This window comes from Arachis stenosperma, chromosome 6 (assembly GCF_014773155.1).
Source record: "Arachis stenosperma cultivar V10309 chromosome 6, arast.V10309.gnm1.PFL2, whole genome shotgun sequence".
In the NCBI taxonomy this organism is placed as follows: Eukaryota; Viridiplantae; Streptophyta; class Magnoliopsida; order Fabales; family Fabaceae; genus Arachis; species Arachis stenosperma.
In genome coordinates, this window is record NC_080382.1 from 139,848,258 (window position 1) to 139,913,188 (window position 64,931).

The 64,931-nt window shown below is 33.3% G+C and overlaps 5 protein-coding genes, 1 long non-coding RNA gene and 1 pseudogene across 8 annotated transcripts; 4 read left to right on the forward strand and 3 right to left on the reverse strand.

Annotated features, from left to right (window-relative positions):
* Nucleotides 1–30,354: 30,354 nt before the first annotated feature.
* Nucleotides 30,355–32,062, forward strand: LOC130934816 (probable galacturonosyltransferase-like 1; annotated as a pseudogene).
* A 6,090-nt stretch (nt 32,063–38,152) lies between these two features.
* On the reverse strand, nt 38,153–41,694 carry LOC130935045 (uncharacterized). The gene is made up of 4 exons (XR_009067786.1): nt 41,303–41,694; nt 39,379–41,007; nt 39,111–39,163; nt 38,153–39,029 (listed from the first exon to the last, which is right to left on the reverse strand). It is a non-coding gene; the product is annotated as an uncharacterized LOC130935045 (long non-coding RNA).
* Nucleotides 41,695–44,947: 3,253 nt separating this feature from the next.
* On the forward strand, nt 44,948–47,029 carry LOC130934817 (uncharacterized). The gene is made up of 2 exons (XM_057864347.1): nt 44,948–45,844; nt 45,944–47,029. The coding sequence occupies exons 1-2, from the start codon at nt 44,948–44,950 to the stop codon at nt 47,027–47,029; spliced, it is 1,983 nt and encodes a 660-aa protein (XP_057720330.1).
* Nucleotides 47,030–47,068: 39 nt separating this feature from the next.
* On the forward strand, nt 47,069–47,572 carry LOC130934818 (uncharacterized). Its single transcript, XM_057864348.1, has one exon. The coding sequence runs from the start codon at nt 47,069–47,071 to the stop codon at nt 47,570–47,572; it is 504 nt and encodes a 167-aa protein (XP_057720331.1).
* A 4,156-nt stretch (nt 47,573–51,728) lies between these two features.
* Nucleotides 51,729–54,156, reverse strand: LOC130932424 (uncharacterized). 2 transcript variants are annotated; one of them, XM_057861747.1, is made up of 3 exons: nt 53,491–54,156; nt 52,315–53,312; nt 51,729–52,225 (listed from the first exon to the last, which is right to left on the reverse strand). In XM_057861747.1, the coding sequence occupies exons 1-3, from the start codon at nt 54,133–54,135 to the stop codon at nt 52,177–52,179; spliced, it is 1,692 nt and encodes a 563-aa protein (XP_057717730.1). In that variant the 5' UTR covers nt 54,136–54,156; the 3' UTR covers nt 51,729–52,176. The 2 variants fall into 2 exon arrangements, with proteins under 2 accessions (XP_057717730.1, XP_057717729.1); XM_057861746.1 differs by having other exon boundaries at nt 52,315–53,318.
* Nucleotides 54,157–55,172: 1,016 nt separating this feature from the next.
* LOC130932701 (uncharacterized) lies at nt 55,173–57,817 on the reverse strand. 2 transcript variants are annotated; one of them, XM_057862100.1, is made up of 4 exons: nt 57,649–57,817; nt 56,836–57,557; nt 55,711–56,759; nt 55,173–55,620 (listed from the first exon to the last, which is right to left on the reverse strand). In XM_057862100.1, the coding sequence occupies exons 2-4, from the start codon at nt 57,487–57,489 to the stop codon at nt 55,575–55,577; spliced, it is 1,749 nt and encodes a 582-aa protein (XP_057718083.1). In that variant the 5' UTR covers nt 57,490–57,557; nt 57,649–57,817; the 3' UTR covers nt 55,173–55,574. The 2 variants fall into 2 exon arrangements, with proteins under 2 accessions (XP_057718083.1, XP_057718082.1); XM_057862099.1 differs by having other exon boundaries at nt 56,836–57,536; nt 57,649–57,811.
* Nucleotides 57,818–58,673: 856 nt separating this feature from the next.
* On the forward strand, nt 58,674–60,451 carry LOC130934819 (subtilisin-like protease SBT4.8). Its single transcript, XM_057864349.1, is given in 2 exon segments — nt 58,674–58,755; nt 58,758–60,451. Coding segments are annotated over 2 exon segments (1,758 nt in total). The 5' UTR covers nt 58,674–58,691.
* The last annotated feature ends 4,480 nt before the right edge of the window (nt 60,452–64,931 follow it).

Genomic DNA, 64,931 nt, shown 5'->3' on the forward strand with positions numbered 1-64,931 from the left:
TATTAATATTATAAATTATATATAAATTTTAGTTTATTTTTTTTTAAATTTTATTTTAGTATTATTTTATTATATAAATATTTTTAATTTTTATCTAATATTTTATCTTACTCTATCCCTACATTAAGGATGTACGTGTGAAAAATAACCATTTTTAATAAAATATTTGTTATAAATTTGTTATGTACTAAAATAAAAATATAAATATGTGAATTTGTAATTCTAAAAAGAGAATAATTAACAAAATTACAGAAAATATATATTCACACTTCTATTTTGATAATATCATTTATTTTTTTTATAAATTTATACAAACATATAATTTAAAAAATTGTGTATAGAGAAATATTATAAAAGCTAGGTGACAATATTGTTACCCAAATTATTTAACGTACAATAATCATATAGTCAATTTATATTCCAACAAAATATACTAAAATTTGTTTTTTCTAATCGTGAGTTATTTTTACATAATATTAAATATTAAAATATATTAAAATTAATTAATTTTTATAAGAATTATTTAGTATATTTAAATAATTATGATAAGATATTAATTTTTATTATTTTAATTCTCTTAACATTTATAAATACTCTTTTATATTATATCATTCTACTCAAATTTAGTCACAAAGGAGCAGCAATAATATTTCAAGACGTAAACGACGGCAGCAAACAGATCGGACTAGTGCGGAAGGGTCAAAGGAGGGATACTTGTTATGAAGATAAGTTGAAGCTATTGTCGATGGCGGCGATGAAAGGTAAGGATGTGGGGTGGAAGAGGGGGTTTCGGACACTTGGATGTGTTTGACAAATGCGTTACAAGAGAAGAAGCACGTTTAGTTTTTTTTAAGAGCTTTAATTTTTTGTTTGTCAAATTTTTTATTCATGAATGCAGAAGTAATTCTGTTTTCAAAACCACATTTATAAGAAGCTACAATTTTGAACTTCTGCATTTCACCAACGGGCTTTTAGCCATCAATACTCCATCTTTATTTACTTTTTACCAATTTTATTCTTTATGCATGTTATTATATTATTTATGAAATTCTTATTATTTTTGTTTACATGAGCTCTCTTTTTTTATTATTTATTTTTTTATTAATTATTTATTTGATATTATACACTTTTATAATTGTAATTTTTTGTATTATTTTTATCTTTTTATAATATGATTTATTGATTCTATTAGGTAAAGTAAATTAAACAAAAATTAATCGTAAATAATAATAATAATAATAATAATAATAATAATAATAATAATAATAAATTATAGCATACTAAAAAAGAGTACTAAGAGTACTAAAAATATACTTTATAAAAAATATAATAAAAATTTTTTTGATTTATTTCAATTACTACCAAAATAAATATTTAATTTTTTTTATTATTCTTAGTACTTCCTAAAATTTATATTTTGTTAGTTTTAATTAAAAATATATTTTACCAATTTTTATATATTATTTTTATTTTAGTGTATATATATTAATTTTATTATAAAATCAATTAATAAGATCTATTCAAATATCTAAATTAAAATGATAAGATAATATACAAAAATTATTTAAGTTGGTGTCTATTTTACTAATATTTTATCTAAGACTGATTTTGAGTAGTATAATTCAAACAATATTTATTTTACTATAATTTATTTTGATGTAAAGATTGTCAAAAAATAAATCACTTTAACACAAATTTACTTTTCATCAAAATCAAATTTGCAAAATCAATTTTATTTAAACTCCCATTTGTAACTGCAATCCAAACACACACTTGATAGTTTGTTCCAAAAAATTTATGTTCATTTAGTGAAGTATGATTGAGGGTGGAAAAGTAGCATTTTAGTGGTAGGAGAGACGAGTTAAGCGAAGTGTTGTTGAGGGTGAGAAAGTAGCATTTTAGTGGTAGAAAAGACGAGTTATTTTGGGTTGAGTCGCTTTAAAGAACAAAATATATATTTATTAATGACTTAGTTATTCAACGTACTCTTTTAGTACTCTTTTTAAATATTTTTAATAATTTTATTATTATTATTATTATTATTATTATTATTATATAATCAATTTTTTATTTATTTTGTCTAAAAAAGGTCAACAATTTATACATAATAATTTATGGAGAGTACTTAAAAAATATTAAAATATGTTATTTTATATATGTTAATTTTAATTTAATAAATAAATATTAATTTAAAAAAATTCCGTAATTAAATATTTTGTAGCTTATTTTTTTTCAATGCATGAAATAAAATAATTTTTAAATTATCATTGATTAGAAGAATATTGTATTTGAAATTTGAGTAAATATACTTTTTTTATAAATTTATTTATATTATGCCACAAAAAAATATTTTATTCCATACAAAATAATTTTAAAAAATGACTTAAAAGATATTAGTACTATAAAAGGTTTAGGTAAATACACTTTTTTGGATAAAATAAATAAAATATTTAATTAAAATACTTTTTAAAATTAAAATTTATTTATTAAATTAAAAATAACATATAAAAGAACATAATTTAGTACTTTTTTTAAGTACTCTCAATAATAAAATTATTATATATGAATTGTTGATCATTTTTAGATAAAGTAAATAATAATAATAATAATAATAATAATAATAATAATAATAATAATAATAATAATAATAATAATAAGAGTATTATGAAATTTTCAGTATGTTGAGCTCGCATATATAGAGATCGTTATGTATAAATCGAATTAAATGGATTCGATTTAATTACAAATTGAAATAAACACTAAATTGAATCCATTTTATTCGAATCATCTTATTGTTTTCGTAAATTAAACTCATTTGGTTCGTAACAAGAAAATAAAAATAAGAAAATAAAAGATATGTATTAAAGTTGTTGTTTACATGATAAAGAGTTATGTTATTTATAAAGATCTTTTGAACTAATCTCACAAATATTTAGCTACCAACTACTAACTCTCAATTACTTATTGTTATTCTAACACAACTATTTTAATACACCCCTACAAGTTGGAAGATGAAAAATATCAAGAACTCCTAGTTTTGATAGATTAAGATGAAAGAGATGACTGGGACAATGGCTTAGTAAAGATGTCAGTCAATTGTCCTGAAGAAGAAACAGGAAGAATTTCAGACAATGGCTTGAGCTTTTTGACGGACCACATGACAATCAACTTCTAAGTGTTTAGTTCACTCATGAAAAGTAGGATTTGTTGCAATGTGCAGAGTACTCGGATTATCACAAAAAAGAATAGGAGTGCGATCAGTTGAAATTTAAAGAAAATGCAGCATATTGATCAACCATTGGAGCTCACACGTGGTGTTTGCAAGAGCCCTATTGATGCACGGAAACTTATCTCTCAACAAATTTCCCTTCGGTAAGTATATCGAATTGTCGTTAAATAAAAACTCACAATAGAGTGAGGTCGAATCCACAGGGATTAACGGATTAAGCAATCAATGATTAATTGATTATCCTAGTTAGACGAATCATATTGGAGTGATAAGTAACAAGGAAATATAAATGGCATAAAAGTAAAGAAAGCAATAAAGTGCAGAAAAGAAAAATGGCAAGAAAAGTAAATGTAAGAACTAAAAATAAAATGAACATTAGGATCAAGAGATATTGTAATCATCCGGATCAAGTTTATTCTCATCTCTTCCTCAATCAATGCATTCATTGATCTCCTTAGCAATCTTAAGTGACTGGATCCCAATTCCTTGGCAATCCAATCTCTCTAAGCTTGAACAATTTTCCAATTCCTTGATTTAATTGCTGATGGAAAGAGATGAAGTTTGGTCACTGATTATACCACACACATTCATAGATCAAAGTATTGGTAGGATTAAATGTCACAATATCCATCCAACCCCCAACCTAATCCAATGTGAGAGAGCATTTCTAGCATGATTTCCTCATTCCTCTTCCAAGGTTCAGAGGAAATCCAAGTATGAGCAATTTCTCTTCCAAGACAATTATCCAATTGGATGAAGATCGAAAGCTCTCTAGTAAAATCAAGAGAAAAGAAAGAAGAAGAATAAGAACTACAATTGATCCATTGAATCACAATAGAGCTCTCTAACCCAATAAAAAGAGTTAGTTGATCATTGCTCTACCAAAATAGAAAAGAAAGAAAGTGCAGAAAAGAAAAGATGAAGATTAAAACTAAAATTGAAACTTCAAAATTCATAAATGAAAAGTACAAAGAAAAGAAAGAGAAGGAAAAGTGTGTGAGGGGAGGGAGTCCGAAGACCCCTCTTCAATCCCCAATTCTAGAATCACAGATCCCGCCTCTTGAATGTAAAAACTAAGGCCCTTATATAGGCTCTCCTAAATTATAAAATAAAATGAAATTAAAAGCAAATTACAATTAAATGAAAATTTCTACTCTAGATGCTTCTTGTGGCTTGATTGGTTGACACTTGTGGGCTTGCTTCCTTGAGGTTGGGTGGTCCTTGAAGAGAAGTGAATAAAGTTGAGGTTCAGGTGGTAATCGTTAGTGTTACCGTTAGCCATACCAATGCTACAAGTGTGGCGTTAGTGCTGAAGTTAGTGTGGCTAACGTCACACTTGCTACCCGGTTGGTGTTTTTAGGGCTTAAAAGATGCCTATTGTTTGTGCTCCAATTTCATGCCCACTATAGAGTATTATATATTGTTGGAAAGCTCTAAATGTTAGCTTTCTAACGCAACTAAAATCACCTCAATTGGACTTATGTATCTCATGTTATGCTCCTTTGAAGTAGATAAGGTCACTGGCATAGTCACTGGCGTTATTGGAAAAAGTGAGTGCCAATAACGTCAACGATCAGGGGATTAATATTTCCAGGTTCTGGAGCTCAAACTTAATATCCACCCCCATACTATTATATATTGTTGAAAAGCCCTGGATGTCTACTTTCCAATTCCTTTGAAACCACATCATTTGGAGCTCTACAGCTCGAGTTACACTTCTTGGAAGGTGAAGAGGTCAGCTGGTCTTACTATAGGTTGATACCATGTTCATCTTTGCACTTTCGGGGCAGGTTTTCTCCCTTAAATTCAGTGTCTACCATGTAGTGCCATATATGCTTGGAAAGATCTGAAATCCTACTTTCCAACGCCATTGGAATCACCTCATTTGAAGCTTTGTGGCTCACGTTATTCTTGTTTAAAGAAGGTATGGTCAGGCTGCCAGGTGAGATTTTTTGCCCACGTTAATGGCCACGTTATGCTGCCAGGTGAGATTTTTTGCCCACGTTAGTGTAACTAACGTGGCCATTAACGTGGGTCTTCCTTTGCTTCGCAAACGTTAGTGGCGTTCACATTTTCCACTAACGTTGGAGTTTCCCTTTTCTTCCATGTTAGTTCCCACGTTAATGTAACTAACGTGGAAGCTAACGTGGGTGTTATTGGCTTCGCAACCGTTAGTGGCGTTCACTTTTTCCACTAACGTTGGTGTTTTCCTTTCCTTCCATGTTAGTTCCCACGTTAATGTAACTAACGTGGAAGCTAACGTAGGTCTTCTTGCCCCTTCGCTAACGTTAGTGGTGTTTACTTTTACCACTAATGTTCCATGCTCTCCTTCTTCAAAGTTAATACCATTAACTTTCTCATTAACGTTGGGGCTTCTCTTTTCTTCCACGTTAATGGCCACGTTAGTGGCATTAACGTAGCCAATAACGTGGCTCTTTTATACTTCTTGTTACCTGATGAGCGGATAATTTGTACGCTTTTTGGCATTGTTTTTAGTATATTTTTAGTATGATCTAGTTAGTTTTTAGTATATTTTTATTAGTTTTTAGTTAAAATTCACTTTTTTGGACTTTACTATGAGTTTGTGTGTTTTTCTGTGATTTCAGGTATTTTCTGGCTGAAATTGAGGGACCAAAAAATCTGATTCAGAGACTAAAAAGGACTGCAGATGTGTTCTGACCTCCTTGCACTCGAAGTGGATTTCCTGGAGCTACAGAAGCCCAATTGGCACGCTCTCAACGGCGCATTGTTTTTAGTATATTTTAGTATGATCTAGTTAGTTTTTAGTATATTTTTAGTTTAGTTAAAATTCACTTTTTTGGACTTTACTATGAGTTTGTGTGTTTTTCTGTGATTTCAGGTATTTTCTGGCTGAAATTGAGGGACCTGAGCAAAAATCTGATTCAGAGACTAAAAAGGACTGCAGATGCTGTTGGATTCTGACCTCCTTGCACTCGAAGTGGATTTCCTGGAGCTACAGAAGCCCAATTGGCACGCTCTCAACGGCGTTGGAAAGTAGACATCCTGGGCTTTCCAGCAATATATGATAGTCCATACTTTGCCCAAGATTTGATGGCCCAAACCGGCGTTCAAAGTCACCTTCAAGATTTCCAACGTTAAACGCCGGAACTGGCACCCAAATGGGAGTTAAACGCCCAAACTGGCACTAAAGCTGGCGTTTAACTCCAAGAAGAGTCTCTACACGAAAATGCTTCATTGTTCAGCCCAAGCACACACCAAGTGGGCCCGGAAGTGGATTTTTATGTCATTTACTCATTTCTGTAAACCTTAGGCTGCTAGTTCTCTATAAGTAGGCCATGCCTAGACCTTGTTCTTATGTATTTTCAACGGTGGAGTTTCTACACACCATAGATTAAGGTGTGGAGCTCTGCTGTACTCGAGTATTAATGCAATTACTATTGTTCTTCCATTCAATTCCGCTTGTTCTTGTTCTAAGATATCATTGTTCTTCAACTTGATGAATGTGATGATCCGTGACACTCATCATCATCTCACCTATGAACGTGACTGACAACCACCTCCGTTCTACCTTCGATTGGGTGAATATCTCTTGGATTCCTGATTGCACGATGCATGTTGATCGCCTGACAACCGAGTGCTCGCCTGACAACCGAGCCAACCATTCCGTGAGATCAGAGTCTTCGTGGTATAGGCTAGAACTGATGGCGGCATTCAAGAGAATCCGGAAGGTCTAACCTTGTCTGTGGTATTCTGAGTAGGATTCAATGATTGAATGACTGTGACGTGCTTCAAACTCCTAGCAGGCGGGGCGTTAGTGACAGACGCAAAAGAATCGCTGGATTCTATTCCGGCCTGACCGAGAACCGACAGATGATTAGCCATGCTGTGACAGAGCATAGGAACATTTTCACTGAGAGGATGGGAGGTAGCCACTGACAACGGTGAAACCCTACATAAGCTTGCCATGGAAAGGAGTAAGAAGGATTGGATGAAGACAGTAGGAAAGCAGAGAGACGGAAGGGAAGGCATCTTCATGCGCTTATCTGAAGTTCCTACCAATGAATTACATAAGTACCTCTATCTTTATCTTTGCGTTTTTATGCGTTCATCACCATATCCATTTGAGTTTGCCTGACTAAGATTTACAAGATGACCATAGCTTGCTTCATACTAACAATCTCCGTGGGATCGACCCTTACTCGCGTAAGGTTTATTACTTGGACGACCCAGTGCACTTGCTGGTTAGTTGTGCGAAGTTGTGTAATGCCATGGTATTGAACACCAAGTTTTTGGGGTTCATGACCGGGGATTATGAGAGTTGTGAAAAGTATTGTTCAAAATTTTGCGCTACCAAGTTTTTGGCGCCGTTGCCGGGGATTGTTCAAGTTTTGAGCAAGCTTTTGGTCCGGTAACATCAGTGCCAAGGATTGTTGAGTTTGGACAACTGAAGGTTCATCTTGTTGCTTAGATTAGGTATTTATTTTTTTCGAAATTCTTGAAGATGAATTCTAGAGTTTCATGATGATTTGTTGAAATCTGGCTGGCTGTGAAGCCATGTCTAATTGCATTGGACCGAGGTTTCAACTTATCATCACAAGAGCTTGTTGATTTCTATCGATCTTGCTTTTGGAGCAGTGATCTGCTAAGGCTTGGCTGGCCATTGGCCATGTCTAGTGTTTTGGACCGAAGCTTTCTTTGAAAGCTTGGCTGGCTATGAAGCCATGTCTAATTCCTGGACCGGAGTCTTAGACTAGCATTGCACTGATTCCTGGAATTCTCATTGAGAATTTTGATACCTTTATTTTCTTTTTCCACTTAATTTTCGAAAAACACAAAAAAAAATTACAAAATCATAAAATCCAAAAAATATTTCTTGTTTGAATCTAGTGTCTCATGTTAAGTTTGGTGTCAATTGCATGTTTCTGTTCTTATTGCATTCATTCATGTGTCTTAAAGATCTTCAAATAATTCTTGATGATTTCTTACTCTAATCTTTGAATTCTCTTGACTTGAGTGTTTATGTGTCTCATATGCATTCTCATTAGTGTCAGTAGTATACAAACTGCTAAGTTTGGTGTCTTGCATGCATTGCTATTTGATTTTAGTTGTATTTTGATTTATCCTTATTATTAAAAATCCAAAAATATTTTTAATTTGTGTCTTCTCAAGTCAATAATACAGAGAATTGAAGATTCAGAACATGGTGCAGAGGAATTATACAGAAAAAGCTGGGCGTTCAAAACGCCCAGTGAAGAAGGACAGACTGGCGTTTAAACGCCAGCCAGGGTACCTGGTTGGGCGTTTAACGCCCAAAAAGGTATAGTTTTGGGCGTTAAACGCCAGAATGTGCACCATTCTGGGCGTTTAACGCCAGGATGGCACAAGGGGGAAGATTTTGTTTTCAAATCAGATTTTTTTTCAAGTTTTCAAAGTTTTTCAAAATCAAATCTTTTTCAAATCAATTTTTCAATCAAATCTTTTTCAAAATCAATTTCTTTCCATTTTCAAAGATACTTACTATCAATTAATGATTTGATTCAACATTTCAAGTATGTTGCCTTTTCTGCTGAGAAAGGTTTAATGTTTGAATCATATCTTTTCTTGTTAGTCAAGTTTTTAATTTTCAAAATCAAATATTTTTAAAATGTTTTTCAAATCATATCTTCTCAATCACATTTTTTTAAAACTAATCATATCTTCTTAACCACATCTTTTTCAAAATAGTTTTCAATCAAATCTTTTTAATTTCTAATTTCAAAATCTTTTTCAAAAATCACTCGATCTCTTTCTCACTCTTGGTTTTCGAAAATTAATTAGTGTTTTTCAAAATGTTTTCAAAATTTCTTACTTAATTTTCGAAAACCACTTCCCTCCTTCTCACATCCTTCTATTTATGAATTAACACTATTCCTTAATGCAAAAATTCGAACTCCATCTTCTTTGACAAGTTCGAATTTTCTACTTCTGTCTTCTACTTTTCTTTTCCTCTGACACCTAAAGGAATCTCTATACTGTGACATAGAGGATTCCGCATTTTCTTGTTCCCTTCTCTTTCTTATGAGCAGGAGCAAAGACAAAAACATTCTTGTTGAGGCTGATCCTGAACCTGAAAGGACCTTGAAGAGAAAGCTAAGAGAAGCCAAAGCACAACTCTCTTTAGAGGACCTGACCGAATTCTTCAAAGAAGAAGAACACATGGCAGCCGAAAACAACAATGCCAACAATGCAAGGAAGGTGTTGGGTGACTTTACTGCACCTACTCCCGACTTCTATGGGAGAAGCATCTCTATCCCTGCCATTAGAGCAAACAACTTTGAGCTTAAGCCTCAATTAGTTTCTCTAATGCAACAGAATTGCAAGTTCCATGGACTTCCATTGGAAGATCCTCATCAGTTTTTAGCTGAATTCTTGCAAATCTGTAACACAGTCAAGACTAATGGGGTTGAACCTGAGGTCTACAGACTTATGCTATTCCCTTTTGCTGTAAGAGACAGAGCTAGAGCATGGTTGGACTCTCAACCTAAAGAAAGCCTGGACTCTTGGGAAAAGCTAGTCAATGCCTTCTTGGCAAAGTTCTTTTCACCTCAAAAACTGAGTAAGCTTAGAGTGGAAGTCCAAACCTTCAGACAGAAGGAAGGAGAATCCCTCTATGAAGCTTGGGAAAGATACAAACAATTAATCAGAAAGTGTCCCTCTGACATGCTTTCTGAATGGAGTATCATAGGTATTTTCTATGATGGTCTCTCTGAACTGTCCAAGATGTCTTTGGATAGCTCTTCTGGAGGATCTCTTCATCTGAAGAAGACGCCTACTGAAGCTCAAGAACTGATTGAAATGGTTGCAAATAACCAATTCATGTACACTTCTGAAAGAAATCCTGTGAACAATGGGACTAGTCAGAAGAAAGGAGTTCTTGAGATTGACACTCTGAATGCCATTTTGGCTCAGAATAAAATATTGACCCAACAAGTCAATATGATTTCTCAAAGTCTGTCTGAAATGCAAAATGCACCAAGCAGTACTAAGGAGGCTTCATCTGAGGAAGAAGCCTATGATCCTGAGAACCCTTCAATGGAAGAGGTGAATTACATGGGAGACCCTATGGAAACACCTACAATCCTTCATGGAGGAATCATCCAAATCTCTCATGGAAGGATCAACAGAGACCTCAACAAGGTTTCAACAATAATAATGGTGGAAGAAACAGGTTTAGCAATAGCAAGCCTTTTCCATCATCTTCTCAGCAACAGACAGAGAGTTCTAAGCAGAATACCTCTGACTTAGCAACCATGGTCTCTGATCTAATCAAAACCACTCAAAGTTTCATGACTGAAACAAGGTCCTCCATTAGAAACTTGGAGGCACAAGTGGGTCAGCTGAGCAAGAGAATTACTGAACTCCCTCCTAGTACTCTTCCAAGCAATACAGAAGAGAATCCAAAAGGATAGTGCAAGGCCATTAACATGGCCGAATTTTGGGAGGGAGAAGAGGCAGTGAACGCCACTGAGGAAGGCCTCACTGGGCGTCCACTGGCCTCCAATGAGTTCCCCAATGAGGAACCATGGGAATCTGAGGCTCAAAATGAGACCATAGAGATTTCACTAGACTTACTTCTGCCATTCATGAGCTCTGATGAGTATTTTTCCTCTGAAGAGGATGAGTATGTCACTGAAGAGCAAGTTGCTAAATACCTTGGAGCAATCATGAAGCTGAATGACAAGTTATTTGGAAATGAGACTTCGGAGGATGAATCCCCTTTGCTCACCAAGGAACTGGATGACTTGTCTAGGCAGAAACTACCTCAAAAGAGACAGGATCCTGGGAAGTTTTCAATACCTTGTACCATAGGCACCATGACCTTCAAGAAGGCCTTGTGTGACTTAGGGTCAAGTGTAAACCTCATGCCTCTCTCTGTAATGGAGAAGTTAGGGATCTTTGAGGTGCAAGCTGCAAAAATCTCACTAGAGATGGCAGACAATTCAAGAAAACAAGCCCATGGACTTGTAGAGGATGTTCTGGTAAAGATTGAAGACCATTACATCCCTACTGATTTCATAGTCCTAGAGACTGGGAAGTGCATGGATGAATCCATCATCCTTGGCAGACCCTTCCTAGCCACAGCAAAGGCTGTGATTGATGTTGATAGAGGAGAGTTGATCATTCAAGTGAATGAAGAATCCTTGGTGTTTAAGGCTCAAGGATACCCCTCTGTCATCATGGAGAGGAAGCATGCAGAGCTTCTCTCAAAGCAGAGCCAAACAGAGCCCCCACAGCCAAACTCTAAGTTTGGTGTTGGGAGGCCACAACCAAACTCTAAGTTTGGTGTTGAACCCCCACATTCAAACTCTAAGTTTGGTGTTGGGAGGTTCCAACATGGCTCTGAGTATCTGTGAGGCTCCATGAGAGTCCTCTGTCAAGCTACTGACATTAAAGAAGCGCTTGTTGGGAGGCAACCCAATGTTATATTTTATCTATTTTATTTTGTTATTTTCTCTTTTTTGTAGGTTGATGATCATGAGAAGTCACAAAATCAATGAAAAAAGCAAAAACAGAATGAAAAATAGGAAGAAAAATAGCACACCCTGGAGGACGCACCTACTGGCGTTTAAACGCCAGTGAGGTTAGCTGTTGGGCGTTTAACGCCCAGTCTGGCACCATTCTGGGCGTTTAACGCCAGAAAGGGGCACCAGACTGGCGTTAAACGCCAGAAAGGGGCAAGAAGCTGGCGTTAAACGCCAGAAATGGGCACCAGCCCGGCGTTTAACGCCAGAAATGGCTAAAAACGTGATTTTGTTTGCCATTTGGTGCAGGGATGACTTTTCCTTGACACCTCAGGATCTGTGGACCCCACAGGATCCCCACCTACCCTACCACTCTCTCTCTCTTCTTCACCCATTCACCAATCACCTCAACACCTCTTCCCCAAAAACCCTTCACCTATCAAAGCCCATCTTTCTCTTCACCACTCACATCCATCCTTCATAAAACCCCACCTACCTCACCATTCAAATTCAAACCACCTTCCCACCCAAACCCACCCTCAAATGGCCGCACCCTCCCATCCCCCTCTCCTATATAAACCCTCCTTCACTCCTTCATTTTCACACATCCTAAACACCATTTCTCTCCCCTTTGGCCGAACACAAAGCCATTCCCTTCTTCCTCATTTCTTCTTCTTCTACTCTCTTCTTTCTTCTTTTGCTCGAGGACGAGCAAACATTTTAAGTTTGGTGTGATAAAAGCATTGCTTTTTGTTTTTCCATAACCATTTATGGCATCCAAGGCCGGAGAAACCTCTAGAAAGAGGAAAGGGAAGGCAAAAGCTTCCACCTCCGAGTCATGGGAGATGGAAAGATTCATCTCAAGGGTGCATCAAGACCACTTCTATGAAGTTGTGGCCTTGAAAAAGGTGATCCCCGAGGTCCCTTTTTCACTCAAAAAGGGTGAATATCCGGAGATCCAACATGAGATCCGAAGAAGAGGTTGGGAAGTTCTTACCAACCCCATTCAACAAGTCGGAATCTTGATGGTTCAAGAGTTCTATGCTAATGCATGGATCACCAAGAACCATGATCAAAGTGTGAACCCGAATCCAAAGAATTATCTTACTATGGTTCGGGGAAAATACTTGGATTTTAGTCCGGAAAGTGTGAGGTTGGCGTTCAACTTGCCCATGATGCAAGGAGATGAACATCCTTACACTAGAAGGGTCAACTTTGATCAAAGGTTGGACCAAGTCCTCACAGTCATATGTGAAGAGGGCGCCCAATGGAAGAGAGATTCAAGAGGGAAGCCGGTTCAATTAAGAAGGCATGACCTCAAGCCCGTGGCTAGAGGATGGTTGGAGTTCATCCAACGCTCAATCATTCCCACTAGCAACCGGTCCGAAGTTACCATAGACCGGGCTATCATGATCCATAGCATCATGATTGGAGAAGAAATAGAAGTTCATGAGGTTATAGCCCAAGAACTCTATAAGGTGGCGGACAAGTCCTCTACCTTGGCAAGGTTAGCCTTTCCTCATCTCATTTGTCACCTCTGTTATTCAGTTGGAGTTGACATAGAGGGAGACACCCCTATTGATGAGGACAAGCCCATCACTAAGAAGAGGATGGAGCACACAAGAGACCCCACTCATCATGAGATCCCTGAGATACCTCAAGGGATGCACTTTCCTCCACAAAACTATTGGGAGCAACTAAACACCTCCCTAGGAGAATTGAGTTCCAACATGGGACAACTAAGGGTGGAGCATCAAGAACACTCCATCACCCTCCATGAAATTAGAGAAGATCAAAGAATCATGAGAGAGGAGCAACAAAGACAAGGAAGAGACATTGAGGAGCTCAAGCACTCCATAGGATCTTCAAGAGGAAGAAAGAGCCGCCATCACTAAGGTGGACCCGTTCTTTGATTTCCTTGTTCTTTATTCTTCTGTTTTTCGAATTTTAGTGCTTATGTTTATCTATGTTTGTGTCTTGTGATCATTAGTGTCTTAGTGTCTATGCCTTAAAGTTATGAATGTCCTATGAATCCATCACCTCTCTTAAATAAAAAACGTGCTTAATTGAAAAAAGAAAAAGAATTGCATGAATTTTGAATTTTATAACAGTTTAATTATTTTGATGTGGTGGCAATGTTTTTGTTTTCTGAATGTATGCTTAAACAGTGCATATGTATCTTGAATTTGTGGTTCATGAATGTTGGCTCTTGAAAGAATGATGAAAAAGGAGACATGTTACTGAGGATCTGAAAAATCATAAAAATGATTCTTGAAGCAAGAAAAAGCTATGAAAAAAAATTCGAAAAAATTCGAAAAAAAAAAGAGAAAACGAAAAAAAAGAAAAGAAGAAGAAATAAAGTTGTGATCCAAGGCAAAAAGAGTGTGCTTAAGAACCCTGGACACCTCTAATTGGGGACTCTAGCAAAGCTGAGTCACAATCTGAAAAGGTTCACCCAATTATGTGTCTGTGGCATGTATGTATCCAGTGGTAATACTGGAAGACAGAGTGCTTTGGGCCACGGGCAAGACTCAATAAGTAGCTATGTTCAAGAATCATCATACTTTACTAGGAGAATCAATAACACTATCTGGATTCTAAGTTCCTAAAGAAGCCAATCATTCTGAATTTCAAAGGATAGAAGTGAGATGCCAAAACTATTCAGAGGCAAAAAGCTAAAAGCCCCGCTCATCTAATTAATACTGATCTTCATAGATGTTTTTGGAATTCATTGCATATTCTCTTCTTTTTATCTTATTTGATTTTTAGTTGCTTGAGGACAAGCAACAATTTAAGTTTGGTGTTGTGATGAGCGGATAATTTGTACGCTTTTTGGCATTGTTTTTAGTATGTTTTTAGTATGATCTAGTTAGTTTTTAGTATATTTTTATTAGTTTTTAGTTAAAATTCACTTTTCTGGACTTTACTATGAGTTTGTGTATTTTTCTGTGATTTCATGTATTTTCTGGCTGAAATTGAGGGACCTGAGCAAAAATCTGATTCAGAGACTAAAAAGGACTGCAGATGCTGTTGGATTCTGACCTCCCTGCACTCAAAGTGGATTTCCTGGAGCTACAGAAGCCCAATTGGCACGCTCTCAACGGCGTTGGAAAGTAGACATCCTGGGCTTTCCAGCAATATATGATAGTCCATACTTTGCTCAAGATTTGATGGCCCAAATCGGTGTTCAAAGTCACCTTCAAGATTTCCAGCGTTAAACGCCGGAACTGGCACCCAAATGGGAGTTAAACGCCCAAACTGGCACTAAAGCTGGCGTTTAACTCCAAGAAGAGTCTCTACACGAAAATGCTTCATTGCTCAGCCCAAGCACACACCAAGTGGGCCCGGAAGTGGATTTTTATGTCATTTACTCATTTCTGTAAACCTTAGGCTGCTAGTTCTCTATAAGTAGGACCTTTTACTATTGTATTTGAAGACTTTGATAGATATCTTCATTTTTATGCTATCTTAGATCATTGGGAGACTGGCCATTCGGCCATGCCTAGACCTTGTTCTTATGTATTTTCAACGGTGGAGTTTCTACACACCATAGATTAAGGTGTGGAGCTCTGCTGTACCTCGAGTATTAATGCAATTACTATTGTTCTTCCATTCAATTCCGCTTGTTCTTGTTCTAAGATATCACTTGTTCTTCAACTTGATGAATGTGATGATCCGTGACACTCATCATCATTCTCACCTATGAACGTGTGACTGACAACCACCTCCGTTCTACCTTCGATTTGGTGAATATCTCTTGGATTCCTGATTGCACGATGCATGGTTGATCGCCTGACAGAGCATAGGAACATTTTCACTGAGAGGATGGGAGGTAGCCACTGACAACGGTGAAACCCTACATAAGCTTGCCATGGAAAGGAGTAAGAAGGATTGGATGAAGACAGTAGGAAAGCAGAGAGACGGAATGGAAGGCATCTTCATGCGCTTATCTGAAGTTCCTACCAATGAATTACATAAGTACCTCTATCTTTATCTTTGTGTTTTTATGCGTTCATCACCATATCCATTTGAGTTTGCCTGACTAAGATTTACAAGATGACCATAGCTTGCTTCATACTAACAATCTCCGTGGGATCGACCCTTACTCGCGTAAGGTTTATTACTTGGACGACCCAGTGCACTTGCTGGTTAGTTGTGCGAAGTTGTGTAATGCCATGGTATTGAACACCAAGTTTTTGGGGTTCATGACCGGGGATTATGAGAGTTGTGAAAAGTATTGTTCACAATTTCGCGCTACCATTACCTGAAATCAATCAAACAAAGTGCATCAAAGTCTTGCTCTTAATCATGGGATCATGCATCATCCAATTTATCATTCAATTCATGCATAATTCTCATTAAATCATTCAAAATTCACAATGTTTGCTTGAATCATGGTATGATTGCATTTTCAACCAAATACTTGCGTATTTCCTAAGAAAATGCATAAAACCAACCTAAAGCATACAAAAAATGGCTAGTAAAACTAGCCAAGATGCCCTGACATCACATATATTCTGCTTCTGTTGAAGACCTGGCAACAGTAGATTGCTTCTTTGTTTTCCAAGAGATTGGAGATTTTTCCAAAAAGAAACAATAACCAGTTATAAGAACGACGAGTATCTGGATAACCCGCCCAGTCAGAATCACTGAATCCACATATATGAACAAAAGAGCCATGGGGAAAGAAAAGACCTCTGCCTAGATTAGACTTCAAATATCTCAAAACCCGATTTGCTGCACGAAATAAATTTACAGGCACTTGGATCATTGATTCTGGTGCCACGGATCATATTACTTCCAATTTATCTTGGTTCATATCTTTTTCTAAAATTGATCCAGTTACTGTTCATATGCCTAATAGTTCTAAAGTTACTTCTTTTTATAAAGGCGTTGTTAAATTTTCAACTTCATTGATTCTTCATGATGTTCTTTATGTACCTCACTTCAATTTTAATATTATTTTCATTTCAAAAATAACTTCAATGATCAATTGTCAACTTACTTTTTCACACTCTTCTTGTTTCTTACAGGACAACAATTTGAAGATGATTGGCTTGGGTAGCATGAGAGAAGGGTTATATGTCCTTGAAACCTCCATCACAACAAATAATCTATTTTCTACTCATACAATAAACACCACTCATTCAACACCCATTACACCTTTCAATTTATGGCATTTTCGTTTAGGACATCTTTCTGGACAAAGATTAAAATTTTTACATAGACAATTTCCCTTTATTTCTATGCCTCATGATGAGCCTTGTGATGTTTGTTATTTTTCCAAGCAAAAAAAACTTTCATTCTCTCTGAGTTTTAATAAAGCTAATGTAATTTTTGAATTATTGCATTTTGATATATGGGGACCGTTTCGACAAAATTCAATCCATAATCATAAATATTTTTTAACTATTGTTGATGATTTCAGCCGTTTCACTTGGGTAGTTTTATTGCAATCAAAAGGTGAAGTACAAAATCATGTCAAGAATTTTATTGCATTGGTCGAAACGCAATTTAACTCCAAAGTTAAGTATATACGTTCCGATAATGGACCAAAATTTCTCTTACATGATTTTTTTTCTTCAAAGGGCATAATTCATCAGCGTAGTTGTGTAGAAACACCCGAACAAAATGGGAGAGTGGAACGTAAGCACCAACATATTTTAAATGTGGCTCGTGCTCTCATGTTTCAATCTAATTTACCTCTATCATTTTGGTCCTATGCTATCAATTATGCGGTTTATCTAATTAACCAAGTCCCTTTTTCTATAAATAATTTTAAAACTTCTTTTGAAATTTTATTTAATAAATCTCCTAATTATAATGATATAAAGGTTTTTGGTTGCTTATGGTATGTATCAACTCTCATGGCTAATCATTCTAAATTTGATCCAAGGACAAAGAAAGCTGTTTTTCTTGGTTTTAAAAATGGAATGAAAGGGTACGCTGTTTACACTTTGGAAAATAAAAAGTTTGAAATGTCCAAAAACATTGTTTTCTATGAAATGGTAATACCTTTTGCCACTAGTACTAAATCTGTTTTAAACATACCAAACTCACACATGTCTGAAACAAAACAATTCCATGAAACACCAACCGAACAACCCATTTCCCTTCCCATTGGGCCTGAACCATTACCCATTGACCCACCCATACTCTATCCTCAACCTAATACACCTCAGTTCATCTCTTCCCCTCCTTCACAATCCTTAACCTCGTCTCCTGCTTCCCAATCAGACATAATCTCTCCTACACCGTCCTCAACCATTCATCCTACCATCCGTCACAGTCTTCGTCAAAGACATCCCCCCAATTGTCTTGCTGACTACATTTGCGACTCTTCTCTCACTACTCTAACCCCATCATCTTCAACTTATAGGTATCCTATTTCTTCTGTCTCTGACCTCTCTTTCCCTTTCTCATCAGAAATTCATTTTATCTTTGCATTCTGACATTGAACCAAAGTCTTTTCAAGAAGCCAATAAATATTTTCATTGGCGCAGTGCTATGAAAGATGAACTTGTTGCTCTGGATTTGAACCAAACTTGGTCTGTTGTGGATTATCCTCCTGGTATAAAATCCATTGGCTGTAGATGGGTGTATCGGATCAAGCGTCGCCCTGATGGTTCTGTGGAACGCTATAAAGCTCGTCTTGTAGCAAAAGGATTCACACAAACAGAAGGGGTGGATTTCTTAGAGACTTTTTCTCCGGTAGTAAAACCAGCTACAATCCGACTTGTATTAGCTCTGGCTTCCATGAAGAGGTGGCCTATCCATCAACTAGATGTTAACAATGCTTTTTTGCACAGAGATTTATCTGAAGATGTATACATGACCTTGTCTCCTGGAATCAGTTCTAGTCATCCAAATCAGTGTTGTAAACTGCTGAAATCACTATACGGTTTGCGCCAATCAAGTCATATGTGGTATGAAAAATTATCCAAACTTTTAATTTCTTGTGGGTACCAGCTGACTCTATCTGATTACAGTCTTTTTGTCAAATTTATTGGTGCTGAAATTTCTGTCTTATTGGTGTATGTTGATGATATTGTTCTCACTGGCAATTTTATTTCTGAGATGGCTACCATTAAATCTATTTTAAATCAGCATTTCAAAATCAAAGATTTGGGTACTCTTAAATACTTTTTGGGTATTGAAGTTGCTCATTCTGCTCAAAGAATTTCTTTATCTCAAAGAAAGTATTGTCTTGATTTATTGGAAGATTCTGGCTTGTTGGGTGCTAAACCAGCATCTGTTCCTATGGACAGTTCTACAAAGTTACATCAGGACAATAGCCCTTTGCTTCCTGATCCTTTAATTTATCTTCGTCTTGTTAGCCGCCTCCTCTACCTCACTATTACTTGGCTTGATATTATATACGCTACACAGCAGCTTAGCCAATTCATGATTTTTCCTATTGAATCCCATTTTTGTACAGTAAATCGAATTTTGAGATACTTAAAGTCTAATCCAGGCAGAGGTCTTTTCTTTCCCCGTGACTCTTCTGTTCATATATATATGCGGATTGTACAGATACGCGTCGTTCTTTAACTGATTATTGTTTCTTTTTGGAAAAGTCTTTGATCTCTTGGAAAACAAAGAAGCAATCCACTGTTGCCAGGTCTTCAACAGGATTAGAATATAGGACTCTTGCAAACACCACCTGTGAGCTCCAATGGTTGATCAATATGATGCATTTTCTTCAAATTCCAACTGATCACACTCCTATTCTTTTTTGTGATAATCAAAGTGCTCTACACATTGCAGAAAATCCTATTTTTCATGAGCGTACTAAACACTTGGAAGTTGATTGTCACGTGGTCCATCAAAAAGCTTAAGCTGGAATGATGAAACTTCTTCCTGGCTCTTCTTCAGAACAATTGGCTGACATCTTTACTAAGCCATTGTCCCTCATCTCTTTCATCTTAATCTCTCAAAACTAGGAGTTCTTGATATTTTTCATCCTCCAACTTGTGGGGGTGTATTAGAATAATAATAAGTAGTTGTGTTAGAATAATAATAAGTAGTTGAGAGTTAGTAGTTGGTAGCTAAATATTTATGAGGTTAGTTTGAAAGATCCTTATAAATAGCATGACTCTTTATCATGTAAACAACAACTTTAATATATATCTTTTATTTTCCTATCTTCTATTTTCTAGCATTCCTATTGTCAAAGGCAAAACCATGAGGTCTTGTGTGCCAAAGCGGACAATATCGTACTAGCAGATGGTCTGAGCTGTTACAGATGGTATCAGAGCCAGAACCCGGATCGATGTGCCAGCGAGGGCGCTGGACTCCCTTAGGGGGTGGATTGTAAGGCCCACATCAGTTGGAGAGGGAAACGAAGAAGCATGCCTTATAAGGGTGTGGAGACCTCTCCCTAGCATGACGCATTTTGACGAGTGAGTGTGGGGGGTTTCGGCTAGCATCCCTATCGTCAAAGGCAAAACCGTGAGGCCTTGTGTGCCAAAGCGGATAATATCGTGCTAGCGGGTGGTCTGAGCTATTACAGAATATTAGAGTAGTTGTGTTAGAGTAATAATGACAGATGTTAGATTTTCACTAGGATGAATATAGAAAGGGCTAGTGGGATCTTGTGCTACGTTAGAAGATGATTCTGCCATTAGAGGAGAAGAAGACAATGGAGACTGATTATTTAGGTTTGAAATTTTCACCATGGATACCAACAGAGCTCTTTTTGAGCTCTGATACCATAACAAGAAAATAAAGATAAGAAAATAAAAGATATGAAATAAAAGATATAAAAGATATGTAGTTGTTTACATGATAAAGAGTCATGCTATTTATAAGGATCTTTTGAACTAACCTCATAAATATTTAGCTACCAACTACTAACTCTCAACTACTTATTATTACTCTAACATAACTACTCTAATAGTTCGATTTACGTGCATTCATAAATCGAATCAAGTTGTTTCGATTTATGGTGATTTCTAGTTCGAAGTTTATTGTTTCGAATATACTTGATTCGATTTAGTACTATTTTCTATAAATCGAATTTATTAAATTCGATTTATATAAAAATGTATTTGGGACATTCAGGAAGTAAATTTTATTTTGGGAGATTTGGATAATTTTGGGCTGTATTTGGTTCATTTCAGTAATTTACTCTAACTTTTAGGATTTATCTCTATTGTTAGAGAATTTTTATCAGTATTTATGGGTTAAATTTTATACTCTCAGGTTGTCTATGTAAAAATATAAAATTAAATCCTAATACATCAAAAGTATATATACTGATTATTATCTTGAAAATAAAACTCTTGATTATCAAACTGCTCTTTATAATCAAGAACATTAGAAAAAACTAATTTCTAAAATTATAGTGTTCAAAACACGTATATCAAATCAAAATTTGATTTTTAATAGACTAATATTTAGTCTTGTAAAACTATCCAATTAAATTTGACCTTCATATATACACTTATATATATATATATATATATATATATATATATCAAATAAAAGATATTTTACATCTTATTCCTTTTATTATGATCAAAATCACAATAAAATTTAATAAATAAATAAAATCAAACAAAATATTTGATTATAAATATAACTATTATATTAAAAGGATGATAATTTAATCACAATTAAACAATCAAATTAAAATAAATTAACTATTAATTTATTAAAAAATCATCTCAATGAAAATAACTACATCACATGCTTAAAAATTTTTTTTGAATTAATCCTATTAATTTACAAACTTTAAAAAAATGGGAATAAAAATTTAAACACAAAAAAGCCAAAGCTCTGATACCACTGAAGGATTACTATGTGTTAATAACAAGCGGCGGAAGAAAATAAAGTAATCCTAAGATCTATTTTGTGCTTAAACTTTATTCCAACAATAATATATAGATCAGATCTAAATACTTGTGTATGCTAGTAAAAATCACTTTCCTCTTCAAAAATCAGTTTCCTCTTCGATGGTACGAAAACGCTATGCGTATCCACACCGAGACCAATCTTTGCTATCAACTCCTTGACCAATGGACATCTGATCTAAATTGAGAAATCTCTTGCAACTCTTTGCACGCCATAAAATTCTTCTCCAAGAATTAGACTCACAAAACATTTATGTGTATAAAGGTAAAGGAATAAAACTATTATGTTTTATTCTCATCTTCTTTTTCTTATTTTCCTCAACTCTTGGCATACATATATATAGTATGAGATTTGTTACTGATTTTAAATTTGATTCTCAATTCAAATTTAAATCATATCTTAAAATTTTAAATTTGAATCCTTCAAATTTTATGAATCATACCATAATAATTTAAAACATAATCGATTTGGATCTCATCCAAATTTATAATTCAAATTCATAAATAGAATAACTAATTATTCTCAAATCTCATTTAATATTCTCAATTATTATATTATTATTATATTCTTAGTGCTAGAAAAGAATACAATAATATTTTATTTGAATTAATATAATTATTTATTTGATCAAATCAAAATAATAATTAAAAAATTCTACACCAAAGACTAGAACACTCGTTAGTGTGTGACCCAATAAGTTCAATACTAAGCAGGTAGTAAATTAGTCATACTAAATTTACTAATCAATAGGTTGGCGTCTAGCAACACTCCTCAACGACCCGATAGTATGAAGTAATATATTTTTTACTAAGAACCTTAGAAAAATAAAGTATAATTCCTTCCATCTTTCCAATTCTTGGTTAACCCTTAAAGTATGGTTTAATTGTCAAACTCTAACTTGTTACCATTATTATAATGAATTGTGAATGACCTAAAAAACTCATTTCTTCATTCATTCAATCCCCTTGCTTGGACCAAGGTTTTATAATTTTATTCATCTCAGTCATTATAATCATAAAACTCAAACTCTTTACCGAGATTTGACGGATTCCTTATTGACTAATCATTAATTCTACAAGTATTTAAATCATACCCAATATCCATTCAACTAACACCCTAGGGTATTAGGTGTCTGGAATCAAAGTATAATAAATACATTGTTAATTACTATGACAGCCGCATGTCAAAGGAAACTCTATTACTATATTCATCTTGAGAATATTCTATTGACAAATATGCGGTAATTATAACCATTATGAATTCTCAAAGTGAGTAAGTTCAATGGTCATATCTCTATATGCACTATCTATGTATATAATTTAATAAATGAGATCTATTAATCTTCATCCAATGAAGACTATTATATATATATTGATCTTTTTGGATTATTAATATTCTTTTTAATAATCCTATGACCAAGAACAATTTAGATTAAATTATAAAGGATTTATCTCTTAATATTATGATCACTATCACAATTATAAATCTCTAAATTTAATCAAAAACTTTATTATATTAATATTTTAATATAATAACAATAACAAATTATTTGACACATGATTGATTAGATTGTGGTCATACTCTTTATTTCCAACAAATGCATCATATAATATAATCTCTTAATTTATATTTTGCATATTAATATTTAAGTTAGAGAGATATCACATGAGTTTAGGACAAATATTCATTTGTAAACTGTAAATTCTAAAAGATCAAGGAGTTTATGTACGTGAGAAAAATAACCATTTTTTGTGAGATGTTTGTTATAAGTTTGTGACGTACTAAAATAAAAATACAAATAAAGATGTGAAATTTGTAATTCTAAAAAGAGAATAATTAACAAAATTACAGGAAATGTATATTTGACACTTCTATTTTGATAATATTATTTTTTTATAAATTTATACAAAAATATAATTTAAAAAATTATGTACGGAGAAATATTACAAAAGCTAAGTGACAATATTATTACTCAAATTATTAATTAACGTGCAATAATCATATAGTCAATTTATATTCTAACAAAATGTACTAAAATTTGGTTTTTCTAATGGCGAGTTATTTTTACATAATATTAAATATTAGAATATATTAGGATTAATTAATTTTTATTTTTGTTATTTTGAGTCTCTTAGCACCTATAATAAATATCCTTTTTATATTGTGTATATCATTCTATTTAACTTAAATACACATTGATACACACCTTTTTTATTATTTTCTCTTACCTTTTTAACATAATATCCGGGTCATAGTATCCGGTTTCCTTTAAAAGGATATGTTATTTTTCTTTTAGTAAAATCATCGTATTTTTCACATTTTTTTTATGTAATTTTTTTTTGTGTTTTGTTATATTTTTTTTTTCATCCTACTAATTAGTCTATTATTTATGTTTGTATCTTTCTAAGTTTAATGAATTAAACACAATTATCATCCGCTACGTACCTATTCTTATAGGAAAATCAGATTTTTTCATCATCTTCCGACAGTTCATAATCTTTTTTACAGTTTTGTCTGCACTTTTCTTGCGCCAGTTTCGTTTACTTTTTTCTGTAGCAATTTTGATCTGCATTTCACTTGCGACAGTTTTATCTGCACTTCCCTTGTAGTAGTTCTGTGTGTGCTTTTTTGCGGCAGTTTTCTTTCCGGCAATTTAGTCACCACCACGTTCTATCAGTTGATACAATTTTTTTCTTTATTTTGTTGTTTTAGATAAATTTCAAACTCAATTTATCACTTGAGTTTGAGGAGAATGTTAGAATATATTATGATCAATTAACTTTTATTAGAATTATTTAATATATTTAAATATTTATTATATATAGCAACTTATAGGATATTACATTTTTATTATTTCGATTCTCTCTTATCATTTATAAATATCTTTTTATATTGCATCATTCTATACAACTTGAATATACAAAAACTTTTTCTTTACTACTCTCTCTTACCTTTTTAACATAGAGTTAGAATGTAATTAGGATGAATCAAGATCAATAAGCATCAATTATATTTATTTAGCATATCTGTATATATGTGTTAGAACAATAAAAATAATAAAAACATAATATCCTATAATATACAAATATACTAAATAACTATAATTGATGCTAACTAATCTTAATTTATTCTAATTATACTCTAACATTAAAATTTGATAGGAGAAAACATTTTTAAAACTAATTTCTAGAGAGCCAGTGTTGGTTTGGATTAATTTTTTTGAATGAAAAAATATTTTTTTAAATAAAATCTTTTTATTTAATTTTAAACCTATTTACTTCTTCTAAAAGCTAACAAAACCTTACTAAAAAAACAAAAGACATTTTTAATATTTCAATTTTTTTTAAAATTATATCCAAATATAAAAAATCATTTTTGTCTATTAATTTTTTTTCAAATACTACTAAAATCAACATATTAGCTGCGATTTTTTTTCCGAATTTTGACTTAAATTCGCAAGTAATTTTGTTTCCTGCGACTTTTGCTCTGCGGCATATGACCTCATGGATAACTATTGCATGCTGTGGGTTTTTGAATTTGCAGCTAATTTACTAGTGACTTTTACTGCTAAAAACTTGTAGAATTTGCAAGAAATTTGGTGAAAAAATCAAACACTTTTGTCTAATTTTGATGCAATTTCAGCTACGAATTTTTGGCATGTATTAAATTTGTAGCAAAATTCACAAGTAATTATTACAGTAAACTTCACAACTAACAAAATTTGCAAAAAAGATAGTAGCTAATTTTTTTTGCAATAAATTTCGTAGACAATTAATTTATAATAAAATCCGTAAGTAATTGATACAGCCAATTGCACAAGAAATAAGATCTGTAACAATAATTCGCAAGTAATATTTTTCTTTTTTGATGCAAGAAATAGCTACCATATTTGCTATAAATCTTGCAATTTGCAACAAAAAATTTACATATTGTTCATGAGTGATAAATTTGCAATAAAATTTATGATAATTTTTTGAAAAAAAAAGTTTACAAGTAAATTCACAATTATTTTATTATTTTTTACTAGTAGAAAAATAACAAAATAAATATTTTTTAAAACTAATCCAATCTTACCAAGACAATAAAACCTTGATCAAATTTGGAGAACCAAACTATTTAAACACTTTTTTTAACTATGATAGCTTGTCTAATGTCATACTAAGTGACGGTTAATGTTTCATTTTAATTTTCCGTTGAAGTCATTGACCGGTCAACTAGATTAATTAAATCTGAAGGATTAATTGATCAATTTAAAAACTGAAAAATAGCAAATTCAGGGACTAATTTACTTAGGTGGATATACAAAGCAAATGCACCATAGAAAAACATAAAAAAAAAAAAAAAGAGAATACAAAGCAAATGCATCATAAATGCCCGATATACTTAACAGTTAAACACTAAAAAGTCAAAATGTCAACCTTTTGCATTGACCCCGGTGTTTTGCATGTCAACATATTACATCCATTCCAATTTCTAAATTCAATTCCAATTATTCTAGTGCTCATCGTGAGATACCAATCAAATTGTTCTTTTGGTTTTGCGCTATAATCAAATTTGTAATAAAATTATTTTTTTAATTTTTAAATTTGGATATATTTATCAATTTAGGGTGTGTTTGGCAAAAGCATGGGCAAAAGCATCGAAAGTTTCACTTTTATGTTTGGCAATTTTTTTCTTTATAAACGTAAAAACGATTATGCCTCTAAATCCACGTTGAGAAGAAGCTAAAATTTGTAGCTTCTGCATTTCACGTTCATGGTTGCTGATTACCTTTAGAAAATTAGGTGAAAATTTTTTTTTTACCAACTTTACCCTTCATTTTCTTCTGTAAAAAGGATACCAATAATTATAAGTTTCCCAGTAGTTCTCTGTAGTTCTTTCTACTTTTTTATAGTTCTTCCTTCCATTTTTTTTTCATCAAAATCGTTCAGATTTGTTTCGATCACTAGTAAATTAAATATTTTAATTTTTTTTATTATTTTTAGTACTTATTTTCATATTTTAATTTTTAGTGTTATGATTTTTTATGTTATGTTTTATATGAGTTTTTTTCGTCATTTTTTATATTATTTTCTATATGTATATTTTTTATGAATTTTTTTTATTTTTGTTTGACTTTGTTTATATAATTTTTTATTTATTTTATTGTATTTCTTTTATTCATATGACAAATATTGTTGATTTTTTTTATTTCTTGTAGTGTTATAATTTTTCATGTATTTTTATTAATTTTTATGATTTTTTTATTATTTTTTGTTCATATAAATTCTTTTTTCTTTTATCGTTACTACTAGGGGTGGCAATACGTATCTTACCCGCGGATACCCAATCCAACCCCATCCGATCGGGTAGGATAGGTGCGGGTAGGATTTTCGTGCGGGTCGGGTAGGGTATGGTTGAGCTTTAATCCTACTCGACTAAACCGCACCCTATATATGTATATGCTATATACTTATATAAAAATATGTTTCAAGTGGATATTGAACTAAAGATCTTTCACTAAATGTAAAAAATTCTTAGCCACTAAAAGAAGATTATTAATTGATAATTTAATATTTTTTTTTACATAAAAATCAGTTCTATTTTAAATTATTATCAAGTTATATAATAACGTTACATTTTTTTGTAACCCGCGGATAGGGTCGGGTACCCGCGGGGTTAAGAACGGGTAGGGTTAGGGTTGAGATATTCTCAACCCGGAGGTAGGGTTAGGGTTGGTTCCAAATCCTACCCTACCCTACCCTACCCTACCCATTGCCACCCCTATTTATTACATTGTATTTATGTTGTGTATGAAATTTTTTTTATTTATTTTATTCATATAAATTTATTTAGTTTTTGTTGTATTTTTTTTCATATGATATATGTCGTTGGTTTTATGAAATTTTTATTATTTTTTATCTGTATGATTTTTTTTATTTTTTGATGTACTCTATCTTTATTTTATATTATTATTTTTTATTTTTTATTTTGACTTTATAAAATTTGTAATTGTAATTATTATATACTAGATTTATTATCAAAATTTTGTATAATATAAACTATGATCCTATAAAAAAAGGACAAAATAAATAAAAATTAATTATAAGTAACAATAGAGCCATAAATAATGAAAATTTATAATTCAAAATAATACCGAATTAAAGAGTACGAGTAATATTAGAAAAATTATAGAATATTTTTTTGTTTAACATTATAAAATTTATAGTACTCTCTTTCATTTTATATTGTATTTATTTATTTATATAATAAATATTTTTTATATTATTTTTGTTATTAGGTTTTGTTTTTGTATGTATATAAAAAAATAATTTAAATTGATGTCTCTTTTAGTAATTTTTCATCTAAAAATAATTTTGACTAGTATAATCCAACTAACAATTATTTTGCTATAATCAATTTTCATACAAATATTGCCAAACACCCAAACTTACTTTTCATTAAAATCAATTTTGTAAAATCAATTTTATGCAATCTCACACGTTTGCAAATTGAAATCCAAACACACACTTAGTCCTTCAGTTTTAACCGGTCAATGGACGAGTTTGCCTTTTAAAAAATGCTACTTATACAATAAAATTCAGCCTTTGATCAGACTTTAATATTATTTACTTATTTTTTATTAAAGACATATCCTATTTTTTAGATACATATTTATAATTAAACTTAATTTAAATTTTAAAAACTTAAATTTCTCTAACTTCCTACCCACGTTACTTCATATAAGAGACACTGTTTCTTCTTTTTTTTCTTTAATGTTACATTCTTAAGTCTTAACAATGAGAAGCATCTCTCATCTTTGAGCTAAACCAGAACGTTCTCATCGGTGAAGTCAGATAACACCCTCTTCTTCTTCTTTTTTTTAATTATTATTATTATTATTATTATTATTATTATTATTATTATTATTATTATTATTATTATTAAATCAATTAAATTCACTTTAATTTTTTTTATTCAAAACATTTAAAATTTATATCAAAAACACATCTAAAATTAAATAAACAACATAAACACATTTAAAATTATGTATTAACACATCTAAATTATTATTATTGTAGTTTTAAATTATATATTGAACACAAAAAAAATAAACTCAAATACACATCCAAAATCATAAGAATGCACTCTAAATATTTTATCAATACATTCAAAATTTATGTAAAAAAACTTATATATATACATAAGAACATAATGAACAATGTAAACACATCTAAAATTAAGTATAAACTTATATATGTACATAAGAATATAATAAACAACATAAACACATTTAAAATTATAAAAATATATTTTAAAAGTGACGAGGAAAAAACAGAACAACAACATAATAAAGCCTAAAATGACAAAGAAAGAAAATGAAAAAAGAAAAATAAAATAGAATACCTATGAGAGAAAGAAAAGTAAAAAACATAGTAAACGTAAAAAAGAGAAGGGGTTAATGAGAAGAGGAATGAATGAATTGAAAGCCTGCTTCCATTTATAGACCAAGCAGCAGCAGTACCAACACGAATTTATGGGTATTTCACGACATATGAAAATAAATTTTGAATTTTAACTAATTTAATTTTTGTATGTATATTTAAATTGTAATATATTAATAATTAAATATATTAAATTTAAAACAGAAATATAAAATTAAAATTAAAATTTTAAATTTTATTTTTATTTAGTGTGTATTTAATTTTAAAAAGATACTAAATCTATTTATAATTTTTAAATGTGTTTATTTTACTTATTTTTAAATTATTATAATAAAAAATTAAATATTGTACAACTTCTAAAGGATACCTAGTTGAATTGTTCTTATTATTGTTACCATGTGCATCCTCAACAAACACCAATTTTCAACACCGAGTTAATACTCAAAATGGCTCCTGAAATTTGACTTCCGACGTAATTTAGACCTTAAATTTTCAATTGACTCAAATTGTACCCTGAAATTTTGACACAGTGCCTCAATTTGGCCCTTCAGACGTTTTTCGTCACCGTAAAGCTGACTTGGCAATTTTAAATGACACGTGACACTGTAATAATTAGATGACATGACCAAATTTTTCAAAGCATCAATTTAACCCCTCACAATTTGAACATAAACCTAATGGTTTGATAAAAAAAATTACAAAATAAAATAATAAATTACATAAATATCCTCATCTTCTTCCTCTCACATCTTCTTCCAACATCCACCCTCCAACAATCACCATTGTTATCATCACACTAACCACTGCACCACCAAAATATATTATAACCGATTATTAGATCTTAATGGTCTTTATAGAAAAAATATGAAATAATTTTGCAAAATGTCATTAATATCCTTTTTTTTATCATCTTTTTTAAAAAAAGAACCTCGAGTTCTTCCACCAACCTTTTTAAGTGTGGCCATTGACATTCATAAAGGTTGAGGCGCTATGAATCTTTTCGACAGGGAATTATTCTCCATATGACCCTTCCTTCATGGCACTTTATCACCTATATATGTAACTAAGCATTGTAAATTGAGATTGCAAATTTTGGGTCTTTCTTTTTTGAGATTTCAATTTTTAAATTTGTCAAATAGGCATCGACCAAAAATTTTACATCCATATTTATTAGGACTCCCAAGACTTATTATCCTAAGTGTTAATAGGTGTTAATAGAGACTTGGTGGTTTGAGATTAAAAGTTAAATATGTAAAAAAAATGAGTCAAATGAAAGAAAGAAAATAGAAAAAATAGCAGTAATAGAAAAAATAAAATATAAGAACTAACATTCTTAACCTTTTGTTGTGTATTATGTGAGATTATGTTATTTGCAATAAGAGTTAGGAAAAGAACAAATGAAATTGAATCAGGTGTAGTGATGTATAGAAACGGGAGTGAGAGAGAGAGAAAAAGAGGGAAAAAAAAGGGTAAAATTGAAATTTTAAAATAAAATAATTATTTAAAATATTTAAATATAAATATAATTATTATATAATTAATAAAATAGTTGAATCTTAACTATTAGTTCAAATTTTCAATGGTTATGATTCAAAAAGAAATTTGGACCACCAAAAATCAAAATATACTTTACCCATTTAAGAAAATTCTTAGTATGTTAAATACAAAAATTATTTGTCACTAATAAAAATAAAAGTTTATCTATTTTGTGTCTTATGGAGACATGTTAAGTTTATAAATTAATAAATCTTTTATTAAAAATATGAAAAATTTTAAATTTTTAATATATTTATTTTATATTTATTAAATGAAAATATTTAAAAATTTTAAATAATAATAAATTTATCATGTGTACTTAGTACACACATTAACTACTACGATTTCGGAGAATTGGGGCTGCGCTAGGTTTTATGTTCAAATTGTTAGGGGTTAAATTGATGCTTTGAAAATTTTGGCCATGTCATCTAATTTTTACAGTGCCACGTATCATTTAAAATTGTCAAGTCAATTTTTCGATGATGAAAAAATTGGAAGGATCAAATTGAGGCACGGATCAAAATTTCAGAGTACAATTTAAGTGAATTGAAAATTTAAGAGCTAAATTGAGTTTTCGAACACCAATTCAAAGAGGCACCTCAATTCTGCAATTTCCCAAATTGCCCCTCCATTGAAGACAATAATTACATATGCTCTGATGAACTAGTTCATGTTGCAATGACACTAGACAAGACATACATACGAGGTTCCATGGCAGTAATCCTAGTGTCCTTCAACACTCTTCATGTCCACAAAACTTCTTCTTCCATTTTGTTTCATCAACAAAATCCAACTCATCATCACTCTTACACACCACACTCTCAAAATCATCCCCATACCTCAAATTCAAACTCTACAACTTCAGCGACGAATTAGTCTTTCGTCTCTGGTCTGATTTCAACATCAATTCGCTCCGTCCTCGATTGCCCTCTAAACAACGCAAGATCCTACCTCCCAACCATTCTCCCAACATGCGTGAAAAAGATCATCTACCTCGACTCCGACCTCGTTCTAGTCGATGAAATTACGAAACTAGCCTCCACCCCATTAAACAAGGATCAAGTTCTTGCAGCACCGGAATACTGCAATGCAAACTACACAGCTTACTTCACTCCCACGTTTTGGTCCAAGCCTTCGCACTAACTTTTGTGAATCGAAAAGCTTGTTACTTCAACACTGGGGTGATGTTGATTGATCTTGAGAAATGGAGGGAAGGAGATTACACAAGGAAGATAGAGGAATGGATGGAGCTTCAGAAGAGGATGAGGATCTATGAGCTTGGATCGCTGCCGCCATTTTTGCTGGTTTTCGCGGGAAAGATCGGAAGTGTGGATCATCAGTGGAACCAGCATGGGCTTGGTGGAGATAACTTTAGAGGTTTGTGTAGGGATCTTCATCCTGGACCTGTGAGTTTGTTGCATTGGAGTGGGAAAGGGAAGCCATGGATGAGGCTTGATGCTAATAGACCTTGTCCTTTGGATGCTCTTTGGGCACCTTGTGATCTTTTGATCACTCCTTTTTCTTTGGGTTCTTGATCATCATCAACAAAATTGTTTCTTTTTATTGGATCCATGAGTTGTTTCATAACTAAATCAACATTGCAACAGGTCGATCAAGATGACACGATAATTTAGCCAAATATATTTTATATCATCTAATAGTTTTTACTTATAGTCTTTACATAAAAATAATTGGTGCACACTACAATACAGATCTAAATTTACAGAGATTTCGGTAGAGCAATTTTCTTTGCGACACGTGTGTTTTGTCTTTATGTAGGGAGAGCAGCTTGACACACCCCGCTGGCGCAGGAAATTGATAGCTTGGCTAGGCCTTGAACAGTTGAACCCCTCTCTGTTTTCTTTCTTAACGCGGAAAAGGAAGTACAAAGAAGGGGTTAAAAGGGGTACAAAGAAGGGGTTTGAACCTGGGAACAAGATTTTTCTTTTCTTTTTTATAGTGTAATCTAAAATTCAAAGAAAAAAATTTGTTGATTATTCCAGTTTTTAAGAAAAACTAGAAAGTAGAAATAGATAAAACACTACACATTTTAACATTTGAACCAAATAAGTATGTTAAACAAAGTTTGGTCTTGCATATGATATCTTGTGTGATCATATGTAATTTTGAATATTTTTTTCTGTCAAGATTTTTGTTTTTTTAATTATTATACTTTTATTTAAAAAAAAACATCACTTTATTTTAAGCAAGTAACATGTTTTTAAAAAAAAAAGTCAAATTCAAAAAGGTTTTAATAAAGAGAAAATGATGCTTCTCTCTTATAAGATATTTAAATGATCAAAAATATTATTTATACACTAAAATTAGCTACTAAAATTAATTACTATATATTTATATATAAATATATGTATTATGTAATTTATTTTCAATGTGTATTTTATATTTTAATATATATTTTATATTAATAGCTGATTTTAATGTACACTTAATATGATTGTTAAATAATAATTCTTTTCTTATAAAAATTAAATAACATTTATTTTAGTCCATCGATTAAAATTCATTTTTATACCTAACATTTATATGATTAATAAAAGATTTCAAATAAAAAGATTAACTATCCAATTTTATTTAACTTTTTTTTAATCACTTTGAACTTTTTACGAATTATAAAAAATATAATTCAAAATGCACTATATTAGTTATACTTTTCAATTAAAAATATTTATCACCTTCAAGAATTATTAATACTACAGTAACGATTCAACTATTTAAAAATAAAACCCTAATTGATTATGCCAAAATAAAATCAAATACTTAAATTATCCCAAAAAATTTTATTATCTTCATAATAAATATTTAACTACTAATTCAGTGCCAAATAAATGAAATTATGTATTTAAATATCACTTAAAACATTAATTTTTGTATTTTTATCTGTAAATATATATTATAATTTTAATTAATTTTTTTATTAATTATTTGCATAAATCTTCGTTTATTGTAAATTTTATTTTAGATGTAACAAAAAAGAATTGTGTCATGCGTATTTAACTAAAAACATTAAAATTAAATTTTTTATTTTAAAAATAAAAATTATTTTTTTTGGACTGATCTTCCCATCCAAACAATTTTTTTTTTCTGAAAAAAAAAAACATCTTCAAATTAACTACATAATATACAATGTTAAGGTACCTTGATTCTAGACTTCTAGTATAAGAAGTTCGATTCCATGTTTTTTATTGGTTCACAGCAGCATTTTCTTACTATTGGTTATATTTAAATTTCACTCTTATTATTCCAATAAAATTAGTGAACTTGTAGAAATTCTATTAAAATTCTGGTGAACTTCATTAAAACTAACGATTTTGTTGCAAAATTTATTTAATTCACATTCTTTAAAATTGTAAATTATAAAATTTTTAATTTAAATTTTAAGTATATGTATTTTAAATTATTCATTTAATTTAATTTAATGAAAATAAACGTAATCGTGTTGTTATAATAATATAACTATAATAATACAACTACATTTATTTTATTTATATTAGCCATAGCCATTTCTAATTGATTTGCCGACATGTTTTTAAGTACAATGGAATTCCTTTTGTTTTTATCCTTTTCTAAATTTTAGGAATAATGAAGCTATTTTTTTATATAATTCTTTTTATCATAAATCAAATATGAAAATTTTTTTATTTATACATACATAATATATTATGATTCATGAATATTTCGTGGCTAATATATCATTTATAACTCTTAATAATGAGAATTCAGTTAACAGGAATTGAAGGGTGTGATGGCTTATATCTTATTTTTATTATATTATTATAACAGTTAATATTTTTTATATTTTTATTTTACCATTATAAAAGACCATATATACTAAAAGAGAATCTCATTTTTTACCAATTATTTTTTCGTTGGGTAATTTTTACAACTTTTTTCTTCTTGTGAAGTCTGTCGTAAGAAGGTAACTATTGTGGATACAAGCCACCACACTCTCTAATACCTATTAATTGAGTGCTTATTACTGGGAGTTATATATGATATGTTAGTCACGAAATATTTATAAACTATGGTGTTATATTGTATGCATAAATAAAAAAGCTCCATGTTTAATTTATAATAAAGATTATATAAAAGAAGTAGCTTTATTATTCCTAAAATTTAGAAAAGGTTAAAAAAAATTTCGATATTTATCCTAATCAAATTAAATAATTTTTTTTTAAGAATTGTTACGTGGGTAATCTGAGAATTGTGGATTGGTCTAAAAGGACTGGCCCAAATGTCAGTAGAAGGTGGTCTCCGACTTGTTAGCGTTCGTGAGCCGTCGTCCAAGCTGTATGTGTTGAAAGAATGGGGTGGTACCTGTAAAAACACTCCGATGCCTAAGTTAACAAGGGGTTAAGTATGTTTAGAGTGTATTGGAACTTAGAGATACTTGAGAAGTGTCAGTATGTTTATAGTGGTGATCCAATAATCACCGTTGGAGTAGTTTCACTTCTGAAGGTGGATAATCGTCTCTTTATCTTAGTGTTGTTAAGATATAGCCTCTATAAGTGGGTTGAGAGATTTTAGGGGCAGTTACTTATTTGAATAAGTATTATCTGCCAGCTCATCTCTGTGCCGACCTCTTTGAGGAGGTGTCTATGTCAAGCCCGACCTCTCAAGAAAAGGTCGGTTGGGTGGTGAGGGCCAATCTTTGGATTGGTCTTTTTTGGCTTATTTGAGCTTACGTCATAGTATTAGGTCAGAGTATGAACAAGAATTAATCAAATTAATTAGTTGATACAAATAATTAGTATAATTGATTTAATTTATTAAATTAAAAAATTAAATTACAAAATAGTTGATTGAATTCATTATTTGAGATAATTAATTAATAAATTAAAAAAATAAATAAAAAAACACTCTCCTAAAAGATAATATTTTTTTAACTAAATTAATTTGTATTTATTGTATTCAATTAGAATAAGTAATAAATTATTTATTTTATTATGCATTTTATAAATTAATGAATCAAAATAACTAATATAATGAATTATAATTAATTAATTAATATAAATTATATAATATTTAAAGGGTGACAAATATTGTTTGGTAAATGTTTTCTTAAATGGGTCCGGTTTCTTTCGTTTTTTGTCAGGGCCTTTCAGGCTCAAATGGAAACCCAACGAAGCAAACATAATTGTTTCTCACCCACTAACACCGTAATCTCTCTCTTCTAACGGATCTTCTATGTGCTGCGTGGCTCAACTGCGGAGCCATCCCCTTCTGTTTCGTCTTTCGTGACTTAAGAATCTGTCCATTGCTACGTGTCAATTTAAGACTGCTTTTACTCTATCTCTGTAAAAATACCTCTGTACCATATAAATCACCAAAATAATTTCATGTGAGTAATCACTTTTTTTTAAGTAGTATTTAATTGTTTTTAAATGTCGAATTACATATTAAATAAATTTAAAAAAGTTTATACTTTTTTCAATAAAATAAGAAAACAAAGATGAGTTGCAATGCTGGTTGGTGAAGCAAGGAATAAATAAGAGTAAATAGAAATTTCTTGCTTTTTAAGATCATATAGCTAGGAATTTTTTTTTCAATGTGAAAATTAGCTATGTACAGAATCTGGTTCTAGAAAATTTCTAGTGGGACAAAGCATATGCAGGGGAGAGATCATAGAAAGGTTGATGATCCTTTTTGTTGATTCATTCTCAAATATTTGAAAAACTCATTTCACAAGAGAAACAAGAGGAGGATTATATTTGTGATTCGTGAATGAAGGAACAAAGATGATTAGTTTGGTTTATGAGTTTTTCATTGAGGATAATTGTATTATTAGAAAAATTTATATAGGGATAGAGATATCTTTTATTGGATACAGAGAGCAATTTTTGTTTCTAACGAAGAGAATAAAATAATAAAGTTTCTTTGACATAGATAATTTTCACTTTACATCTTTAGTATCCATTTGTTCTCTGTTTTATTATAATTATTTAGTAATATGAAGTTCCGATTTTGTTACTCTACTATGTGTGTGTATGAAAATTGGAGGCAACTTTTGATAGCCCAATCTTAAAAATTCAATATGAAATATAATGTGAATAATATTATAAAAACTAATACAATTTATTATTTTTATTCCGTAGTTAATCAATAATATTTAAAAATATTAATTTAAAATATGGTTCTAAACTGTTGAGCTAAATGTGTGAGCTACTAATTAAAAGTATTGACCAATTTAAACTAAAATTATTAATCTTCAAACTTCTCTCATATAATATAGTGATTACTGAAATTGATAAAACTAGTACACATAAAATGTTCCTCTCACCAAACATTATTATATGAATTATATTGGTTGAGTATAGTACAAATACAAAAGTAAATGGTCAAATTCGTTATTAAAAGATTATTTATTTTTTAAATTGGTCTCTAAAATATTTTTAATTAAATTCATTCTTCAAAAACTTTAAGTTAGTCACATTAATCCTTTCGTCACTTCTGTTGCTCACAGTATCAAAATTTGCTAATATGACACCTTAAATGGTCTTTCAAACACATGCAAATATAGGTTAACTTATACGAAAAATACTACATAACATTTTTACACCGACCTAACAAAGTTATCACCAAATGAACAGTATAATGAGAACAGTAATATGTACTTTAACACAAGAATACCAAATGAATCTACTAAATAAATAGAAATATGACTATCTAGTATTTTGCGATCGAAAATGTGAAAGAGAAAAGTGAAAAAACTGGACAATTAGTGAATAGTACCTTCAATAATCTTTCATCTTCGATTTCTTTGTTTCTTGATGAAGATTTCAAACATAGCTTTGAGATTTCCTTGAATTTTCACGAAGATTTTGAATGATTTTTTAAAGATTTTGAGCGTCGTTTGAAGTTTGATTGTTTCAGTTTTGATCAAGGGTGAAGAAGCATTTTTCATATTAATTTGAAGTTGGTTTTTGTTGGATTTAAGCCAACTTAGTTGAATTTAGATGTCAAAAAGACTTGCATGTGTAACGAAACTATTTTGTTTATTCTTTGGATTTTTGATGTTCTGTTAGAGGATTTTGTTTTGTTTTGTTCCTTTGCTGTTAGGATTATCTATTTCGTATTGTTGAGGATGATCTAAAAGTGATGTCTGAATATGTAGTGGTGGGGAGGGGGTGAAGTGCCACTGAGCTAAGGCTCTTTGGCGTCTATTTTTTTCTTATTCAAATCTTCATACTGGATCACTGTTTAATTATGTCATGGTAGAAGCCTAGTGTCTATTAAGCTAGTTTGTAAAACTGTTTCAAAAGAGAAGCAATGCAATGATTTTGCAAATAGGTTCAGGGAAGTTTGTTACTTATTATTTTGTTTCCCTTACAGGTGATTTACAGCATATCATTGTTGTTAAGCCAGTTTGTTTCTGTAAATAAGTATCAAGTCACAATTAGTTTGTAGGCGACTGCAAACATTGGTACATTAAAATGCCTTATTTTCACAAATATACTATATTAACATTACCACTACCCATATCTTCAAAGTAGGTAATACAGATTGAAAAGATTTTGAATATGTGAATGCAAGTTTGAAGGCATTGTAGATTTAAATTCTCATCATGCACCTAAAATTAAATGCTTTGCTGTAGATTGCCGTAGGATTCTGTCTTAGTGTTCAATAAAACCGTTTTTAATTTTGTACTTGGTAATGTGGGTTTTGATGTGCTGACAAATTTTTGAGCGCTCACTATTCAACTTTAAGCTGTTGCTTGAATTTATTGAAAAGGTATCATACTTTTCGTAAGAAAAAGATGTGTATACATCTTAGTAATTGTGCTTATTTTGATTGATCGTGAATTATATATAGGCTATCATCAAGCCTCAGTATGTTGACCACATTCCAAAAGCAGTGCAAGGAAATGTGGGGAAGGTGCTTGATCAGAAAGATGAAAGATAAGAAGGCAGAGCTTTGTGCTGATCTAGAGCTTAACCAAGTTATAGATTGTAATGTTGGTGATCTTTCTGGTGGAGAGCTCTAAAGGTTTGCCATTGCAGTTGTTGCCATCCAGAATGCAGAGATATATATGTTTGATGAACCCTCTAGTTACCTTGATGTGAACCAGATACTTTATCTGTTTGAAATCTTGTTTAGGTTTTTAGGATTCCTTTCTTGTTATAAAAGGCCAAGGCCCTCAAGATACCAATTTAACGTGCCTCGAGGAATTTAATATGGAATAGATTTACGCTGTTTGGTTATGCTAAATTTGTCGTCATAGTTGATGAATGATAAGACATTCTAACTTCTACCTACTTTGTAATTTGTTGATTTGTCAAGGGCAATGCTGCAATTCCTTATAAACTGAATTCAATTCTCTTGAATACATCACCAAATAAAGCAGGTGATACAACTGATATTGAATAATGGAACAAGATTCCAATAAAGTAACTTCGCATCAAAAAAATAAGAAACAACCTCTTGCTCAGGTTCCTGCCGATTCAGAGAATTGTTCCACTACCAATGCTCTCTAACATTAGTTTGCTATGAGAAGATCAAAAGATAACATCAGATCAATGAAACTCTAGATCAAACATAGATAGACAGAGATAAATATAAACTAACCTTTTTTTAATGTCTAGTCCTTCCACATATATAAGTTAAATAAAGGATTATTGCTGGAAAAAAAGAATAAAATAAGTTTAAAAAATAAGGAAAAGATTATAAATTAATTAGCACTTGCTATGAATCATTGATACAAATTGTATTCGTGAGCTCTATAGATCGGACATGATTTCATAATGCTGTACAAATAGTTCATGAATCTTCAGAAGTGAGTTTGGCTGCAAATATATATAATAAAAAAAATCAAATAATATAAAATTTTAATTACCTTTCCATTTTGGGTTTTCAGGAAATCCAAGTGTGTTGCATGCAGTTTCTATAGAACTTTATGATGCTTCGTTGGATTTATACTGGTTAGGATATTTGTCTTTTGCATGATTGTAGACCGTAGACATCGCTGGATATCGCTGGATGTATATTTTCTTTAAATAGTCATTGTCCAAATGCAAAGAAAAATCCATTGCATGATTGTATCCAAATGCAGAGACGAGCTTGGGGAGAAATCCATTTCTACAAGCCAGTCAATACACACATTGTCCCAAAAATCTGATCCTCTTGATGAGGCTCCAAAACAAAACTAAATTCAGCGTCCATCTTAGTATTAAGTCCATCTTAGTATTAAGCCGGTTAGTGTTCTTAAATCGAAATAATTTCAGTTTAACAAAAAAAATCATAAAGAAAAAAAAAATCATAAAAGGCAAAAAAATTATACCGGTTTTATATCTTTAAAAGAGAAAATCAAATTGATGATAGCATAGCTTCTCAACTTCAACATTGAGAGGCTTGTCTGCAAATAGATGGATGGTTAATGACGTGTAAAATTATTGATCTCAAAGCTGACAAAACAAGTTTGAAAATCAGTATAAATTCCTCCCTTATGTACTAACAACCAACCTGTTGCTGATCGCTTCTGGAATTTCTCTTTCAACCAAATACTTAAAGCACGATTTATAATAGCCCGTGATTGCCTTTCCCTCGGAGAGATGCAGAAAAGACATTGAGACAATTTTCATAATTGGTATTGCAGAAAATGTCTTTGATACTATCTTTTACCAGTATCAAAGTTAGCCTTTTCACTAAATTCATGAACCACCGCCTTTTGTGGAAAGGGAAAAGTTAGCCTTTTGCATCTCTTCGAAAGAAGGGCAATCACGGACTATTATAAACAGAGCTTAAGTATTTCGTTGGAAAAGAAATTACAGAAACGACCAACAACAAATTGGTGGTTGTACATAAAGGAGGAATTTATACTGATCTTCAAACCTATTTTGGCGACTTTGAAAAAGATGTTCATGGAAGGGATACCATGGTAACTTGAAGATCGATTCTAAAAAAATTGAATTATCTAGCTCTAGGCAGTTTCGTGATATTTTGACAAATATGGAAAAACAACATACAACTAATATTAATGAAAAACAAATGCATGTCTAGAATTTGAGATCAATAATTTCACAAGTAATTAATCGTCTATTGTAGACAAGTCATGTTGAAATTGAAAAACTATGTTATCATCAACTTGATTTCCTCCTTCAAAGATATAAAAACCCGGTATAATTTTTTGCCTTTCATGATTACTTTTTTTTTCTTTTTATGATAATTTTTTTGTTAAACTAAAATTATTTCAATTTAATAACACGGCAACCGGCTTACCACAATGATGGACGCTTACCACAATGATGGACGCTGGACGATGAATCCAGTTTTGTTTTAGAGCCTCATCAAGAGGATTAGATTTTTGGACAATGTGTATTGGCTAACTTATAGAAATGGATTTCTCCCGAAGCTGACTTATAATTATGTTGCTGTGTCGGTGCTCACTGGGAACGAGGAAGAAGGCTTCGGTGCTGATGGCTGGTGGGAACTAGGAAGTGTAAAAGGCTTCGAGCCTGAGAGCTAACTGCATAAACAAATACATTGAACAAAATAAATTTAGCACCAATTTACAAAATCAAGATCCTGATTACAAAATCAAGCAATTTACAAAATCAAATCCTGTTTACAAAATCAAGCAATTTACCAAATCATTAAACAACAAGCAACAATACCAACAATAACTTAATTCAACAAAACTAATTCAACAATATCCTGTTTCTCGTAACATACTAAATCATTTAACAATATCCTGTTTCAACAGAACAGCAAAACAAAACACAACAGAGACAGTTTCAGTAATTCAATAGAATAAAACAAACCAGAAGCAGTTGAAGCAATTGGAGATGAAGTAATGAACAACAGCAATTTCAGTCAAGTTGAAACGGTGCTTTGTGTCCGCTGGGTGAGTGGTGGTGCTGGGTGCGACTTGCGAGGATGGTGCTGGGTGGCGGGTGCTCTGTGCTATTGCTGGGTGCGACTTGCGAGGGAGGTCCTGGGCTGCTAGGCGCTGAGTGTGGCTGGGTGTGTGCGGGGCTGCTCTGTCTGTGAGGAGGTCCTGGGAGCAGTGGAAGGGCAGCGCTGCGAGGAAGGTCGGCGGCGCTGCGACGTGGTGGGAGGAACGGTCCCTCGCCGGCACTGGGAGGTGCAGAGAGCGAGGCTTTGAGACCTAGGGAGAGAGCGGCTAGGTTTCGTTCTTTTGGGGGTTACTGGAGTTAGGGTAGGCTAGGTTATGTTCATTTGGGGGTGGGGTGGGCTTGGTTTTTTTAGGGTTTTTTATTTTCCCGGTTCGGTTTGGTTGGAATTTTCATTGTTAGAACTCAGAACCGAAAATCGAACCAAACAGCAATAAAAACAGCAAAACATGTTTTTTCGATTTTTTTATCGATTTATTCGGTTTTCGGTTTTTTGGTTCGATTGATCGGTTTAGTTCGGCCCAAATCGGTTTTGAACACCCCTAATTAGGATGGGAGAATGTTAGTGGGTAATTATGAAAATGGAAAGAGATATAGTGAAAGGGTAATTTAGTAATTTTATAACCAAATGTGAGGGTCATTTTGGTGTTATTATTTTTTGAAAATCGTTTTTGTTAAAATTTGAATCTTTTAGGTGTCAAAATGATTATTTACTCTTAATTTTATTATGAGGGAACAAAGATGATTAGTTTGGTTTCATGAGTTTTCAGTCGAAGAATAATTTGTATAGCTCAGTCACAAACAGGGACAAAGAATTTCTTGTCCTTGTGGTCTACCTTTAGAAAAGGCAAAATCCAAAAATGAATTAACACCATGTTGGTAACTCTCAGTATGTCTTGGTAAACTAGTCCACCTTTTGTCCATTACTTTGTCAACTAAAATAAAAGACACGGACATATGTTTTAGACTAACTATAAGTGATATTTTCAATCAATAGCTTATTACTTCTAAAGGATTTTTAAAAGTCAACCACAAATGTTCAAAAGAGAACATCTCAACTAATCATGAAACTAACAATTTGTATCTAACAAATTATGCAAAGAAGCTTAAGCAATCAATCAATCACTAAATATTCTTAACAATTAAATCTTCAAACAAATTTAAAAAGATAATATATTAAATGATTTACCTGTAGTGCAGCTCAATGTCTAAGATAGTGGCAGCTACCGAGAGACGCACTATTTGATTCCCTTTTTCTGGTTTTAAAGAGACAAACTACAACAGCAACAAAGAATAAAAATATAAGCAATTCATAACCATAACTCTAATACTAATGTTACTATCACTTCCATGACAACACACTAGCATTAGACAAATAGACAAATTCACTATACTTAGTGAACCAAAACACTTTTCTGATTTATAACATCCAAAAATTAACAACAAAATCAAACTTATTTGCATTGAACTGTTCAAAGAGACTCAAAATAATAGCACATGAGTAGAAGCCACCAAACCAGTCAACCATATACAAAATCTTCATAATTGTGGTAATATTTTTCTATTTTAAATCAATGACGAAAACAAAGCAATGACCAAAATCAATATTAAAAACAACACAAAATCAGAACAACATTTTCAGATAACCAATTACCAAATCAAAATTAGAATAGCACTACACCAAATCAATATTAAAATCAAAATAAAATCAAAATAACATTTCCAGATAACCAATTTCCAAATCAAAATCACACAGCATTATACTAAATCAATATAAAATTAATATTAAAATCAAAACAAAACCAGAACATTTCCAGAGAACTAAATTTTGGACTATGAAAAGTGAGATCGAGTCAAATTTCTAGGAAGCATGTGACATAGCAGAAGGAAAATATTTTAATCGCAAAAGCGTTCCCGTAAGTTCATAATTAGGGATGGCAACGGATCTCCATGGGGCGGGGACATGCACCCGCCCCTGCCCCCCACCTCCATTATCGGTCCCCGTCCCCGCCCTGTCCCCGCGACGGGGAACGGGGACTCCATATCCACTGGGACATGGTATCCACGGATATCTGTGGATTTTCTTAAAAATGAAACAAGTTTGGAAAAATTGATCACAGAAACAAAACACCCAGAACAGATACAGTGATAACAGCAAATCCATAGAGGCACCAATAATAACAAACCACATAAATCATTTTGACAACAAAATCAAAACACAGAACAGAAGAGATGATAACAACAAATTCATAGAAGATAAAAATTAACAAATGCTTCAACATAAATGAAAATTACAGAAGTTGACTTAACAGAAGGAGGGTGAGCCAATGGTAGAGACTAACGATGGCAATGAAGAACGACAAAGATGGTGACCCTCACTACTACGACGAAGATGGCGACGGCGACCCTCGCTGCTGCGATGATGATGCCGTTGAGAGAACCTTCCTTGCTGCAGTAGTGCGACGAAGAAGGCATTGAGAGAACCCTCACTTCTGTGACGAGGACGGCGACGGCGCAACGCTCCTGACGCAGGAAGACAGCGACTGCACGATTTTCCTGACTCATGAAGATGACGATGATGTTCCTTCTTTCGGGGTGGTACTCTGCGAGGTTGAGGGGGTGTACGGGTAGTGCAACGGTGAGGGGGGTTTTGGCGGCGGCAGCGGGCAGTAAGAAATTGAAGAAGAGAGGTGGGCATGGTGGTCTTAGAATTTGAAGAGAAAAGGGGCTAGGGTTTCATATTTGAAGAAGGTGTGATCTGCACTGAGGCTAGGGTTATTGAGTGAAACTTATATATATATATATATGAATGGCATTTTGGTAATTTTAAACAATGGGGATATACGGATTCCTACGGGGCGGGATCTCTATCCTGCCTGCGCCCCCGCCCGTTTATTAAACGGGTCCCGTTCTCTGAAGGGGAATTTTTCTCCTCAAATCCGTTTCCTGGTGGGTAATTTTCCGCAGTTACCCACTCCGCCGGGAGAAATTGCCATGTCTATCCATAACATCCTCTTTTTTAATTAACCAACAACCTTTGATTGTATACAAAGGAAAACTTGGTTGCAACTTGTATTTAATATGGTAAAAATTCATGTGCAATTATCTTTATATCAAGTTAATATTTGAAAATTATTGAATGAATTGATAAATCTAATTAAATGGGTAAAAAACCATAATAAGCCAACTGGCTCAGAAAATTACGTAAATACGCCAAAGCAAAAATCGTTTCAGCAATAAGCCAGATCGTATTTTTATATAATTCGAACCAGGTTGGTTCGAACTGTATTTGTTAGTAAATCGAACCAGGTTAGTTCGAATTAGGGTTTTTTTTTTGTTAGTAATTCGAACCAGCCTGGTTCGAATTAGGAATGAAGGTAATTCGAACCAAGGTGGTTCGAATTATAGAGAGAGAATGTGTGCATGTAATTCGAACCAGGCTGGTTCGAATTACACCAATCATAGTTCGAACCAGGCCGGTTCGAACTATGTGTGAGACTGACTGTATATATATGGTTCCAAACGTGAGTTACTCTCATTAGAGGGAGTAGGATGGCTAGTGAGGAGAGTTTTGTTGTTTTGGTGCACCACAGAGGATCTGTTAATAGAAAAACTCGTTCCGGAGTAAAGTTCACAGATAAGAATCCTCTATGTATTGTCATAACATCTACGACGAGTTACGATGATCTTGTTAGCGCTGTACTAATGAAGCTTGGTCTGGAGGGTGCGAAGCAGGTAAAGAAGTTTTTCTATCGCATTCCAGTCACGGTGCTACAGAATACGGTGAAGTATGATTGCTTCACGATTAATAATGATGCGGACCTGCAAGTAATGTTTCTCTGTCAGCGGCAGTTTCCGGAGGTGAGGACACCGGAGTTGTTGGCCCGGCTGGTTGATGTTGTATCCAGCTCCGGCGGTTCGAACAGGAATACGAACACTATAGCGAATGCAACAGGTTCTAGTTCCCGGCCTGCCGTTGCTTCCTCGTCCGTCCCTGTGTACGAACCAGTGGTCCAACATGTCGCCTCCCCATCTTTCGCTGTTGACCTCAATGCCACCGAAGGCGACGAGGTAGTGGAAAGGGAAAATTTGCCGAACGCTTTAGTGGGAGTTGGACCTGTTGGCGTAGGAGACGGTTTTTTGGACGATGAAGACGAGGATGACGTCGAGCCGGATATGATTGACGATGATAGCGCTGATGATATTGGAGCGACTGGGCCTGCATTGGAGGTAGGTGGTTCTAGCTCTGGCACACAGCAGTATCCACCACATTTTTCCTCGTTGGACTTGGACGCCATGAGACATGAGGGGGTTTTAGGGCACGCTGTTGGATTCGGAGCTAGAGATGCGGAAGGGACTACTGGTCTGACAGAGTTCCAGGTTGGTCAGCAATTCCAGGATAAAGATGAGGCCCTTTTAAGTGTGAAGACTTACAGCATCCGGCGAGGGGTATAGTACAAGGTGGTGGAGTCGGATCACCGCCGGTATGTGGGCAAGTGTTCCGAGTTTGGGAATGGGTGCACATGGTTGATTCGACTGAGTCTCCAGAAGCGCAAGGGCATTTGGGAGGTCAAACGGTACAATGGACCTCACACTTGCCTGGCCACATCCATCTCTAGTGACCACAGGAGTTTGGATTATCATGTGATTTCAGCTTTCATTATGCCAATGGTTAGGGCCGATGCATCCGTGAGCATCAAGGTGCTCCTGAACGCCACGGCAGCGCACTTTGGTTTTAGGCCGACTTACCGGAGGGTTTGGATGGCGAAGCAGAAATCTATTGCCCTCATATACGGTGACTGGGATGAGTCCTACAACGACCTGCCTAGGTGGGTCTTGGGTGTCCAGCTGACGATGCCTGGGAGTGTTGTGGTCCTGAAGACGAGCCCGGTTCGAGTTGGAGGACAGGTGGACGAATCTCAAGCGTACTTCCACAGACTTTTCTGGACTTTCCCGCCCTGCATCGAGGCATTCCGTCATTGCAAGCCGCTAATCAGCATTGACGGCACACATTTGTATGGGAAGTATGGGGGAACGTTGCTCATCGCGATTGCACAGGATGGGAACTCCAACATTTTACCTGTGGCATTCGCACTAGTAGAGGGTGAGAATGCGGAATCCTGGACATTCTTTCTCTCACACCTTCGACAGCACGTGACCCCGCAGCCCGGTCTGCTGGTTATATCGGACAGGCACAACGGCATTAAGGCTGCGCTTGAGGCCCCTGACGGCGGTTGGCTACCGCCATCTGCGTACCGTGCATTCTGCATACGACACGTAGCGGCTAATTTTGCCCTAACCTTCAAGGGCAAAGACGCTAGGAGGCTACTAGTGAATGCGGCGTATGCGAAGACCGAGGTTGAATTTGATTACTGGTTTGATATCCTGCGATCTGAAGATCCGGCGATGTGTGAGTGGGCGAACCGGATTGATTACTCGTTGTGGACTCAGCATCGTGATGAGGGGCGGAGATTCGGTCACATGACGACGAACATCTCCGAGTGTGTGAACTCTATCCTGAAGGGGGTCAGAAATCTCCCTGTAGCATCCCTGGTGAAGGCAACATATTGTAGGCTTGCGGAACTGTTTGTTCGCAAGGGGAGAGAGGCTGAGGCCCAGATGGGAACAGGATAACAATTCAGTCAGCATTTGGTGAAGTGTATTGAGGCCAACATGAAGACGGCCAGGTGCTTCACGGTGACGCTGTATGACCGGGATAACTCCGAGTTCACTGTAGCAGAGACTACTCCGACTGGTTCTTTCTCCTTGGGTACTTACAGAGTATCACTTGCCTCTCGGACATGTGACTGCGGGTACTTCCAGGCTCTTCATTTCCCGTGTCAGCACGCACTTGCGTGCTGTGCATACTCACGGGTCACCTGGACCTCTTACGTTCACAGCGTCTATCAGATTAGCTCGGTCTTCAATGTGTATCGGATGGGATTCACACCTCCCATCCCGGAGGGCTTCTGGCCACCTTACGACGGGCCCACGGTGATTCCAGACCCTGCCATGAGGCGTGCCAGAGAGGGTCGTCCTAGATCCACTAGGATACGGACGAATATGGACGAGGCGGATCCGAATCGGCCAAAGAGGTGCGGCCTATGTCGCCAACCCGGACACACGCGACGTAGTTGCCCACAGGTTGGAGGCTCGTCTCAGACAGGACACCGTTAGTATGCATGTTGTTAGTGTTAGCATTATCTACATTAGTGCGCATCTTGCTAGTCTTACAGTTATTTAGATTATATCCCATGTTGTTAGTGTCAGTATTAATTACATTAGTGCACATGACTTTTAGTTTGATTGTTGTGAGTAGTAATGAATATGGCTTTTTTAATTATGTATTTTTTTCCTTTAAAGTTCAATCATGTATCATCCTGGTTTGTACTTTTTTTGTTATGTTATAGTCTGTTTACCTATGTTTTTTTTTTAATTTGTGTTCTGGGACATTCATTTTGTATGATCAATGAATCTTGAAACAGTTCAGCGTTTATTTTCTCTTATTCAACTGTGTCCGGGTTGGCGACATAGGCCGCATCTCTTTGGCTGATTCGGATATGCCTCGTCCATAGATACACAGCTTAGTCAGTCTCACACATAGTTCGAACAGGCTTGGTTCGAACTATGATTGGTGTAATTCGAACCAGCCTGGTTCGAATTACATGCACACATTCTCTCTCTATAATTCGAACCACCTTGGTTCGAATTACCTTCATTCCTAATTCGAACCAGGCTGGTTCGAATTACTAACAAAAAAAAAGCCCTAATTCGAACTAACCTGGTTCGATTTACCAACAAATACAGTTCGAACCAACCTGGTTCGAATTATATAAAAATACGATCTGGCTTATTGCTGAAACGATTTTTGCTTTGGCGTATTCACCTGCATAATATCTATTATGTTATCACTTTTAATTAGATTTTAATAAATATAAAAAAACCTAATACATATATTTTTAGTTGCTAATTATCAACAAAAATCTTATGTATATTAGAAGTTAATTATTAAATTAGTTATCATGTATTTTTATATAAACTAATATTTTTACTCGTAATTATATTACAGGAATATAAATTTTTTAAAATTATATCGATTTTATCCAGACATTATAGATTATAGCACAAAAAATTTATAAAATTAAATTACTTTTACAAAAAGATCGTAAGGGACAAAAGTCTCCGTTGACTAAAAAGACTAGGTCTCTGTAGATAAAAAATCAAATAATAAGATTTTTAGTTATTATTTTTATGTGAAAGAGTTTGATTTATTACTAATAGCTAATTTTAATATTCGTTATCTAAAATTTGACTTTTGATTAGGTGTTAAGTTTGTTGCACAAATAGAAATAATTATTTTTTTATGCTTGCTATTTAAAAATATTATTTTTTTTCTCTATGTATATAAAAATATAATTAAATATTAACATAAAAAATTATATTGATAGTTATAAAATTAACTCAAAATTGATTTTTTAAACAACTGAATCTTGATTTTAACTTTTAATCATAACATTAGTATTTTCTCCAAATTATATTTAATAAATATTTAAAAGAAGAGAAATAAAAATAAAAATATAGATTAGAAAGACAAGCAGTAAAAAATTAAAACTAAATAAAAAAACTAAAAAAATATGTTTATAATAATAATAATATTTTTTATTTGAAGCATATTATTTTGTGTAAAACAAAAAGATAGAAAAAATAAAGAATGAGAGAAAATAGAGAGAAAGATAAAGATGAAGATTGAGAGAGGAAATTTGTTAATGTTAAAAGAAAAATTTTATTTTAATTATAATAAAAAATATCAGGTGACACATTTTGATTTGTCAAATTATTAATATAAAATATAGATTATAAATTATAGATAGAGTGAAAAGGGGAGAGAAAAATAGAAAAAGGAAAAGATGTAAAACCCTAACTATCAAAATGTCACGCTTTCGGTTGCATCACTTTGATAGCTCGGGTATTACAACTCTTAAAATATTTAATACTAAAACATGAGCCTGTTTAAATCTTAAACCGAATTTTCAAAACATACTCGCATACTTTTCAATACAATTACAATACTTACAAATAATACATGTATATATACATCATTCCAATATATAAACTTCACATATCAAATCAAATTTTAATATTAAATCTTTTCTAAAATCAAAACACTTCCAAAATTATACTAAATACCAATACTAAATCTCTTCCAATAATTCAAGAAAAACCACTTCGACATCACCAGTCAACTAATCAGAATATTTAACCAATCAAACAAACAATCTCTCTTTCAACACAACTCAATTTAATTTATAAGACTCACAAAATTACAAAAATATACCTTAAGCATTAATATCGACTCATAACAACTCTGGAAAGTAAAACAAATTTTAGAAAAGCGCCCCTACCTCAAATGTCGCACTATAACCCATATGCGCCAACATAACCTTTTCTCTCGATCTTAAAATCACCGCCAGCTTCAACCACAGCTTCACTCGCTTCCGCAAGAACAGGAACAGCCCTTACTCACAACATGCGGCCCCGATACTTAATCCTAAAAACATTAACGTCGCGAAAACCTTAATAATACATAACTGAATACTAACGCGAGGGTTTTTCAAAACATAACTACGTACTGAAATCACAAAACGAAGGAGCCCCAACTCCAAATCGACCCGGCGGTAGCTCCGACCATAACTTCAAGTGACAGCGGCGAGCAGAAACCCCGGTGACGGCGGCTGTAACAACGCGCAGTGTCAAGAACCTTCCCGGAATCCAAAAGAACAGAGATCAAAACCATAAAACCGTTACCGGCAGAGTTTCTCGGCGACGGCAGCGAGGTTTCAAATGACAAAGGCAGCGTGAAGCTCCGGGGGTGCAGCCACAGTGGCGGTGGCTCCCAGTCTCCTCTTCTGTTCGTGTTTCCTCTCTCTCAGATCGGATGGGTGGCGGACCTCTAGTAGCAGCGATGGAGCATGAGACGGCGGCGGCTGGGCTTGTCAGCGGTGGCGGAGACGATGCGGCTCGGTGACGGTGACGCGGTGGTGGCGCTGGCTTCCCTCGGCGACGACGACATGGATGGCCGCAGCGGCGCGAATCCTTCTCCCTCTTCGCGCCTCTCTCTCTGTCGATCTTTCTCTCCTCCGGCGTCGGTGGCTGGCGCGATGGCAAGCTAGGCAGCGGTGAGGCGCTGCTAACGGCGAGGCGTGGCGGATTCGGCGGATCGGTGGGGAGGGGGCGGCAGCTCTCTTTCTTCTCCCTCACTCCCTCGACGCTCCCTCTCTTTTCCCCCTTCCCCGATTCTGTTTCCCCCTCTTTCCTTTCTTTCTTTCTTTCTTTGTTTCTTTTTGTGTGAAGCTGGTAGGTGTTATTAGGGTTTGGGGAAGGGAAAGATGGTGGGGGTAGAAGGGTAGGATTAGGGTAGTTTAGGTCATTTTTATTAAAAATAGGAATAATAGCGTAATTTTATGAAATAAATAAAAAGTAAGATAATAGTAAACATTAAATTAAATATAAAGTATTTATTTTTAAAAAATATCTTTTAATTAATAATTTTTAGATAATTTTTAGTTAAATACTAATTTAATAAAAATTGAAAATAAGTAAATTAATTTTTTTTTATTTATAAAATAAAGTTAAAAATTTATATATTAAAATTAAAGCATATAAAATACTCATTATTTTTTAATTATAAAAACTCTGAATAAATAAGAATTTACTCAACTTATATATACAAATCTCTAAAAATATAATTTTAAATAAATATAACCGATCACATAATTTATTAATAACTTTTTGAAATTTAGAATCTTACAAAAGAGATAGACAAAAAATTTAGAAATGAAGTTTATTAATTTTTCAAAAAAATATTTTCTCTCAATCTATTAAAACTTCAGATATTACTAAACAATTTAAAAGAAAAAAAGAGAAAATGGAATAGTAAAGACGTAAAGTAAAGAAGTGGATACACTATTAAAACTATCTAATATCTATACCAAAAAAAGAAAGAAGAAAACATTATTTTTTTCCTCTTCATTATAAACAAAATTTATTCCTGGATCCAATACACGAAATGCAGCTCTTTTTCTATATACCCATTAATTTGTTTACAAATTTTCAGATTTTGTTTTTGATATTGAAGTGATAACAATGTTTTTTCAAAATGTGGGTTGATAAAATGTTATTCTCAAATGTGGAACCGTTTAATTAGATAAACAAAAATTGGACTGTCCGATTTGTGAGAATATAGGAATCGAACCGAAGAATTTGTGAAATCGGACCGAAGAATTTCTGTTAAAAAAAATTAAAAAATTTAAAGCATAAGAATCGGACTCTCTGATTTGTGTATCTTTCACATTTTTAAAAAATACAAAAAATTACAATGTTAAAATATATCACTACGTTTACTTTCATATACAAAAAAAGAGATACAAATTTTTCTAATATTACATTTATCCTTCAATGACAAACTCGTGAGCCAAACTAGTCGTCTTCATTCCTTCATTCATCCCTCCTTTCCTTTGTGAGAATGAGTTTTTCAAATTTGTCTAAATGCATCAACAAAAACATTTTTAGTTTCTAATTACTCTTAGTATTGCCAGTCATCTTTAGTTTCTAAACCACCTACTACCTTCCATTTTTTTTATTTGGAAATTGGAAAAGTTGTTGAATAACCTCAATCCTCATCATAAGAGAAACAAAAAAGTAACTCGGTCTTAAAACTATGTGATAAGAATAATACAACCTAATCTACTCTGTTCAAGAAAACATATTCCTAACAGCAACATCTATGCTACAGTAGTCTTCCCTTTAATGTCTTGGTCTTCAGCAGCAAACCTGTCCACAATGGATAGCGTCATGACTTATTAAGTTTGAGACATTATAATAATAGAAAGAACAGTGAGAAGAGAAAGGTGCATGCTTACACGTAGTACTTCATATGGGGACCAACTTTAAGATTACCCTTGGATTCAACCTTAGCAGAAAAATTACCATCTGTTTGGAGCTTGACTCTGACATAAGGAACAAAGTTAATATAATCATTTGGACCCTCAATATCCATTTTAATATCCATATAATCTGTATTAATGAAGACATAGATCAGACTTTCTTTGCTTGTGTGGTAACAACAAAAAACGTCAGACACCATCCCTATCTCATCCAAATCATTCACATGCACAACTGCCGCGAGTTTGTCATAGATCCACCAAATAGATACAAAATCAATAATAAGAAGAAAATCACTGCAACCCAAACGAACGAATTTCCTATAAGCTCGGTAATCACGAACCGGCGGAAAATTGCACTCAAAGGGGCTCCAAATGTTGGCATTCAAATCATATGACATGAGCCATTGATTCACATCATCAGAAGAATACAACACAATGAGGGTTTCCCACAAAAAGTAAGAGTGAGGATCCATGCGCACGCTAGCGGGCACTTCCCTCTTTTCCCAAAATTCTGATTTTAGGTTGTAGATATCAACCCATAAATCATCACCAATGAAGCACAATTTGCCATCGTATGGAATTATTATGGGGCGCAATTGGTCGGGGAAGAAGATGGTTCTGCATAAACTCCAAATCCAAGTATGACCATCATACTTGAGGCACCACATTTTTTCAGCGTAATCAAAAACCCGTTCTGTTGCAATATTCTCATCCAGGTAACCAATAAAGAACAAGCTGAGACCAACGGAACAAAATTCTTTAAATGGTAATCTAGAATAGGTTGCTTCACCATTTGGAAGAGGCCATTGGACAGTTACAGGACCTCCGTCTTCAAGATCAACAGTTCCACTCTTCATAAAGTTCGCCTCACTGATAGTTAGCATCCGGCGCCTGTAGGGTGTACTTCTATCTCCATCATCCACATTTTCCACCAACATATATATGCATTTTGGATCACAACAACCAGCATCATCCTGTAACTAAGAAAACAATCATAATATTTAGGACAAAATTAGATCACCAGTTTAAAACAATTATCTATCAAATAGAAAGCATTTCAGTATTTAAGTATTGATAATAAATCGAATCCTGGCGAGAGATGGAATATGAAACCAAAAATTATATAAAGGATAAGAGCATGCAGAAATCTACCTCAGCTTCAGATTCCCTGCACATGCCATTAGCAACTTCTCCCGAAACCGCCGCAACAACACTTCCCCACCACTCTTCAAAATCAGAATCGTATTGAACATGATCCAAATCCCTAATATGATTGGCGGCCTTAGCCATCAAATTCTTACCATCCCTTTTGCCCACCACAAATGCAGTGAAACTGCAAGCCTTCACAACAACCGCTCCGATCCCAAAGCTTTCTGCGTTATCCACGAGCCAACTGGCGAAGTCCTTTGCCCCTTTGCTGTTGTCGGCGAACGGTAGGGGAGGTTGGTTATGCGAAGTTGAATGAAGGAGGAGGATGAGGTTCTCCTTGGGTAGGTCTTCGGGATCGTAAGTCCGAGCATCTACGACCTCCAAAACGAGGCCTTTCGACTCTAACAAATCGCAGAGGCGCTTCGCTACGGCTTCTGCAGTTGAAAATCCGATTCGCGAAACGAACAGGATCTTGCCACGAGGATTGCGTTTGGGTTGCTCTTGATGGAGTGTTATGAGATTCTCTTTGTGCGGGCGGAGGTGAGACTTGTAGATTAAGAAGGATGCGGCAGTGGCCGCCGCCGCCACGCTGGACAGGATAGCGGATACCGATACATCCCTCGGTAACGAAGGCAACCAAAGGGGCATTATTGGCTGGATTTGGATCTTCTAAAGTATAATCTCTCACCATTTATTTTATAGGTGGGGCAAGAGTAAGTGTATGTTTGGGCGCCATTATTTTGTTAAAAAAAAGATATTTTTTCAATAAAAAAAGATCTTTTTTAATTTTTTAACGTATTTGGCAAATTTCTAGTAGTAAAAGTAAAAGCACTAGTAAAATAAAAAAAAGATCTTTTTTAAGAAGCTGTAATTTACATCTTTTTTTAAAAGATCTTTTTCCTTAAAAAAAAGATATTTTTCATGTATTAAATAAACAAAAAAATATTTTTATATTGTTATACCCAAACATAATTGATAGATAAAAAGACATTTTTACATGAGATATCCAAATATAAAATTACATTTACTTCTCTATAAGATCTTTTGAAAAAAGATAACTCAAAAAAAATCTTTTCTTAAAAGCCCACCCAAACATGCCCTAAATATGAGAGAAAAATCATTCAAAGATAGAAGATCATATTTTACTCTCTAAAATAAAAATCCAAAATTTAGAGGATCCAAATCCTTATTAGCTATAAGGTCAATTTTTTAATAAACATAATAAAGATAATTATAATAACAGTTAAAATATGGCATTAGTAGACTTAAAATGCAAATACTTTCTTATATTAGAGTAAATGTTAAAATATAAAATAAATACATATTAAAAATAAATTAATTTATATATATTTATATATAATAATTAATTTAGTAAATAATTTTTAATTTGCAAAAAAATTAAATATGTTTGCTGATATTCATATGTCATATGAAAATATTAGGTTAGTAATATGCTTAATATGACTATAATATAATCCCGACATACTTTTTTTTTGTAATTTTTTCTATTATAAAAAGAACAATCTTTATTCTTTATGAAAAGATAGAATGCATTGGACCATTATCCTCTTAATTTATTCGAATTATTTAACCATAATATCTATCACATACAGATATTATTATTATTATTATTATATAAAGACGATAACTAAGATATGTTAGATAATTTTACATAAAAACGTGTTCATATGAATAGTTATACGTTTAGCCATGTGAAACATCTTAATCTTACAACTCACCGTCAGAGTTGAAATTACAACAGGTATGGCCTTAGGCAACTTCTATTCTTAGACATCTTACAAGATGACTCAATGTCCTTCATTCATCCCTCCTTTCCTTTGTGAGAATGAGTTTTTTAAATTTGTCTAAATGCATCAACAAAAACGATCATCAACTTTTTTTCTCCCCTGCATAATTGGACACATTGCTCTGTCCCACTAAAATCTTAGCAGAGCCAACTTTTGTAATTTGTACATATCTAATTCAACATTGAAGAAAATTCCTATATGATCTTATATCTTCAACAAAACATATTCTTATTAATATAATGGCCACCACACCAGTATGATGCACAAAACTAAGCTAAGCTACAATCTTCTCTTTAATTCAGTGTCTTGATCACCAACAGCAAACCTGTACAAAGAAACTCAATGGATAGAGTGAGCAAGTTTGAAACAGTATAATAATTATAAACAAAGAAAGCAGAGAAAGGTTCATGCTTACATATAGAGTTTGCTATAGGAACCAATTTTAAGATTACCCTTGGATTCAACCTTGGCAGAAAATTTACCATCAATTTGGAGCTTGACTCTAGCATAAGGAACAGAGTCAAGATCACCACCACGTTCCTCAACAACTTTTTCATTTAGTTCCATGAAGAGATAAATCAGACTTTCCTCGATGCTGTAGTGGCAACAAAAAACATATGACACCCGTCCAGTCAGATCTTCCAAACCATTCACGTGCACATCTGCCACGAGTTTCTTCCTAGAAAAGTCATAAATGTACCACATAGCTGCAGAGTCAACAATGAGTAAATAATCACGGCATGCCAAACGAATGAGTTTCCTTGGATAAGAATCACGAATTGGCGGAAACTCCCACCAGCAAAGGACTTCCCAAAGGTTGGCCTCGAAATCATATGAGATGAACCGCTGTTTTTTACCAAAAGAACAATAAAACACAACGAAGGTCTTCTTATGAGGCTTCGTTCTGTCCTCCCACAAAAAGTAAGATTTAGCATTCTGAAACAAATACGTATCTTTGGACACTTCCCTTTTTTCCCATAAATCTAATTTTGGATAGTAAATTTCAACCCAATATCCACCTTCAGTGTCACCCCCAAAGATGCACACTTTGCCATGGTATGGGACCACTATGGGATTCATCCGGTAGTAGAACATGCTTCCGCATAAACTCCAAATCCAAGTAGAACCATCGTACTTGAGGCACCACATTTTTTCAGGGAAAAAATGTTCCGATTCCAGCTCAAATTCAAATTTTGGTCCATTATTACACATGATACCACCAGCAGTGAACAAGTTGCCACCAAGGGAACAAAATCCTTGAAAAGTTGGTAATTTGGAATTGATTATTAGATCATCTACAAGAGGCCATTGGGCAGTTACAGGACCTCCATCTTCAAGATCAACACTTCCATTCGCCTCAGAGATAATTAACATTCTGCGCCTGAAGGTTCTTTTTCTATCTACTACATTCACATTTTCCACCAACATATATATACTTTTTGGATCAGAACAACCAACATCAACCTAGAATTAGAACAACAATCATAGTGTTTAGAATAAAATTATATAAGAAATTAAAACGTCATAGTTATAAACTGACCTCAGGTTCAGTTTCCCTGCCATTAGCAACTGTATCTCCCAAAACCGCCGCAACAACACTTCCCCACCACTTTTCAAAATCAGAATCGTATTGAACATGATCCAAATCCCTAATATGATTGACGGCCTTAGCCATCAAATTCTTCCCATCCCTTTTGCCCACGACAAATGCAGTGAAACTGCAAGCCTTCACAACAACCGCTCCGATCCCAGAGCTCTCCGCGTTATGCACGAGCCAACTGGCGAAGACCTTTGCTCCTTTGCGTTTAAGGGAGTACGGAAAGGGAGGTTGGTTCCAAATATGCGAAGTTGAATGAAGGAGGAGGATGAGGTTCTCCTTGGGTAGGTCTTCGGGATCGTAAGTCCGAGCATCTACGACCTCCAAAACGAGGCCTTTCGACTCTAACAAATCGCAGAGGCGCTTCGCTAGGGCTTCTGCAGTTGAATATCGGATTCGCGAAACGAACAGGATCTTGCCACGAGGATTGCGTTTGGGTTGCTCTTGATGGAGTGTTATGAGATTCTCTTTGTGGAGGCGGAGGTGAGACTTGTAGATTAAGAAGGATGCGGCAGTGGCCGCCGCCGCCGCCGCCACGCTGGACAGGATAGCAGACACCGATACATCCCTCGGTAACGAAGGCAACCAAAGGGGCATTAATGGCTATAAGCTCAATTTTGATGCAGCCGTCGAAGAGGGTGGCGCTGGGGAAGTGATTCGATGTTCTTTAAAATCAGATGCAGTGAATTTCACTTCAAATTCAGTCAAATTATTTAATAATTTTCAGTGTAAAATCGAATGGACTTGAGTTTTTACCTGTAATTAGGGATTCGAGATTCTGATGGCAACAACATGGAAGCATCCCTTAACAGTTAAGCAGTACGTAACACTCCCCAGTGCTACTGCATTCTGCATGTGTCTTTGGCCTGAAACTTCTTGTACACGGGCCGTATTTGTCAATCCAGGAAGCCTAATTTTGAAAAACACCCTACAATTCAATAAGTAAGTGTTATGCTTATAATAAAGTTTGGTTAATATCTAAAAAAATAAAAATAAAGGTATAAAATATAAAAAAGGATTTTAACTAATAACACAAAATTATCTATCAAAAAATATTATTATTTTGTTCTCTTCATTAAAAACTAAAATTGCTTTTTGGATTCGATAAAACATAAATAATATCACACATTCAAAAAATATCAAAATACAAGCTATATTAACATTCTAATTTTAATAAAAATTAATTTTACAAAAATACATTCATACTAACATTTATTTTGTAGAATTAATTTTAATTAAAATTAGATTGATGTCAATGTGATTTGTGTTTGGATATTTTTTTGTTAAATGTAATTTTGAAAAAATGAATATTATTTAAATAATATTAGCCAAAATTATTTTTGAGTACAAAATTACTAAAATATTACTTTATAATTTATTTTTTATAATAATAAAATATATTTAACGATCCCAAATATTATTTTATAATTTAAAAATAAAAAATTTACATTATGAAATTTTTAAAAGATATCAAATTAACATTAAGATTTATTTTAAGTAAAATTATATTATTTTGTCAATTTATTTAAAATAAGATTAATATTATTTCAAAAGTCAAAACTTATATATATAAAGTGTTCAAATTTTACTATATTTTAAATTTTACCATATATCTTATCAATCAACTTACATTCTCTCTTAAGACATCGATTATATTAATCAAGCCATTGGATACATGTATCTAACATAGTTGAACAATGGGCAAGTATAATTTTCTTCTTTTCTTATACGCCTATTTTATCATGAAATCCTCAGTAAGTAGTGCTGATGATGCTGATAGGAATCTTCACATTGTATACATGGGATCACTCCCAAAGCATAATTATTCTCCAACATCTCACCATCTTAGTATGCTGCAACAAATCACATGGTTAGAAGTTATTATAAGAGCTTTAATGGTTTTGCTGCAATGATCACTAACCAAGAAAGAGAGAAGCTGAAAAAGATGGAAGGAGTGGTTTCTGTTTTTCCAAGCAAATCACTCAAACCACAAACTACAAGGTCTTGGGACTTCATGGGGTTCAAAGAATCGATACAGAGAAACAAAACCGCTGAGAGTGATGTTATAATCGGAGTTATAGACACCGGAATCTGGCCGGAGTCAAAGAGCTTCAACGATCATGGTTTTGGTCCGATTCCCAAAAAGTGGAAAGGCGCATGCAAAGGTGGTAAAAACTTCAGATGCAACAATAAAATAATCGGTGCAAGATACTATCTAAAAGATCAACCTTCAACAAGAGACATTGTTGGGCATGGAACTCACACAGCATCAATTGCAGCAGGGAATAAAGTTGTGGGAGCAAGCTTCAATGGAATCGCCGAAGGAGTTGCAAGAGGAGGTGTCCCATCAGCAAGAATTGCTGCTTATAGTGTGTGTAGTGAACAAGGATGCACAGATGGTGCCATATTGGCTGCTTTTGATGATGCCATTGCCGATGGTGTGGATCTTATCACAATTTCAATTGGGCAACCTGAGCAAATGACCTTTGATAAAGACATCATAGCAATTGGATCGTTTCATGCGATGAAAAAAGGGATCCTCACTATAAACTCTACAGGTAACAATGGTCCTAACACTGCAACATTTAGTGTATCACCTTGGTTATTCACTGTTGCAGCTACCACTATGGATCGCGTTTTGCTTGGCAATGGATTAATGCCTTCGGGGAAGTCAATAAATGGGTTTGCATCAAATAGTGCTGAAATACTGAGTAGTGCAGGCTTCATAAACAATAGTGCTCCAATTGTTGCTGAATTCTCTTCTGTAGGACCCAATATGCAAATCAAAGAAATTATGAAGCCAGACATAAGTGCTCCGGGTATAGAAATTTTGGCTGCTTACTCACCTCTTGCACCACCTTCTCCTGATAAAAGAGATAAAAGATCTGTGAAATACAACATACTCTCTGGAACCTCAATGTCATGCCCCCATGTTGCTGGTGCAGCTGCATATGTTAAGACTTTTCATCCTGATTGGTCTCCGGCAGCTATAAAGTTTTCTCTTATGACCACTGCAAAACCAATGAATGGAAGTCAACTCGCAGAATTCTCCTATGGATCAGGATTTTTGGACCCAGTTAGAGCCATAAATCCTGGTCTAGTTTTTAATGTTTCCAAAGATGACTATGTGAATTTGCTTTGCAAAATTGGGTATGATACAATGAAAGTTCGAAAAATCTCAGGAGACAAAAGTGTTTGCTCTTCATCATCATCTCATCATCATCTGCCAATGGCAAAAGATTTTAATTATCCTGCAATTGTGGCTGAGATTGAACCAATGAAACCATTCATGATTAATTTCACAAGAACAGTTACAAATGTTGGATTTGCTAACTCTACCTATAAGGCTTGCATCCAACAACATTCTGGCATCAACTTCACTGTTGTGCCTGACATACTTAAGTTTAAATGTCTCAAGGAGAAACAATCTTTTGTTGTTCATGTTGTTGGAGGGAAATTTAGTGACTCTAGTTTAGTTTCATCGTCACTGTCGTGGACCGATGGAACACATAGTGTAAGGTGTCCACTTATTTTACGTGTTATAAAAGTAGGAGTATGATGATCTTTTTGGTACAGTTGAATAAAAAAATAAAAATTTGAACCAACATCTAACTTTGTTTATTGTTTTCTTATACTTTTATAAATCTTATCTCGTGCATATAATAATTATAAATCTCACTATGAAGTTAATGGAGTATCTGTACAATATGTACAATGAGCTGTTTATTTGGTCAAATATGAGTTAAAAAATGAACATCCAAAATAAAATATTACTAATTTCTCAAACACAATACACTTATACTATCCAAAATAATCATTCGGATACTATGGATAATAAACATCTAATATCCTACTGAATTGAACATCTCTAACCCCATTGTACATATTGTATATATACTTCATTGGCTCTCTATACTTCCTCAACAATTAATTAATCATTGATAAATTCTTAAATGAAGTTTCGATTCGTAACAAATTAGTCCCACGTATGCCAGATTAAGAGATACCATAAAAAGAAAATCAGAACTTGATTGACTATCTGAATTAAAAATTATAATATAGATCTTTTAATATGAACAACTACATAATAAAATTAAAATAAATTTATATAATTCTAATTCCATACTCTAATTCTTTATAAATTATAATCAAGTATAGTGGATATTAGAATTAGAATTGAATTTGAAATTCTGAACTTCATGTACGCAAGAACCCTTGGATTTTTTTTTTATGATCAATTCGATTAGCTGGATAAATTCATTAGTTTTTCTATAGAATTAGGATACAATTAACAAAAGAGAACTAATAATGTTACCGAAGAAAGCTTTTAAATGCACAATTATTTTCAACAAAACAAAATGAAATTTTGAAGTAACTGTGCAAAAATAAAATGTTCCAAATATTTTAAAGTAAGCTTAATAAGGAGGGAATTTCTTAGCAAAATCCATAAGATTCTTAATATAAATATTAATAAATTATTTTATACACTTATTTAAGGGTTACTTTTTGACAAAACAAGGAAAAAGATATAAGTTTAAAAGTTTGAATATATTAACTAACTTTTTAAAAATTTTTATATGCACAATTAAAAATAAACAAAAAGAATTTTGTGAACAAAAAGAAAAAGCAAAAATAAAGAGATTAGGATTTAGGACTGATAGTCAATAAAATCCAGTTTGGTAAATCTTTTGAGAGTACTACACCTTGTGTTTGATAGTAAAAAGGATATGAGATTTACCCCCCAAAAAAAAAAAAGAAAAACAAGGATATGAGATTGCACTTTTAGGGTGGTGCTTTTGAAATTAACTATAAAAATACTTTTCGAAACTAGTGTGTATATTTTGGGGTTTTTAATTAATTTTCACATACAAGCCTTTTCACTGTACAAGTCTTCAATATTCCTTATCCCTAAAACGTGTTTTTTATGGCACGTATGTTTTACGCGCCTCCTTTATGGATTTTTTAATCAATCAACGCGTGAATATATAACTTTCTTTTTCGAAAAGATTTCGTTTCCTTTTTCAAATTTCTTTTGCGTTTTCTTGCATTCTCTCTTCGATCTCTTTTGTGCATTTCTCTTTGTCTTCTCTTTTTCCGTTTACGTAAGTTTCTCTCTCTATTCTCTTTCTTTGATTTTCTCGTTTGGTGGCTACTCCAATGAAGATTTAATAATTGTCATCATGTGAAGATATATCATTTTGACCATTGAATAATAGATTGTAAGGCTTGATTTTATTTGAAGTAAAAGTGTTACCTTTATTTAAAGTGTTGCAAAATAAATAAGTTACACTTTTTAAACAAGGATCATCATGAGAAGATGTTTTTGGCATCTTCATGAGAGTAGCTGCCTTCTCGTTTTCCATTGTTTCTAAAAGGGTTTAGTATTTTTTTCGTCCCTAAGGTCTGAGGTAAAAATCAAAACCATCTCCAACCGTTTTTTGTTATTAAAATAATCCCCCAATGTTACAAAACATTATAAAATCGTCTTTTTCTACTTCAATTATATTTTTTTGACCAAATTACTCTTAACTATTAATAAGAATAATATATTTAAAAAAAAATCCCACCCCACCCCACCTAAAAAAAATCCCACCCCACCCCACCCCACCCCACTCCCCAGCATCTCTTCTTCGCTCTCTTCCCTCCCACCCCCAATTCCCTTCCTCCTACTCTCTGACTAATAATATTCCCACAGTAATATTCTTTTGTCTCCACATTATCAAATCTGCAACTGCAATAAATAAAGCAATGTCATTGATTCAATAACATAGATTCAAGGTTAATGATGTCAATTCACTTTCTTTCTTTTTGGCTTTCTCACTGAAAAAGCAAATGATATCACCACATCCCCATAGTTCCACTATCAAAGAGTACTCAATGAACATAAACAACACCAAATTGTGATATTGAATTAAGATACTAATTGAGTATAATGAATCAAAGAAATGACAATGAAGTTAAGAAATTAAAAAAAATAGAAAAATTGATCATGAAGAGTTCTTTCCCTATTGAACAACCAATCAGATGAACCCATTTTGGGGATAAACCGAAGAAAAAGGAAAGAAATTAAACCCAGATAAGGGTGTGTGACACCAAAAAAAAAAGAGTTTTGAGATGATAAATTCCCCATGGTCCAAAATTTCACCGTCTTCAACCTAACGAAATTAAAGTCGCTGTCTTCATGACCCATGGACGGCAAGGGGTGGGAGTTGTGCGGGGTAATGATTGGGCTTCCTTCTTGGTGGATGTGGTCGTCGTTGTCGGCGAGTTGAGAGGCGGCAGTTTGCTACGGATGGAAGCTCTTCGGCTCCAGTTGGGAGGTGACAGCGCAGCTACGTAGGTGAGAGAGATAAGAGCAAGTTAATGAAGGAGGGTTATTAGGAACTAATGATGGTGGGATGGGGTTTAATTTTTGTTGGAAACTGATGATGATGGTGGAATGGGTTTGGGGTGGGGGGTGGAGTTCAAAGAGGCTCAGAGTATAGGAGGAAGGAGATTGGGGGTAGGAGGGAAGAGAGCGAAGAAGAGATGCTGGGAGTGGGCTGGGGTGGGGTGGTTTTTTTTTAATATTATTTTTATTAATAGTTAAGGGTATTTTGGTCAAAAAAATATAATTGAAATAGAGAAGGACGACTTTATAACGTTTTATAATGTTGGGGATGATTTTAATAACAAAAAAAGGTCGGGGACGATTTTGATTTTCACCTTAGACCTTAGGGACGAAAAAGTACTTAATCCTTTCTGAAATCAAGCTCTAAAATCGTTTTGAAGATAATGGATGATTCAACTTCAGATTGTCAGCTGAACCAGAGCGAAGTAGATTTTGAATTTGAATCCAATGAAGTTTAATTCCAGTTAATAATTGAATCTGAATTTGAATCCAGTTAATAGTTTATGATTGTGTAGCTGAATAATGCATGGACTTTGCTTGTGAAATTTGTTGTTTATTGTTCCTTGTTTGAATTGAATCTAATATACTAGTTCTGATGAATTTTTTGCATTTTATATCAGACATTTGGGTGTAAATCAGAAATATTTGGGTGTATTTTAAGAAAGTTTGGTTGTATTTATAGTTTATGACTTTTCATCTCACTGAGAGTGAATCTTATTTTTTTAGTTGAATTGTTTTAGTTTCTGTTTAATGATGATTCATGAATCTGATGTTTGTTCTTTTTTATGATGGTTTTATAGTTCTATTTGCATTCTATAGTTTATGCTTGTTTTAATATGGTGTATTTTTGGTGTATTTTGCAGTCCCTCTGTGGTATTGATGAGCAGTTTGTTCTCCACATACAAGCGTTTTTCTCATACAAGTCTTTACAAGTCTTTTTCTCCTTTTATTGTTTTGAATCCAATCAAGTGGCTAAGGTGTAGTTCAATTCAGAAGAAAAAAAATGTAGCATTAGAGAAAATATTTTTCTGTACAAAAATGCTATTTGTACACTAAAATTAGCCACCAATGTATTTGTGTATAAATACATGTATGGTTTAATTTATTTTCAATGTATATTTGTATTTTAGTATGTATTTTATACTGGTGGCTAACTTTGGTGGCTAATTTTAGTGTATACGTAGCATAACTCATTTCTGTATTTGCAGCAAATTTGGGTGTATTTTAAGAAATTTTGGGTATATTTTTATTCTGATAAGTTCTGCTTAATTTAGAACTCTTTCTCTTCCTCCCCCTCATCTTCTGCTGCTTCTTTTTTTTCATCATAATCACCATCTTCTTCTTCTTTTTTTCTTATTCATCTTTTTCTTTTTGTTTTACCTTCTCAAGTTTCTTCTTGTTTTACTCTCTTAATAAGAATAGAAACAAAAAAAATCAAACAAAGAAAAAGAAGAAGAAACACATAATGCTCCAAAATTACTTGGAAAATGATGAATTTATATTCATTTAACTAAAAGAAATAAAGAAATAAGGAAAAGAAGAAGAAAAAAAATGCAGCATTAGAGAAAATATTTTTCTGTACATAAATGCTATTTGTATACTAAAATTAACCACTAAAATCAGCCACCAATGTATTTGTGTATAAATA

Bases quoted from the DNA above. Each gene is read 5' to 3' on its own strand.
- LOC130934817 (XM_057864347.1), top strand. From the start codon at position 44,948: ATGGCTAGTGAGGAGAGTTTTGTTGTTTTGGTGCACCACAGAGGATCT. The intron at 45,845-45,943 runs GTATAGTACAAG...CTGAGTCTCCAG, and splicing joins CTTACAGCATCCGGCGAGGG to AAGCGCAAGGGCATTTGGGA.
- LOC130934818 (XM_057864348.1), top strand. From the start codon at position 47,069: ATGAAGACGGCCAGGTGCTTCACGGTGACGCTGTATGACCGGGATAAC.
- LOC130932701 (XM_057862100.1), bottom strand. From the start codon at position 57,489: ATGCCCCTTTGGTTGCCTTCGTTACCGAGGGATGTATCGGTGTCTGCT. The intron at 56,760-56,835 runs GTCAGTTTATAA...TTCTAATTCTAG, and splicing joins GCAGGGAAACTGAACCTGAG to GTTGATGTTGGTTGTTCTGA. The intron at 55,621-55,710 runs GTAAGCATGAAC...TTCTTTGTACAG, and splicing joins TCCTATAGCAAACTCTATAT to GTTTGCTGTTGGTGATCAAG.
- LOC130932424 (XM_057861746.1), bottom strand. From the start codon at position 54,135: ATGCCCCTTTGGTTGCCTTCGTTACCGAGGGATGTATCGGTATCCGCT. The intron at 53,319-53,490 runs GTAGATTTCTGC...TTGTTTTCTTAG, and splicing joins GCAGGGAATCTGAAGCTGAG to TTACAGGATGATGCTGGTTG. The intron at 52,226-52,314 runs GTAAGCATGCAC...CATTGTGGACAG, and splicing joins CCCCATATGAAGTACTACGT to GTTTGCTGCTGAAGACCAAG.